This window comes from Mizuhopecten yessoensis, unplaced genomic scaffold, assembly GCF_002113885.1.
Source record: "Mizuhopecten yessoensis strain PY_sf001 unplaced genomic scaffold, ASM211388v2 scaffold11185, whole genome shotgun sequence".
NCBI lineage: Eukaryota > Metazoa > Mollusca > Bivalvia > Pectinida > Pectinidae > Mizuhopecten > Mizuhopecten yessoensis.
In genome coordinates, this window is record NW_018408922.1 from 449,627 (window position 1) to 512,590 (window position 62,964).

Genomic DNA, 62,964 nt, shown 5'->3' on the forward strand with positions numbered 1-62,964 from the left:
TCTATTCCAAAAGATTGTATGTTGAAATATCAGAGGTTGGATTAGACAGGTTTGAGAGTAAATCATAATACAAAGGGGCTGTATTAACTCATTCACCCCTGAAATTTCATAATGAACTATATTCCAACCTTTCATTTGGAAGAGTTCAAATGTGTCTTCAGGGGTGAATGAGTTAAACACGATTATTAGCCAACACCTACTGTAATAACACGTGTAGGGGTTTCTTTCTTTGTAGTCAAGTGGATGACAATACAGCTTACGATGACCTCGATCTTTTGGACAAGGATGAAGAAGAGAAATATTTTGATTCGGAAGAACCAGTGGAAATGTCTGTTCCTAAACTCACAGATCTTGCCAACTCAATGTTAATAAACAATGACACCGCCCAAATAAACGGCAGTGAAAAACCAGATGTTGGTGGACAAGACACCAGCATTACAAATACATGTGGTTCAGGAACAGAACCAATGAAAACAGACATTCAGGATAATTCCTCAGAGGGAAATGTAACTTAAATGTGAATAAGGGTTCATAATACATGTTTATTTTTTATATATACTGAATTTGTGTACTCTTTTATTTACTTTATATCAAATAATGAGATTTGGTATCAGAAACTAAATCAGCCATTGAGGCTGTTTTTAATTTTAACTGAAAAAGGAAATTATTTTAAATTTGTTCTAAACATTTAATCAGCCAATCAAAATATTAGATCAACGAAAATGGAAGCTTTGCAGTTAATCAACCTATCAAATTTTGTTGTGTTTACTAAACAAGTCAATCAGATTGTGCTTTAATTACCTAAATCAGTTAAAAGTAATTTTAATTATTGAAACAGCTGATGAGGTTGTTTGTGCATTACCATTGTTTCATGAATTAAATCAGTTAATTATTTTTCGACTGCTGTGTTAAAATAAATCAGCTAATCAAATTGTGTGTTAATTACTAATTCATTTGATCAGATTGCATTCAACTCAAATGGTTAATACAGTTTTGTTTCATGACAATATTAGCCAATCAGATTACGTTTCCTGAACATATCAGCCAATCAGATTGCGTTTGAGTAAATAAACCTACTATTTAGATTTTTACATGACTTAAACATATTTCATTCACAAAAAACCCGAGATTGTTATGATATCCCTCTCCCAAAGAGGAGATATCTTTCCAATACCAGTACATATATTTAAACCTTTCACAATCGTGTGTCTAAAACACCATAACATATCTTTGCACACATTTACAATGTAGGATTTGATGTTAAAAAAAGACAATGAAGAGAACAAGTGTTAGATAATTATTTCTAATACTTGTATTTAAGAAAGTTCAGTATCAAGACTAAATGTCGGCGTTGAACATGCATTTCTTTGTAAAACAATACATATTGAAGCATCCCATTTCAAAATGGGTTAGGTGAAAAAGTTCATTGAGATAAAATTTACAGTAAACAAAAACTGATAGGATGTTTAAGCATTGGTATTTATTTTGTAAGTAATATAATTAAAATGAGTTTGGGATATCCGGATTTTCCAATGGGCAATGTACCGAACTGACACGTTTCGCGTTGTCAATACATCTATTTGTGTTCATTGGTTCAAGAGTCTTTGGACATCTACAAACCTTGACCGTAAACACTCTGCTCTAATGTTCATAGACCAACTTCACAACTAGTATATGATGCGAACAAAGAGCAAAATGAAGCCAGAAAGAACCATTACTTACAAGACACAAACCAACAGAAGACAAACCTAAGGCAAACTTGGGCTCCTACGCATGAAACCGTTCTTATGATCGAGCATGGATTCTGTGCTCCAACCAGCTTTCTTGTAATCGGGTCAAAACGACCAAACAGTCAAATATTAACATTAAAAACAGTTTTCAGCTTTAAGTCTCCTCAATAATTTTCCAAATCATTGACATTTTTTATTTTACTTCATAATGGGAAAACGAAATTCGGCTTGAGCACAAAGTCCATGCTTGAGCATGAGAAAAGTTTCATGAATACGGGCCCAGATGATTGGAATTCAAATCTGAGTAAAGACTTTGTCGTTAGGTTAAAACAATGGTAGTTAACGACTTACTGTGTTTGTGACTTTACATATTTAAAGATTGAATAATTTCCTGTTGAATTTTCTTACACTTTGAGGCGACAAGAAAGATGCTCCGATGGTCTTTGGCAAAAAATAATCTACTTGGTTGTAAAAAGAACACCAAGACTTTTTAATATAATAAGGTATTTGTGAATGTATTTGATACATTTCAAAGTGAACTGAGATATATTCACTGTTTCTCTCCTTCGTGATACGTTGAATCTTGCTAGAGAAACTGATCGTAGTCAAAGACTTCCAATTACCCATTCTTGTCATCAAAAACAAAGGATTTAATCGTTATTTGTAGCCTTATTTCTAGTGATTATTTAACGTAACAAGGTGGTTGCCTCTTCTGGTGGATTACATGTATCAGTCATCTAGGTTGGCCATACTTTGGTGTTGGATTATCAGTCCCCGAGGTTGACCGTACTTTGCTGGTGGACTATCCGTACCCGAGGCTGGCCGTACTTTGCCGGTGGACTATCAGTCCCCGAGGTTGGCCGTACTTTGCTGGAGGACTATCAGTCCCCAAGGTTGGCCGTACTTTACTGGTGGACTATCAGTCACCAAGGTTAGCCGTACTTTGCTGGTGGACTATCAGTCCGCAATGTTGGCCGTGCTTTGCTGGTGGACTATCAGTCCTCGAGGTTGGCCGTACTTTGCTGGTGGTGGACTATCAGTCCGCAATGTTGGCCGTACTTTGCTGGTGGACTATCAGTCCTCGAGGTTGGCCGTACTTTGCTGGTGGACTATCAGTCCTCGAGATTGGTCGTACTTTGCTGGTGGACTATCAGTCCAAGAGGTTGGCCGTATTTTGCTGGTGGACTATTAGTCCCCGAGGATGGCTGTACTTTGCTGGTGGACTATCAGTCCACGACGATGGCCGTAGCCTGGTAGCTTGTTTTTATTCAGGAACGAATTATATGGAAAACATTAAAGTTTGAGTATAGATTACCGTTGTAGTCTAAAGTGGTAATTATAACGTTATAAAGGGTTTTGTAGGCACATTATCCTTTTTGCTGTGTTCTGCATATGATTGATAACATTTTAGACTTCGATTTTGCATTCCTTTGCCCTGAGTTACATGCACCAATAACAGTACTAAACGGTCTAAATGACCATGGAACAGTAGAATATCAAGTTTGTTTGATTTCATCTGTGCATCTTAAACAATATTGTAAATGGATGTTATTTTTCTTCGTAATTTTCGTAAATATTTTTCGGGTGTGTTACCCCCAAATGCTTTATCCAAACCTGGAGTGCTGGGAATTTAAGAGTGCCTTCTAAGGATATCGAAGGGACCCAAGTTTATCTGTTGTCCTAGTTTGCTCTGATAAAGTAAACGTGACCGACTGAGATGTTATATTACAATGCCCTATTTGGATCACTTTAGTGAGATGAGTTTTGGGTTGAGAGTGACGTCATTATAGAAGAACAAAGTCTAGCAACCACTATACGAAATTGATTAAACTATATGGGCCAATACGAGCTTTAAGCTCATTTCCCGGCCATCCGGATCAAGGTAAATCATATATCTGAATTACTCCTGCATCAGGCTTCTGTAGACCACAGAAACTTGCTTTGTCTGTCAAACGAAGTTCACGGACAGCGTTATGACCTGTGCATAGATAGGACTTCATCTTCTATTGATAACAAAAACCTACAACAAGATGGCGGCTACTTCACAACAACCGACGATAGTCCCTGGATTCACCGGGAAAGCTTACCCGGATGTGTTTAACGTGAATGCCATGCGTATTCAACCACAGGAATTGAAGCAAGGACAGCTTCCAGAAAGCATGATTCGGCAGTTCTTTGAAGACGTAAGAACAGATATTGAATGAAAACACACAACTTATGATAACAGATAAACAACAATAACATCCACATGTGGCAGGGTTCAGTTGTACATAGGATTAAGGTCGCCTTCTAGCTTCGAGCTAGAGGGAATTTCCCTTTAGCTCAGTCCGAGTAGGAACCTGGAGATCGAGGGTTTGATCCCAGATGGAAGCACACTATTCTCTTTTCTGTTACACATATATTAAAACTGTATGAATACACACAGCAGAGGCTGCTAATTAACGATTCCAATGCACGTTGGCTTAGGGGGTCAAACATTTTAAGAGGTCAGAGCAACTTATCAAAAGAAGAAAAAAACTGACGCATTTGACGGCGTAACGCCAACTGGTGCAAAGGGTTGTACTAATTCTTGAACCTTTTCAATTGTTGATGACTATACTAACTACATGTATATATCAGAGACCTTGATTTCCGTATCAAAAATGTCCAAATGACGACACCTCATATTCTAAATAATCGAATGGTATGGAATAAGCAAACTAGGAATCATGATTTAGCTATCTTTGAGCATAATTCAAGGCAATGGAATTGTTGACCCAAATATATCAGACGTTAATTTAGTACAACGAATGCAGATTATTTTATATTAGTTTTGTTGAAATATTCGTAAAATAAGATCAAAGTAATGTATTTATCAATCCACAGGGGTACGTCATAGTGAAAGACTTCTTTACTCGTGCAGAACTGGACACGTGCAGGAACGCCGTCAACCAACAGGTAGAAAATCTGGCACAGAAACTCTACGGAGCCGGAAAAATCAAAAGTAAGATTAACATTCAATCAAGACGTTTAGATATATAATGTGTGTCCACTTTTTAATGCCACAAATGTGTATGATTTTTCATATGAGTAAGATAAAAGAGAACGAGCTCCAGATTAGTGGTATTAAATGATTAACATCTATGTACAATTATACATTTTGACGTCAGTATTAAAACAAAAAAACATAAAGCCAAACGCCGCCATTTTCGCATTTCACAGAATCTTAATATCGTCATGATATAATAACATTGCCCTAAAAATAGATAATTGCACATGTGTTACATGTAAAAGGAATTATTTGATGCCTTTTTTACACTTAATGCCAAAAAAGGTTATTAGAATCAAATATAGGCGTCAGGACAACAGAAATATTCATCATGTTCATGTAAAAATCCGTACACCGCTTCTTCTCCAAACAGATTTGTATAGCGAATATGGATTCTTTGACCGTTTGACAAAGTTAGAGGAGGAATTCCCGGGGACGAATATCATCCTCCACAAGGGCGACGGGCTACCAGAGGTTCGTTGATAGGTATCGCTCTGTTGATCCTCTGTCTCAGTTCATGTGTACACGTATAAGTGCTACTTTTCTGTGAAATTAATTTCCTTAACTAAAGAGTTCTACACTGTAAACCTGTACTTTTTCTTTTGTAAATGGTAAGTGGCATTATGTTTGTTAGTTAGTTATAGACATATTTGCGAAAGTATGAAAACAAATCCGCGTGTTATATATAAACTTTATTTGTGTTTCAACATTATGAAACACGTTATTTCAACTTATATTAGTCACTCTTGTTGGCCCGAATGTTAGCGCGCGGGGGGTCTTAGTGTGGGAGGAAACCGGAGTACCCGGAGAAAACCCATGTAATAATAATAATATAATAATAATATACAACATTTATATAGCGCCCTATATAATTTGTAAAATTACTATAAAGCGCTTTACAACATATGGTTAATAGGAATGGTTGATATTGTAAAAAAAAGGCTTACAATCACTTGTATACATTTAAGCAAGCAATGTGCACATAATTGAACAAATACAAGGGTGGTATTTACGTCTTTGCAAGGATTCTAAAATGCAGACGTGAAGAGGTGAGTTTTGATGTCCCTCTTGAATTTGGCCAGGGTTGATGTCGGACAGGTGCCCCCATACCTTTTCACGTCCTCGTGCCATGTATTTTCTTTTCGTAATTTTGCTATGGTTCACATACTAATGTGATGAAAACGGACCAGGAAGATTTTCTATGGAAAATGGAAAACAATTCTCGAACGTCTGCATTCCTTCGTGAAAAAAACCTCATACACAACTTTTTACCTCTGTAAACGGACTTTTCATAGGATTTTTTTTAAAAAAGAAACAAATATTGAATTTGGTGAATTTGATATTCGTTAGAGAAATAAAATACGCAAACAATGCATAAACTATGAAATTCGTATTGTGACATACATGTATCCAGCTTTTATGATCTTACAGAATAGCAAATGCATTTGTTTGTCTCGTATGTCGTTTTACATTGATGAGACATCTTTATCGACATCTAAGGCTTTCAGAAACCTGTGGACAAATGAACGTCTGTTAAATGTGGTGGAGCAGCTTATTGGTCCGGACATAGCGGGACATCCGGTCTGGAACTTGCGCACGAAAACTCCTCAGAACGAGGCTACCACTGTACCCTGGCATCAAGGTATGTCTTTGATTGTTGATATTCCTGATGTTTTCGCTGGATACGATGGGGGAAACATGACAGGAATCTCGTTAGAATCGGAAAACGCTTACCCTTTCTGAACACCTGGTTTGTATGTGGATTCTGATGTCTTTCCAAACGCTTTGGTATATCCTTACCCTCTGTTATCCTTTGTATTAAAGTCATATTTTGACCTTGTGGATTAAAAGGATATGGTATATTTATCTATCCGATTTTAATCGTCATTTTCTAATGCATTAAGCTTAAGACGCACGGATGCATATTTTGTCATAATGTCCTTTCGTTAGAAACGTTATTGAACAAATCACTTAGCTTGCCCCCATGATATACATAGTATTATGTTCTCTAGTAGTTATACAGAGTCGTCTTTCTGTCGCCATTACTGCGTAGATTCTGCCTACCTTGATACTGAGTCGTACCATGTGCTCCAGCCGACTGCCTGGATCCCACTTCTGGATGCTCACGAACAAAATGGATGTATGCAGGTAATAAAAACGGCATATTGTTCACGACCTCTTCATTCTTGTTCTTGTGTCTTTTTTGTTCTTTCCTTCTTTTATATGTCCTCTTGGTTGCTCTTGCTGTCATCATGGTCTTTATTTTTTTAATAAATAGATAACTTATCTTTTGTATGATGTTTTTAATTGCGCTGGAATTAAGAATGAATCGAAATTTCCAGACCAAACGAACAACGTTTTTTTACATAAAGTATATGTAGTATAATGTCCTTGCGAATAGGTGCGGCGATTTAAAGTATTGAAAAATACATCAATAGCGCGGACCAAATTGCAACCATACAATTATACAGTACTAGTATTGACAGTTAGAATTAAATTTGAGTCAAAAAGATATATAATGTATATAATATAGTTGAATTGATGAGCTGACTGGCACATGATTAACAATTTACTATCACCATACGAGAAGAATTGTATAATTAAATGTTATATTCTATGTTTAAAAGGTTATCCATAAAGGTCACAAGAAAGGAATTGTGGGTAATCATCAGTGTTGTCATGGTGGCACGTGGTATGTCATGCTCGACGAAGAAGAAATGCAGAGAACGCTTGGTAAAAATCTCGCGTTATTTGTACCTCTATATGTGCTGTTATTTGCTAATTATTGTAACGACGTTTAAGGACAATTCATCTCTTATATCAAAATCATGATTCTGAAGATTTGTTTTGCCCAATGATCAATAAAGAGTGATAAATGTTGTGGAGCGTGTACACTTTATTGTATAAACTTTCTCGGCTATTGCGCAGACGCAGACATTCCAAGCGACATACGAACCTGCCCTGTTCCATACGGTGGTATGCTGCTGCTGAATAACGTTATTCCACACAGAAGGTGAGACATTCGTCGGTGTGTTAATGATAGCATCGTGACGTCACAATTTCCGAGTTATATTATGACGTCACATTTGAGTACATATATAAAAATATATATGGGGCAAAGAAGTAATTCCAACAGTGTGGACAAGTTGAGACTGTCAAATTTTCGGAGCGATCCGCTCCTTTTTCAAGAGAAAAAAGGAGCGGATCGCTCCGAAAATTTGACAACCTAAACATGTCCACACTGTTGGAACTACTTCTTTGCCCCATATTAAATTTTAAGTAACTCGTATCCTACGGACATACCACCATTAGGATCCAGTGTTATAAGGGGTCTTACCGTCTATATTACTTCTTTGACCCATAAACAAATATATAGACAGAGCGAGAGCAAAGTTCGCGGAATTTAGACTTTCTTGAATAATCTTTTTTTCCAAAAGTAACAATGATTTTCGAGTAAAAGGTTATATCAAAGATTTTAAAATGATTTCCGTTTCAAGTGAAATTATAAACATCGTGACATCTTTTGTGGCCACATATACACTGTATCAGCAAAACATATTCCTTTATGCTTTAGTTTGTTTTGAACACGCACAGTCATTGACGCCACACAAAGTATTTGCTTGTTTTCGAAGGCGTGTGTTTCCTTTGTCAAACATAGATTTACTTTGATTGACAACGGAAACAGACGTTTATAAAAGCTCCAAAATAAGTTTTCAATTACTGTTTGAGTTAAAAACAAACTTACATTTAGGAACATATTTTGGCTGTTTAGGAGGTATCATCTTAATTTGAAATCATCAGAAAACTATTTAGATAAGTAATAAAGTATGCTTTATTTTTTTTTATAGCTTACCAAACATGACAAATCAAATTCGCTGGAGTTTGGATCTACGTTTTCAGAACCCAACGCTTCCTTATGGTTTTTACGGGATGAAAAAGGGGGTTATCTTTAGAAAATCGAACGACCCTGATTACCAGATCCCTTGGCAGGACTTCCTGAACGTTGACAGACGTGCTAAACAGCGTCAGGCTGTAAAGGACCTAATGGAAAATGTACGTTAACAAGTGTATGCTTAAGGAAGTTCTTATCTCCCTTGAGTTATGTTCCCTGTCATCGCCCTTATAATACTAACTGTTATGAAATAATATGAGTTATCTCCCTTCTGCGGCTATTATTTCCCTTGAAATTACCGTCTTTTGTAATTAACATGAATAGCGTTGTTTCGATATTTAATAATCTCCCCAAAGGCTTGGTTTTAGTTAAGGTATTTTTCGTTTATCTTTGTGTTTCATACTTTTTTATATTTATTGTTTAAAGAGTATAATATTACAAGATTTAAAATGTTTACCTTGTACTGAGGGTGAGTTCATATTTTTTAAATTGATGACTTATATTTGTTTATATGCAATTTTGAATTATTTAATTTATATGTATATTCATGTAGCTGTTATATGCATACTTAATGAGTAATTAACATTTCATATTTAGGTGGGTACAATTTTCAATTAAGTGATACATAAATTAGTGATTAATATGTAAATTCAAATGCAGGGATCTATATTACATACTTGTATGTATAACTTAAAGTTATATGTACATATACAGGTAGTTGTTACTGATCAAGTTATTTCTGTTCGGCTTTATTACAATCATCTAATTACTCTGTTTGCGATTTCGATTTCCGAACCCTTGCACATTACGATGACACCAGTCGGCCACAGGCGTTTGATAAATCATATCTCCTAGAAATGTAAGATGAAAACTAGAATTCAATACATTCACGACTTAGACGTTCTGATATGTTCTTCTCTTACTATTACATGACTATTATTTCGATATTTTTTACTCAGAGGAGAACTTCCCCTTAGGGTTGAATGTTATCCTCATTGAAGAATGAAATGAAAAATTCTTCACTCATTCCAGGCGACAGATGAGGAATTTAGTACCACCCTGGAAGGCCCATGGATGAGGAAGTGGGAGATTGTTCATACAAACCAGCACACGAAACGTGCTGAAATGGAAGATAGCCTCTGGGACGAATGCAAGGCGTGATACGCTGTTTATTTCTATATGTGCATATTGACACATTGTCGTGTCCCAAATGCACCAACATGGTTGATACACAAATGCAATACTTGGGTGTTTTGTAAGACATACATTGTATACATTTCTGTCTACTTAATCCTATTTTGTAATTACAGCAATTAAAATTGTGATAATTGTTTACATTTCATTTTTGGGTACTAACAATGAATACTTTAAATGAATGTAATCAATTATTTTTAGAATATATTATATCCTATGTAAATGACTTTTAACCTCTGTACAACCACTAAACTTACAAATTCAAACTGCATATGTTTGTGAATAAAACACAACATACTGCGTGTTATGTTAGGCTGGCTTCTAGTCCCAAAGATTGTGTAAAGAGTTGTTCTGCTGCATTTCTACGTTTGTGTGTGTACTAATGCAATGTTTTCTGTGATGACTAAAAGATGATATTCGTTATTTCTTGATAAATAACAATTTTCACTAAATGAGATAAATCAATAACTATCACGGCTGTGAAACAGCAGTGAAAAGTATTGAAAGTATTCATCCCTCGTATTGACACATCACCAGGTTTCATCAAAAGACAAGAAATATTATGTTTATTACATTTCAAATTACAATGAGGACTTGCTCGAAGTTACGAGGATGTTTTCTTTCTGTAATTTTTCTTTCTTCATTTTTATAACTGTTTGCTGATTTGTCAGTTGACTGTACAAAATAAAATAAAAGGGTATTGTGATTAACAATAAAACATATCGACTTTGGTTTTCTGTTACCCTGAACATCCTCCACCTACAAGTATCCATTGCTAGAAGTAGTTTTGAGTTGAAATTAATGTTAGCATGAAATGCAGTACAAAAGTGAAGCAGTTGTCCGAATTTCTGGATGATCCACTAGAAAATGTCGATCGATAAATAGAAATGTTTAAACACAAGTCTGTGTCGCTAAAACATTTGGGTGAATGTGTGTGACTACGTGCAGTTTTAAAGGAGTTGTGGGGTTGATATAGGTCACGCATATATAGCAATAATCAGCAGTAATTAAAACAACAACAGCTGTTGTAAACAACTTTGCCATCTATTGCATTATGTATAGGGTTATAACTTTGTTATATCTATATATCCTAGTTTAGTTAATATTTCTACGGCGCTTTTAAACGCAGAGAAAGATAAAAATAGACACATATGCTGAATTATGCATAGTCATACGTGCTGATGTGAAAAGTTCATATGACTCAATGTAACGTTTTGATCTGACACTTACATGGGAAACAAAACACTTTTCTTTCGATATCGACTCTGGTTTGAAATTGAACTTCATGTACATGTGAGCCAGTTTATCTCGCATTAATAATAAATATAATTATGATTTGAAAAAGGTTAAATGACGATCAGTGACACAACCGGCACATCGCCAATAACATCACTTACAAACTTTACTTAAATAAAATTAGTTAACTGGATTGTGTTCATTTTGTTCCATACGATTATTTTACTTTTTCTTTATCCGCAGTTATTTTAAACGTTATCTTCTTTTCTTACCTGTCACTTTCAATTTCTTTTCAATGTTTTTTTATCGTTTTATTTTCAATTTGATTTAATAGGATTTAATCGTGGACTTATGCATCATCGCTTCTTTATCCACATCGATGTAATGGTAAGTAATGGTAAGTAATTGTAAGTAAAATGTTAACATAAGATTTAGGCTGTTTAAAAGAAGCTGTGTGATCTATTTCAACTAAAGATCTTTCCAGACTTAATTGTTCTCAAATCAAAAAGTCTCATGCATAGAGCTTTGTCGAATGCCTACACAAAGTCTATGTAAACTACATCTAATTCTTTGCCATTATCTGAACTCGTGGTCCATTAATTCACGACCTTACGTAAATGAAGCTCTGTTGATCTCCTAGATAAAAAGCCAAATTGTCAGTTGCCAAACAAATGGTTCCCCTCCAAATAAAACACAATTTAACTTCTTAGTGTTATGACTTTCTTCATAGTTGTACAAACAGCGCTTGTAAGACTAGCTGGTCTAGCTGTAGTTTCTAAGTTCCGAATTGCATAATCATTTCTTGAGATGCAGATTACATAATTTCATTTGAGCATTTAAAAAACAAAAATAAAAGTAAACAAAATATGTTATCTTTGTAATCTTTATTTACTTTCATGATCATTTTCTGTCACAAAACAAGTATACACTGGAAAAAGGTACAGGCGAAACACTGTTGATACCTGTACAGTGAAAACCGTACAGGTGTATATATTACTCGGTAACTCCCTTGTTATGTATTGGAACTGCAATGACTAAATATACGTACCATATGGTCAGAAACTAGTCATGGCCAAGCGGATGGTCAACAAAATAAAGGTTGCTTTTAGATAACAAGAATTAGGTCAAATACCGTAAGCTCGCAGGGGCCTCCATTGTTTCCATACTTAGCTGGATGTCACAACCGAGCTAAACCAAGGTGGAAACAACTTGCATCATGAGTGAGTGGAATCCAGAAATATTCAACATCGAAGCGATGCCACCATCGGCACCGCAGCAGAAAATAGGCCAGCTACCAGATGATGTCATCAAGCAGTTTTTCATAGACGTAAGTACACAGTTACGATCGACTTGCATTAGAATGTGGGTCAATGTGTGTGTGTGAGATGATGCCATTACGTAAGAGGTATGGCAGCCTTCATGTGCAAAACACAGATCGTCAACATTAACGCCTGCTCTAGGTGCAATACATTCTGCGTATAAAGAACTATTGAGTGAGACATCGGTATGAATCTTTATAGACAGGGATATTGATAGGAGGTTTCATTACATTGTAAAGATCGTTTGGAGAAACGGTTTGATACTTAAACAAATACCACCAATGGCCATGATGGTGCATCACCTATCGCGAAAGAGAGAGAAAGAGAAAATACGAAACTCGTCTAGAACGGAAACATCTTATTAAAGCTCGATAATACGTCTCCAAAACTAGATATATGTATATGATAATCCAACTTTAACACAAATTAATGACATTGTTAATTAGAATAAGGACGTATTAGGACACCCCAAACATTGATATGGCAATTTTTACTTCTTTCTATGTATAACTCACCCAGGAACATATCAGGACCTCACTCGACCCTATTATGTGTAGTTTTCTGACTAAGTACAATCTGGAAGATTGGACAGACTAACGTCCGGGATAGAACACATTAATGTTATACAAGTTGAAGTGTTATACATCGTTTTGACCCTCGACCCTTCATCTTCAGTTAGAGCTATTAATTGTCATGATGAACAGTTGTTTTGCGATACTACGACGCTTCAATATGATAACCAATGTTTTCGTTTCTGGAAGAATTCCGTACCTTACAATATATGAAGAACATGGGTATTTTTCTTCTCCTTCACGACATATGACAGCCACACTGCAGGTTGTAGCTATAGAAACAAGTGGTTGAAACAGAGATAAATATTCAACGCTTTAAAATAAGTTGACTTTGATGTTTAATGCGATGAATTTTGCATTCATAAGCAGATTTATATGCCTGTAGTTCGCTAGATAACAATCTGTCCTTACGATTACATATATACGGTATATTAGCTATGCTACAAATAACAGGCTAAAATTGAGTTTCTAAGCGCTATAGTTCGTGTGAGAATTAATCTTTATTAGCGGAGTTTAAACGAGTAAATTGGTCACGACTGTGAGATTCTTTGTTATCGCTTGGGTCATTGAACATATTTTAATTACTTGGCTAGAAAAAGGAATATCATTGCCGCCCTTTATCCTTCCTGAATTCGTCACATCATTGCAATGTTCATGGTGATGGCATAATTGTTGATATGACACATTTTCATGACAATTATGTCATGCGTTCTTATGCTGCATAACAGATCAGTATTTAATTTATATACAAGTTATACTATTGACATCATTTTGAATCACGTTTTTTGCAATACAACTGCTGATCCAGCAATGATAAAAGTGTCATCAAAATAAACGAAAATGTTATTATACAGGCCGACTTAATATCTTATATTTATATAATGACTATGTTGTCAATTTATAGTTCTATATTGTAGTTATTTTATAGGAATTATGACTGGTTATCAGTCTTTTTACACAAAATGAGACTAAGTTTTATTTGTTATTATGATCTTTTAGATAGTTTATGTTTGTGTACCTATCCTATGTTTTACATACTACAGTTAGTTCAATAGTATATAACGCAGAACGAGTGTACTCGGCGCAGGACATAGTACTATACACCATGTATGACACGTGTACTTTGTATGTCGTTGTCAGGTGCCTTGCATATCATATGATAAGGACATTGTTTACTTAGATTGGTGCACGGTGTGTAACATGACACTACGTTTTCCTATCGCACAGATTGTTTATGTGTGATATTACTGTGTTAACTTATTGCATTAATACCGTTTAAAATAAGACGTTAACAGTTTGTTGTGCGTGTTAATCATTATCTGATTGGCTATGGATTTATTTTTTAAAATTTGCCTGCAAAGACTGATAATAAAAACTGGAACTACATTTTGTTGTTAAATAATTCGCGCTATGAAACAGGTGTATTGTAACATTTAAAAATAATGAAAATAATATTTCAAAAAAGAAACAAAATTATTATAACTAAAATGAAATGCTCAATATACCTCATAGAATCTCTTTCTTAGAATAATTAAATCTGAGGGTTAACAAGAATAATAACAACTCCGAGCAAAATGCATTATATATATAACTCTCGTAACAAAACATGTGAAATGTCTAAAGAAAAGCAACCCAAAAAGCGAACTTGACGCGTGAATTTATGTTAAAATGTGTAACATTTGTAACAAGTGTTTTGTCTAATAGAAAAAAAGGTTTATTAAGACATATACACTGAGATAATGTGTTGATAAATGTGATTATGTAAAACCGAACTTGGATCATGACGTCTAATGTTTCTTATATAAGTTCACGGAACGTAATTTGCTTCCGTTTGCTATTTAGAACAATACGAATTGTTTAACCTATTTTTTATATTAACATCACTAATAGTGCCCCGACGCGCTTCTAAACACTTTTTTTACATAACAAAATATCAAGATTAACGTTTTTGAATGTCTGTAAAAAGTAACTGTGCGCTCATATCTAGTCTGAAATAACGAATGTTTATTGTAGTTCATTCACATCTTGAAAATTAAAACAATTTATAAAAGCAAAGCTTGCTTTCCCTATTTCAACAAATGGTTACGTCTTCTGTAATTTTTGTATGGTTCATGTTGATTTTCCTTTTGATTTTGAGTTTATCTATTATATTTTCTTTTGTTTTTATATCAACATTGTTCTTTGATTTCGTCCATATATGTTCTACCTCACTCTTCTAAGTTAAAATCACCCAGGACACGACCCTTTTTTTACATTTGCAATTTGCAAGAGCGTTACATATTTCATAATGACGTGATGATTTAACTGTAATTTGAATAAAAAAATGTATTTTTTTTTTATACTTTCCGATATTTATTTCTCTCTTGAAAGTTTTGCTATAGTTATACTTGCCTGCTCCTCTTTCATGTCTGTCTATATGATGTATACTGTATCGCTGGTAATTTGAAGTACGACCCTGCCTACGTGACAAGGAGCACATACCAGCGTTGTAAAACCGGTCTGTCTCTACTATCAAATTGCCAAGTCAGCAAATAGATTTGGCTGCAGTATGGCGGACAAAAGAACGAACACTTCCATCCCGAATGGTTTTACAGGGGAAGCAAATCCGCATTTTTTTAATCTGAAAGCGAAACCTCCCACTTCTCTGGAACGGAAGCTTGGACAACTCTCTGAAGAGATAATCAACAAATACTTTGAAAATGTATGGATTGTACTTTATATCAAGTGTGTTATCTGTTCCGTCGTTTATTACAAGTTGCAATTAAGGTGGTATTTTTTAATTCAATTTTCGCTTACAGGGAATAATAGGTGAACAAAATGTATGTTGTCCTTATCAAAGACAATAGATACGGTAATGAAAACTGCAAATACAATTATGCCATAATGTGGAATGTCTTTATTTAAATATTTGTATCTATTTATATGTGCATCTATTTATTTCACATTCATAATTAAATGGTATTCTTGAAATTATTAAGTACAACACTCTAGATAAAAATAGAATGTTGTTTGCGAGGAACTATATATTTAAATGCTTTAAAAAAAAATATTGTATTTTACATATTTATAACTACATGATAGTACGATGCCTTTGTGAAAATAAAACGAATGGACGATATAACTTGTTAGAAAGGATCTTATTTTCATTCATATGACACAGCGAGGTTTGCTTGGACAAATATGCGTGTAGTGTATGAACACTGAAAAAGAAAATTTTATCAAAAGCAACAGTCATATTAATATAAGTGCTCAAAAGAGTGCGTTGTATTTTATTTACTACTAAGATTTCAACCTTGATTTATATGGCGGATGTCGTTAATAAAGCTTCCTTTTCCGGAACGCCTGGTCTTAGTCCTTTGTACACATTTAACGATCTCCATTTTTTGTTGATATTTTGCCCTAGTCTCGTCGATTTTTAGGTTCAAATTATGGTTTAATCTTAAGAGGCTACATTCTCAATGTTTGTCATGTGAGATTATGGACACAAGACTATTCTCAACGCGTCATAATTTGTGCATATAACTGAGATTAAGAATGTCAGTTCTTTTAATATTGAAACGTTTTAATTTCTACAGGGTTACGTCATTGTGGAAAACTTTTTCAAACCAGAGGAATTGGACCCCTGTAAAGAAGCAATCAATGATATGTTAGATGAAATGGCACTGCAGTTTTTACAGAAAGGAAAGATCAAAGGTACATTTGAATGCTTGTGTTACGAATCACTCTTAATGGTCAAATACTAGTATACTTTTGTCTATAACGCAACATCTGTTTTATCTAAAATTCTTTTAAAGGAAAAAATGACATCTTTAAACCTGAACGTGTTTCAGATTTTGTTGCCCTATCATCTGCATTGACACATTGTACAAGAATATCGTATTCAACGAAACTTGCTCTGTGGTTTTACTTTATGGTCATATTCCTTTCGAATCAGTATTTGATTGTTCTGTTTGAGTTACATTGCATTGTATAAATACGTGTAACACTTACTGAAAGACTTGTATTAAGTATTGTTGTGTTTTATTGGTGTCGTTAACAAACATGAATTAGACACAAAGCAATATTTCTGTTGACAGAACTTTACAAAGAATATGGTTTTTACGAGAGGCTGTCCAAGATTGAGGATGACTTCCCAGGGGCAAACATCGTCCTACATAAGCTGGGAAAACTTCCACAGGTATAGCTCAGCTTCCATTGTCGTGTGTGTTATAAACCTTCCCAACATACCAAACTAGTAATACCATAGTGTCAGAAGTAAGGTTGATATATAGTTCCATGCAAGGTAATAGTACTCGAGATTTATCATCCTGCTTTTATCTGAGGTACTCCTTCACACGAGTTACATTGTGTATATATAAACCAATTTCAAATGATGATAGCAAAATATGGATACTTTGAAATTTAATTTTTACATTTACAAGTATAAAACACTAGAAAAAAATCCATAAACAAATTTGTATTCGATACCACCATATCAGAATTGACGTGAGACGAAATCATCCGCGTTCAAAGTTAACAAATCCCTTTTAGACTGTGATAATTGTTAGGCTAGGACTGATGTAGACACATCCATTGTCAACAAACAGTGAATGACAGGAATATGATACCATACCAAACTGACGCTGAATATACGGACTATAGTAGTATGATAATTACAGGAATCCTTGATTACAATAATGACAAATTTTCTTTGAAAATTAAACTTCTTGTTAGGACTACTGTTTTATCGCCCATTTTTTATTAGGCTTTCAAAGATGTATGGACAAACGAACGCCTACTGAACGTCATTGAACAGCTTATCGGTCCAGAAATTGCTGGCCATCCGGTATGGAACCTTCGAACGAAGACACCCCAGAACGAGGCTACTACTGTGCCGTGGCACCAAGGCAGGTTACCAAACAGTGATATTAATTACGACATAGTCTTAATAGAGATACGTGTATTTACATAATATAAAATATAAATAAGCAGCATATCATATATTAAGGATAAAAGAAAACTGATATTTCTATAGTTACTATTATAGATGTATATTCTTCTATTTCTAGATAGCGCCTATCTGGACAATGACTCTTACAGAGTGTTACAGCCGACAGCCTGGATACCTCTGATAGACGCTACAGCAAAAAACGGATGCATGCAGGTATTGTTAATGTCACAATGATGGAATTTGTATTCGCTGGTGAATGATATGGCAAAAGATTATTTTCACCTGAATTTGTGAATCCTCTGAATGTTATATCGGGTCAAACTACCATCGGATGGACTAGACAAACGTTCTTTAGATTACCCAAAACTACGAAAGTTAGTATTTTATGTTCTTAAATAGTTTTAACGATAGTAATATTTCACATATGATATTGGTTCAAGAGTGCTTTTTTGGTTTCAGGGATAGGAATGGGATATTCCATAAANCATGAGACACCTTTTATGCCACTTCTCTTCTCAACATAAGTTTTGCTAGAATTTAATACAGCTGTATAATGTCACAAAATCGCTTACAAACTACAATTCTTTATTCATAATCATGTAAATTTGTTACAATAGATTGTTGTTGTATGGAAATTAAAATAGGCTGACCATAGAGCATTCATTTTATTTCATAAACAGTGTACACGTTGTTCTTTTATCCACCAGGTGGCGCACCGTGGCCACAAAACCGGTAAGGTTGCTACTCACCAGTGTTGCTATGGAGGGACGTGGTATGTTATGCTGGAGGAAGATGAGATGGCAAAATCGTTAGGTAATTCTTTGTTTGTCATATTTCTAGATTTTTTTTTATTTTTGTTAACTCATGTCATGTTTGCGACTGTATTACAAACCGATGGTCTTTTGTGTGTTTGTATGATTGCTTTGAAAACTACAAAACTGACTTTATATTTCATAAATGTCAATGCTGTTCATACATATTTGATATTTTATCTATGTAATCGTTTTTAAAGATATCGTCATCTATGTCTTAGCTGTGAGTATAATTAAGATAGAAAGACAATATAGCATCACTAAAGAAAGACAAATGAAAAGACAATGTCGGCCAGAACAGACAACAACAGCATTTTAACTGGTTTGTGAAACTTATTAAATATCTGTTTGAAAACGGCTTTTGCAGATGTGAACCTGGAGTCAGATATCAAGACGTGCCCAATTCCATATGGTGGCATGCTGCTGCTGAATAACATGATACCTCATAGAAGGTAATGGGATCAGCTTAATATTTGTTTATTGCTTGAATAAGCAACTTTGTTTTACAATCTACCACGTTCCATGGAACAGAATTTTAACCAATCAAACTGACTGAAAATGTTAAACCATCCCTTATTTCGTTTCAAGGACTACTAGTTGATCGGCAGTGTCAGGAATGTGGACAAGTCACAATAATGTACTGTTCATGATAAATTTGATGCAGAAAGTATATGTAAAGCAATGAAATCAATATAACTGTAAACAGACTTATTTCAGTAGCTGTCATAAATCAGGAGTTGTCGACCTAATGAGAAAACAATTAATTAGGATCACCGCTATATCACAGCTAGATGAAGCTTTAAATCTTGACACGTGTTATTTAAAAGATGACACACCGACATACTTGTTTAAGGACGTTGACAGTTCATATTATCAATTATTAGTAATGTACTTGTAGCTTGCCAAACCTATCGAAACAAATTCGTTGGAGTTTGGATTTGCGCTGGCAGAAGCCATCACTTCCTTTTGGATTTCACAACATGAAAAATGGGGTATTGATGCGAACATCAAAAGACCCTAACTACAAAATCGACTGGAACGAATTCGAGGGTGTTGATCGCCATGATAAACAAAGAGAATATGTGAAGGAGATACTTGAAGTGAGTATTGAAACAACCAAACCTGCATTCTGCAGTCATAATTTGTGAAGAATCAGAGTAGTCGAATTGTTGTCTGCGTTTTCCGTTGTGGGGGCAATGTCGCGACCAAAACATATCTGATGCATTTTGCGTGATTTTGGACTTCCGATTTTTTTCTCTGGTATTTTTTCTGTAACGTTTTACATATGTTTCCCTCCTCCTGAGATTATGGCATTGATGACTCGTTCAGATAACTAAATAAATTAACATTTTCTATAGGATAGGAGAGGGTTATTAAATATCACAAACCTGGACATTTTTGTCACCAGGATCTCATAGGTTAAAAAACAGTGGGTCGCAGTCATAATTCTTCGATCTCGAAAATCATTTCATGAGAATAGGTTACCACATTTAAGCATTTGTTATTGATATATGGCCATATCATGATACTTATGAGATTGAGTTATCGTTCATCCCTTGTAAATATATTTTCAGCCATCGAGTGACCCAGATTTTGACATAACGATCCAAGGGCCCTGGATGAAGAAGTGGGAAATTGTTCACATGAATCAGCATACTGCAAAACTTACAGACGAAACAATGAGTTCCTGGCATGGCCACAAGGCATAGGAAATGTTAGAGACGATTATAAATGTTTCAGGGAATGGTTCAGTACTTCATCAGCTTAACATCGAATGAAATGTTTTATTTAGAAAACGTCTCCAAACGAATGGATATGCTGGCATTTATGTAATCGTGGGTATTTGCAATCAGATCAGTTGTATTTTGATTTTGTTTGCACACTTGACATTTAACACATCTAATATATATTTGAATAATAACTTAATGTGTTCATGAGTTTATGGTGTTATTTGGTTTGGTACAATACGAACAGTGTTAAATATTAATCTGTAACCATGTAGTCATGGTAACATGGATATAATAACGCAAGCTCTGTAATGACAAGGCAAATAGTTATCAATAGATTCTTGTTATAGATTCCTTTCATATAAACGTATTGTATTTATTTTCACTTATCATTATCGATAATTATAGCAGTATAAAATGTATACATATCATTATCTATTCATTCTAGCAACACAGATCACTCAAGTATAAATAGTGATTTTTACTTAAAATAAATATGCAAAATTGTATAAACGATTTGAGTCCTCAAATTGAATCATAATTTGATACTTCTCTCGATGTTTGTCTTTATTTAATATTTAAACCCAAATACACAAAGATAAGCAAGACCATAGATTTTGTTACATAAGGAAACATGTTTACATAATTTATTAAATACATCCTGTCGACAAAGATCATTTAAGTAGAATCAGAAAAGTGGTATTTGCTTAAACAATTATACAACAGTGTATGGGTATTTTTTGTTTTTATGTTGTTTTATTCATAAATTGTTGTTACTTTGTTTTTGGTTAAGTTTGTTAATTCAATGAAGATAATGGAATCACAATTTGAATATTTTTTTCTGTGTTGTGTAGATTTAAGATAATCTTAACAGAAATGCATTAAGCTTGACCACAAAATATATACATACAAAATATATCGATACATTGAAGAAGATATCCTCGTGGTATTTTCCCCGTCGGTTCTGAAAAGAAAATCGATGAAAAAACTTCGTAACAAGTTGCTCTACAGATGTTTATTTCAGTTTATTCATCCTCTGCCAAAAAGACAACACACGACATGTAAATTTATATTCAATCCTAGTGAGAAACATCATCGTCATCCATGACACCAGACGTCACACTGATGAATATTATCAAAAATCGTTGACAAGTTTTTGAAATTAAAATTAACCGTTACTCCTCTACTTTATTTAAGTTCATAAATTTAGGGGTTTTAGGCACATGCCCCTCTGTTTTAACAAACGTTTAGACAAATTTGATATTCACATTAATATTTGAGCTTCACCGATGATCCTTAGATGGAAGAAACAGCTGTATGATGCTATGTAACTTTATTTTGGCAAACTGTTTCTATTACCAGATTTTAAAGGGTTGCAATCACCTGTGTGTTATACGTTCATGTCTGTATCTCTTATTATCGCTCAAGGAACTACTGGTTATCGGGAACAATTATAGGAATATCCCATTTCAGTTTGACTATTGTCGGTAATTGTTATATGTGTAGGTATAGTAATAAACAAAAACGAAAACGAACATTATTTTGTTATTTTGAAAACATAATGACCTGGCGGTATTATTTGGAAGGCACCCGTGGACGGTAATCTAGAACAATCATCGTCATATCATTAAACAAATAAGGAAGTTAGGTATTGACCCAGTAGATTAGACTGTCTTGTCCAAATATACGAACACGGGCTTCATCTTCACCTAGATGGGCAAGGGTTGTAGTGTGCGTTTGTGTGAGAGGCTACGTGAAATTGTTATCTTGTTACGAAGGTGAATAAACGGAACAATATATAGCGGCTTGTGTGTGTTGAGGAAAATATGTGTTAGTGTCATGTTCAAACAATAAATATGTACAAAACTGTTGAATATGGAACATAAAATAACAAATAATTTTCTGTCAAAACTTATCTTAGGGTAAAGGAGCCAAACAAACTAAAATACATTATCTCCACTTTCACTTGTGACGTACTTGTTTGTGTCCTTTTCAGGATAGGTATTCCATGGAAATCACCTATTGCGGTGCATTTTACAGAACTGTTCTTGTTTGAAATTTGAATGTTTGATAATAGAAATAAAGAATAAATTAGAAAAAATACAGGTACGAACTTAGGACATTAACACTGCCAAGCCTATACGTTTTCGCATTTAAAAAATTAACAACTTCAAAATGAGAGTCCAGTTAACGGTCCGCAATGTCTATAGAAACAAAACTGAACATTGACGATACACAAACGTTACACGGAGACTTACTCTTAGCGAGCAAAAAAAATGTGGTTGTTTATATATAAGGGAGACAATTCTGCATCTAACAATTTCTGAGAAGAGCTCCTTCCTTGAGATTTAAGCGGGTGCTGAGGTACTCTTAACTTGAACTGTTTTATGATTATAAAATTAAAAACGATGAAGTCAATGGATACCTCACATAAATACAGACCTGGTCCGTTCAGGTACATATAACCAATGGTCGGTAGGTATGGTCATATCCTTCTCTTAAAGCCATTGATATGAGGTATGTGTACAAGATATACCTTATTGTGTGTTCAGTATTAAGATTTCTATTTTGGTCATGCAACGAGGAAAATGTAAAAGCAAAATTAACATGATTTCGAAAGATAAAACTTATTCGTTCTCGCGAAAAAAGTCCTCTCTGTTAGATACCACATCTACAAGCCAGAGTGAAAAAGGTAAATAGTGGATTCCATATGGACAATGATGTATAAAAGAAATGTATTGAGTATGAACGCATTTATGGTAGTATTTCACACACATTTAATGAGTATATTAATTACTTCGGGTAACAGTGAAAGGAAAGCTCTAGGGCGTCGAAGGCGCCCGGGCGAAGCTCTGTAATTGTAACACATGAGCGCCTAAAGAGTTACTTCAATTGCTAAAAGTTGCCCTTATTATTATTCTTTTCGTCTGGAAGTAGCTGTCCTATGGAGAAACAGGAACCTAATAACCAACGACAAATATGTTTCAACACAAACGCATGGACACTTACCTCTGCATGTACTAAAATTAATCTTTTACGGTTTTCAATAAAATAGAAATATTCTCCTTTGGCGTCTAATACTCGTGAGAATGAGATGCACCATAATCATCTGTTTGTAGTGAAACTAAAGGAAACGGAACTAATGACGTAACAATCAATACTTGCTCACAAGAGAAGATAACTCTGCAATACGCAAAGACGGAATAACGACCATCTCAGTTACATTAATGTATTACAATGTTCTTTTTTTCCTTTTTGTTTTTTAACATTTTCATCGATACATCGTGTTTATCCTTTTGTTATTAATCTTAAAAAAGCATGAAATTTCTCTTCTAAATAGTGCATATACATATCATATTAAATTTCAGCAAATTGCAAACTGCTCAAAATGACTTTATCAAAAAATGGGTAGAACTTGTCCCGGTTTTCCCTTATGTTTATGTCGGTGTTAAAATATCATTAGAACTTGTGCTTTATTGTTATTCCTCGACTTGCCGACTCTAAATAAAGCTCAAACTGTGTACTCAGTCTAAGTAATCTTCATCATATTTATAATGATATTGTTCATGTTCTACCTGAATGCGACATAACAACATATGCATGTCACAAACAAGATAGCGCTTCCCACGACACTAGAGCGAGACATTCTACTTTTTAAAGATGGCGGATTTATCTGTTGTCACACCTTCAATAGAATACGGACTTGTGTCGGATGCACACCCGGAGTTGTTCGACACGCGTGCGATGCCGAAACCAAAGCAGGACCTGAAACCAGGGCAGCTTCCTAGTCCCATTAACCAGCAATTCTTTCATGATGTACGCATGTATTAATACTTATCTAACGATTAACTTTGTACGTCGGCAGGTTACTACTGTATTGGCACTCGTCAGCTTAACACCTTCGTTAGCTTAAATTATGATACAGTTTGAGATATGTTTATTTGGTTTAAAAACAATCCTATATAAATGCATTTTGATATATTGTTTAGTTAATGACACTATAGATGAGCACCTATTTTTTATATACAACTATGTATTATTTTTGTGTGGCTTTGCTGCAAAATATTCGATATCAAATTTAATAATATATTAAAAAGATATTTTGCGAGATTCTACTCCGTATCCCATTCATCATCACTGGTCAAATCGTCGTGTCATTTTTTCCAGCATCAGCATCTGTAAGTTTCAGTTTTCCCGGTATATTATAATATATTTGTCGTTGTTCGCACACACACTGGTCAACGATGCGGTCAATGTAAATCCTGGTTTCGGCTTACGCTAGCCGAGGGGGTTAGCGTTTTTATATATTAGTTATATCATATCATATTTCTATTTTGGTTTTATGTTATGTAAGTGTTCTGTGTCTTTCGGTGTCTCAGAGAAGGAGCAGATTGCTCCGAAAATTTGAAATGAATCCGAATCCTTCAAACAAAGGATCCAGTGTTACAACGGAATTTGCCTTTGATATTACTGATATATTTGTGATTTTTAATTCTCTGTATATAAAGATACATAAATTATATAATATCTATGATCTTTCCAATGTTTGTGTGAATTTTTAACAGGGTTATGTGATTGTGAAGGAGTTTTTTTACCCGTTCGGAACTAGATCCTTGCAGACAAGCCATACAAGACCAGGTAGAAAGGCTCGCTCAAAAACTATTCAAAGCTGGTAAAATCAAAGGTTAGATTATAGCTGTATATCCCGTTCTGATGACTGTAGAAAGAGCTACTCTGTATATATGGAAATAGCCTCATAGGTTATATATAACCATAAAACGTCGCCTTACAGTAAGAACGTGTTTTGCAAAAAATTGAAATAAACACTGTTTACGTTATAAAACCAGTGAGACGCAGAATTGAAAAATAGTCAATCATGTGTTTGTTATATGTGTGTTATTATCCCAATCATGTGTTTGTTATATGTGTGTTATTATATCAATCATGTGTTTGTTGTATGTGTGTTTTTATCTCAATCATGTGTTTGTTATATGTATGTTATTATCTCAATCATGTGTTTGTTGCATGTCTGTTTTTATCTCAATCATGTGTTTGTTATATGTGTGTTATTATCTCAATCATGTGTTTGTTGTATGTGCGTTATTATCTCAATCATGTGTTTGTTATATGCGTGTTATTATCTCATTCATGTGTTTGTTATATGTGTGTTATTATCTCAATCATGTGTTTGTTGCATGTCTGTTTTTATCTCAATCATGTGTTTGTTATATTTGTGTTATTATCTCAATCATGTGTTTGTTGTCTGTGTGTTATTATTCCAATCATGTGTTTGTTGTATGTGTGTTATTATCACAATCATGTGTTTGTTGTATGTGTGTTATTATTCCAATCATGTGTTTGTTATATGTGTGTTATTATCTCAATCATGGGTTTGTTGTATGTGCGTTATTATCTCAATCATGTGTTTGTTATATGCGTGTTATTATCTCAATCATGTGTTTGTTATAGGTGTGTTATTATCTCAATCATGTATTTGTTGTATGTGTGTTATTTTCTCAATCATGTGTTTGTTATATGTGTGTTATTATCTCAATCATATGTTTGTTGTATGTGTGTTATTATCTCAATCATATGTTTGTTATATGTGTGTTATTATCTCAATCCTGTGTTTGTTATATGTGTGTTATTATCTCAATCATATGTTTGTTATATGTGTGTTATTATCTCAATCATGTGTTTGTTGCATGTCTGTTTTTATCTCAATCATGTGTTTGTTATATGTGTGGTATTATCTCAATCATGTGTTTGTTGTATGTGTGTTATTATCTCAATTATGTGTTTGTTATATGTGTGTTATTTTCTCAATCATGTGTTTGTTATATGTGTGTTATTATCTCAATCATATGTTTGTTATATGTGTGTTATTATCTCAATCCTGTGTTTGTTATATGTGTGTTATTATCTCAATCCTGTGTTTGTTATATGTGTGTTATTATCTCAATCATGTGTTTGTTGTATGTGTGTTATTATCTCAATCATGTGTTTGCTATATGTGTGTTATTTTCTCAATCATGTGTTTGTTATATGTGTGTTATTATCTCAATCATGTGTTTGTTGTATGTGTGTTATTATCTCAATCATGTGTTTGTTGTATGTGTGTTATTATTCCAATCATGTGTTTGTTGTATGTGTGTTATTATTTCAATCATGTGGTGTTTTTTTAATGTGTATTTTTATTGAAATTCTACAGTCGGCTGTAGAGCTTTTGATAAAATCATAGCTCTTCATCGAAGTCGTATATATATCACATCTACATTTTAAATAGTTGCTTTCATTGATTAGCAACGATTCAATTGATAACTGTTAATAACCATATTAAATCGTCCAGATAATAGCTTTGTCTTTGCAAAGTGTAATTTAGTTTTGGTAAACTGCAACTATTACCAAATTGTGAAGGTACAATCATCTGTATATGTCTTACGCTTATCTTTAGATATTTGGCACAAACTTTGCACTCTAAACCTTCAAGTGGTGAACTTGATTAAAAATGACTGAATCCCGTCTTTGCGTATTGCAGAGTTATCTTCTCTTGTGAGCAGGTATTTATTGTTACTTCATTGATTTGTGTGAGAAAATTACGTCGTTTTCTCACACAAACCAATGACATTACTCCCACAAACCAATGACGTAATAATCAATACCTGCTCACAAGAGAAGATAACTCTGCAGTACGCAAAGACGGAATACTGTAACTGACAAAACAACATGAACGTTCCTTACGAGACAGGTGTTAGGGGATGTATGAAGATACTGAGAATTCAACCATCAACACGGATATAACTTTTCAGAAGAAAGCCAATTACTCAAATATGCATTAATGTATTTCCATTTTAAGTATAACTAGACAAACTTTTATTTATAATTTTATATGAAACTTAAATAGTACGTTACATATTAAGAGTCACGGGTTTCATTTCTGTTGGTAATCTCTGGCTTTCAGCCCTACAATAATCTACTCTTTCTACAAATAACGATCTATAAAATTCGTGTGACTCTCCAATGTTTACCAAATCATTGCAGATCTCTACAGTAAATATGGACTTTTTGAAAGATTAACCTACATTGAGAAAGATTTCCCTGGGGCGAACATCATGTTGCACAAATACCCAGAGCTATCTCAGGTATGTTTCATAGAAAACACCATCTTGTAGTTGTAGTTTATTTTTATTTTTATCTAATATACTTGAACAAATCACATTAATCAGCGATACAATTTGGTAGAAAAAAAACAGTCAAAATTGTTAAAACTAAGGCAAAATATAAACATTTGAACTGATTTTCAAGGATTGGGGGGAAAAGACTAAAGAAAGTTTGGTCGGGGAACCTCGAGCACGAGAGGCCAACACGAAAACAATAACTGAAACAACACACATAGAGAAATAGAATAAATACCGAGTTCAAAATAAAATTCGATAACCGATATAAAAAACAATTTACATATGGGTTACGCATAACTATATAGTTTCTTTTTCATAAAGAAATTTAGGTTAATGTGTTAATATATTAACATTCCATAAGCACATTTTACCATTGCATAGTTATAGATTTCATATTGAAATTATACAATGGTACATGTAATGGTACATGTGTGTAACTGGCTTTCTTGTATAGGCATTTAAAAACCTGTGGACCAATGAGCGTCTTCTGAATGTGGTTGAACAACTCATTGGACCGGAAATAGCCGGGCATCCATTATGGAATCTGCGTACAAAAACACCCCAGAACGAGGCTACTACAGTTCCATGGCATCAAGGTAAATTAACATAGTATTTATATCAAAGGTCGTATAACAAAACGAAAAAGGGTTAATTGGTCTTCTCGTCCTTTTTCTTCTTCTTCTTCTTCTTCTTCTTCTTCTTCTTCTTCTTCTTCTTCTTCTTCTTCTTCTTCTTCTTCTTCTTCTTCTTCTTCGTCTTCTTCTCCTTCTTCTTCTTCTTATTTCGATTTTGCCCTTGTGTGATAACTAATGTACAACAGCCTATTTACAGTACTAATGGTATTAATAATTTCGAATTTTAGACTCTGCCTATTTGGACAACAAGTCTTACAAAGTTCTACAGCCCATGGCCTGGATACCTTTACTGGATGTAACAGCTCACAATGGATGTATGCAGGTACGATAGTACCTCGTCCATCTTACCACTTTCAAGCTTTCGTTATGATTTATGGGACAACAGCATTACTTGGAAAATCAAGTTTAACTAATTGATTTCCTGACGTATTTGGATAAGGCCCAAGTTTTAGCATCTTGTTAATAACCTCATATTCATATACTGAATCACTAGCTTGAAAGTGAGAAAAAACAGATAGATGAATGTAACGTCATGGACTTGAACACCATTTTAAGCCACGTTTCAAAAAACATCGCCACAGTGTAAATAATCACTAAGTTCCTCATACTAATAAATTAATTTTATACAATAACCAATTACGAAAAGATATTCTGCTACACAAAAATAAATAAACATTTTTTGAATTACATAAAGTTTTAATATTTAAATGATGTTATTTCACTTTTGATATCTTCAGGTTGTTCATGGGGGGCCACCGAGCAGGAAAGGTTGCCACTCATCAGTGTTGTCATGGAGGCACGTGGTATGTTATGGTGGATGAAAATGAAATGCAGAAAAGTCTCGGTAAGATATTTTTGTATAACATATATTGTTCCTTTAATTCAAATAACAGTACAATGTATGATGCTATGTTTACCTTGTTGTTGGGTTTTTTTCGTGAGAAAAAGAGTGCTTGTTGGCAAACCTTTTAGTTTAGCTGTTACCTTAATTTGACGTGTATATCCGTTCCGAACAGTTCTATTCAGAAAGTTATACTTTTATAAAAGGTCATCATGTTGTTTAATGACAAATTTGAAAAGTACAAAAAATATAAGAATCTGTAGCAAACGGGTGCTAATTAATTATAACAATCATAATTAAGACTTTTTCAAGGGAGAGAACTCCTATATAAACCCCATGTGTATTATATAAGGTTACATTATTTTTAACTATTTTATACCAGGGCCCGTATTCATGAAACCATTCTCATGCTCAAGCATGGATTTTGTGTTCAAGCCAAATGTCTTGTTCTTGTTGTAACTTAATAAATAGATCTTGTTTTGTCAATGATTTGGAAACATTTTGAAGAAACTTGAAGCTAAATACTGTTTCAATACATTTGACTTTTTGATCGTTTGACATTATTTAAGCTAGTTACAAGAAAGTTGGCTTGATCACAGAATCCCTGCTTGAGCACGAGAACATGAATACCGGCCCTGTGCAATCCTATGTGTGTCTAACGTTCATCTACAATAATTTCCATGCTTAAAGCATTCATTTGTGTTGGGAAAGTAGTTCTGTATTAGTTCACAAGAATTTTTAATTCTTTTTCATTATACAGGTGTAAACCCTGCAACTGATATAGTCACGTGTGAGATTCCTTATGGTGGAATGTTACTGTTAAATAACATGATACCACACAGAAGGTAGGGAACACAAAAACATTATTTCACATCTTTGTTGTTCTTAAAGTATGTAGCACGAGAATAATATCATTTATTTCAGTGCGTTTCAATCAATGTTGTTCAAAGTTTATATTAAGCATGCGCAGTAACACCAGACATTAATGACAGAGAGGGAAACTGGATCATTAATTAGGGCATGACATTTTGTTTGAAACAGAAAAAAACACGTTCTGAAGATAATAATACCATTTCAAATATCACAAGACATTTTAAAATGCAGGTGTTTGTTCGTGTAAAATCAGATTGAGACGTTTTAGAACGTTTGTATGTAGCTATGTAAATTCATACAAAACTGCATAGTTATTATTTGTATTACATTGAGCCGGATTAATTTTTAAACATATTTGTTCAAATTGACTTATAAAAATTTACCTCACATTAAAAAAGAAATACCATCACAATCACTAATTTGCTTCAATAGCTTTATATTTTCATCAGAAGTGCATTTCAAGTGCATGATCCCTTAGTTGTATTTATTTTAAAAAAACACATGAGGAAGTAGAGTTCAAAATATTTAAATCTGCTTGGTAGATATACGCAAATAGTGGTCTCTGAAAAGACAGGATTGCTTACTATAGACAGTTTTCTCGAGGTGGGGATGCATATCAAAGTAGATAGCATTTATCCTTAAGTAAACGTGTGTTATTCTTGCAGTCTCCCAAATATGTCCGGGGATATTTGATGGAGTCTTGATCTTCGCTGGCAAAAACCAGATCTACCATATGGATTCTACGATTTGAAACAGGGCGTTCTTATGAGGACTTCCAAAGATCCAAACTTCAAAATGTCCTGGGAAGTCTTTGACAGTGCCATTCGACATAAACTTTTAAGAGAGGCAACCGTAGAGGTTCTTATTTTTGGCATCTTTTATTTGCCTCTTTCATGTTTAATTATTTCAGTTCGCAAAAGGGAACTTAAGGATATTGGCATGCAGAAACTGTAAATGTATAATATGATAGTGTTTTGGAAGTATATCAATTATTCTAATATACATAAGTATATTCGATTTATATGTTATGTTAAAATGGTACTATAAACATAATTTACTATTAATTCCTCTGTAAAACGTATAACTTAACCTATGTTATATATTTATGCTGTGTTAACTGACTGCCAGAGAGCAATCAGCATAGTATAGTACAGAGATTTCACACAAAAAATGAAAATGATGAAACGAAATCAAAACTTGTTTGAAACTGTCAAACAATGTCACAATATGTAAAATATAAAGCTTGATTTCATCTGATGTTTAGATTATTTGTTTCAAAACAAGAAATATGTAGCGCATCTATTATGGAGAGAAGACGAATACTTGTTTAACCGTTACTTAAGTCAAATCTTAACTCTATTATATTGCTATGTTTCATTTGCTGTGTTGTTAGAATGAAGACGAGGACGACTTTGACACAACTATTCAGGGGCCATGGATGAAGAAATGGGAAATTGTGCACGTGAACCGCCATGTTGAAAGCTACAAGGAGGTCCGCCAAGCTGATAGGTCATAACTTTCTGTAACTGTATTGATGTTTAAAAAATATGAGTAATTGTATGGAATGCTTTTTATACTTCATCCTGTGTTGAGTTAATGAATTTGCAGAGGTTTGTGGAATCTGTTCATATTCAAAAATAGGAGGAACATGGCAGTTGGAACTGTAAATCAATGTTTAGTGAATTAAAATAAAACACGGCTTAAGGAAACTAACAACTTACGATGAACACGAAAATTACGCGTCGACACCAAAGCAGCCATTTACTACCTTTAAAATTACCTTTGTGTTGCATTTCAAAGAAATTACATATTGTTGTCAATTGTTATTGATAAGAAATCAAACAAACACACAGATGTGTGTGTTTTCTTCCATGTGTTTTTTTGTGTTATTTGTGTCTAACAGCTGAATATAATAAATTATTGGTAATTTATTATAACTCATTCTTCCAATGACAGAGACTGACTATTTTAGCAGTAAATTACATGATTTAAAAAATACTCAATAGATATATAATAACATTAATAATGTTTATTCTAAATACTCAATAGATATATAATAACATTTATAATGTGTATTCTAAATACTCAATAGATATATAATAACATTAATAATGTGTATTCTAAATACTCAATAGATACATAATAACATTAATAATGTGTATTCTAAATACTCAATAGATATATAATAACATTAATAATGTGTATTCTAAATACTCAAGAGATATTATAACATTAATAATGTTTATTCTAAATACTCAATAGTTATATTATAACAATGATAATGTTTATTCTAATGTATCTGTTTCGGTTATGTTAATGATCTTGTGTTAAATTATTGGCCACTTTGCTTAAATCATGTTTTGGCTCGTACATGTATATACTTAAAACCTTGTAAATTCTTAGTCATATTGGACTTTTACTATAATGCAATTCGCTTTATTATGTAACACTTCCACATTAGGCAGTGTAATAATACCGTTATTTAGAGGATATTTAATGTTTTCCGTTGAATACCATACAGTATATTTTATGGGTATAACAGAGTATCGAAAATATCGTTTTATCACATAATGTACTATGTTATCCAGTGAATATACCCATGTCATATTTTTTTGCGTATTTACCCATGTTATATGACCTATCAGCCCTGTGATTGGTTGTAAGTTTCAATTGTGACGTCATGCCAAGGACAAGTACATGACGTCACAAACTTACGAACTTGAGTCACAATGGCGGCTTTTTACATTTCATGGTTGCATAAAAATTGCCGTTTTACACGAATAAATGCCACAAATCTTGACTGTGTGATAAAAAGGATCTTACACTGGTTTTCAGTTCATATAGCCATTATGAAACTCGTTACGAAGTTTTCATTGCAGCTCGCCAGAGGTTCGCTAAATAGAAACATATTTGGACTAGTTTCATCAATCTCATATGAAATGGAAACTCATAAAAGGTCCTATACATGAATATATTATCTCATACGAGTGAAATATATATGATATTCAACGTAATACCATTAAAGATCCTTAATATGGTATTAACGAGAAAAATCATTAAATATATTTAATATGGTATTTAACGAGAAAAACATTAATTTCTTTATTGATTACTTTTTTAAGAACATGACGCAGATATTGCTGCATCAAAAAGTATTATCTAAATCGAAGTAATGTTATCCTGATCTCAATATTTCCAATGCAATTGGACCAATAAATACAATGTATTAAAACTTTTTTGAACATGTGATATTATTTGTAATTAAAATTTGACGTCAACAAAATTGGACACAAATTGTGCCCTTTGGTGAATTTCGATGCTAATATAATTGTTTTTTAATTATTACCATAACAAATCTTAATAACCATTAATGTAGGCATCAAAAAAAAAACCTACATGGGAAGGTATTGATCAGCATGAATGATTTTTTGTTATTTATTGATTACATTTAGATTAATTAATAAAGATTAATTAAGTACTTGTACTTATTTCAAGAGTGGCCAGGTGGTATTCAAACCATTTCCCCTTCTCCTCACCACGTACATCACTAAGGACAGCATTAGTGACTGAATATTGCTGCCTCTAATGGTTGTTTTTTAGTGTTTAACAAATCATCTTCCAGTCTCACTATGCCTGTATATACTTACGCACAAATGACTTTAGGACTCACACAACTAAATCATTTACTATATGTTATTACCAAACATTTTAGCTAATAACTTTAATATTTGAAGTTCAAAACTAGTGACAACTGTCTAGATTCATAAATACATACCTTGCAAAGGCTACAAAATGACTTTTTTGGTAGGTTTAGTGGCATATTGGAGTGTCACAGCGCCAAGAAGTTGACAACCGGAAGTATACAAGCAAAACCGGTGACCCAAAACATAAACGCCCCCAGACATTTTGCCCCTGTGCAAATCCGCACACAGACATGGAAATATATCAAAAGTATATATTTTTCAAAAGTTTAATACCTGAACATTTTATTTATCTAAAAATCTGTCATCAGTTCCTTATTAAACTCCTTCAGTGGCACAGTAATTAGCCGGAACCTATTTCAGATAGGAACTACAAACGTATGAAACACTTGCTGATTGGCTGATTTAGTTGTGTGAGTCCTTTAACACCTGAGTTAGGTATGTATGTACTGTACCTCAAAATGAATCGGAACACCTCAGGTTTTCTAGATATATTCTTATTAGCATAGCATTTGGAGCACCTCTGTCTCTGTTTATGTATATGTGTATGGTTAGTGTGTATTACAGTGAAGGATCTAGTTCTATGCATAGAAGATCCCACCGTCCCATTCATATCATACCAAACCGACTGTCTGGGGCTCGCTTTTGATAAATTATTATATTGAGTGTAAGTTTTTAAGTAAGATAAATCAATCGTTTGGTGTTGAATCTGCCTGTGAAAGGCCCTTTCTAGATCCTTCGGCCCTCGACAGGTAGTGGTTTCACTGACTGACCCAACACCAACTCGTGATTTGTCGATCACTCATAACGGTAGTTTCTTCAATAAGATTCATCAGTTTGGAAATATGTGATATCAACGTTTTACTTTCTACACAAACAATGTACGTATTAAACGTGTCCCAACGTTTAAGACCGACTCGTCCCTTTGTCAAGCTATGACTGAGTGAGCGATTTGTATTTTTACCTGTACAACGATGTGACGAACTTGTATATTGTTTATGTCACTCGACCCGGGACGTTTCGCCTATCGATAAAGAGCGTATATACACTGCATCATATAGGTTACAGTGTCATTATAATTGAAATTGCCCACCAGTAAACAAATGGCTACTGAATCAGCCTGTTTAAAACTCCCTTACCACGAAGCAGAGCAGACACGGTCGGATACAATAGGCATTTTGAAGAATGCAAAAGCATCAACATCAAATTTGACAAGGGAAGAAAGCAAAGCTCTCAGAAAACGTGGGGAAGGAAATTCAATTGTGACAGCAGACAAGGGCAGGGCTACAGTAGTTTTAGACAAAGATAATTACGAAGGGAACAAAAGGGGAATGCGACGAGAAAGTTAAGGCCTTACTTAGTGACACCAAAAGTTCTCCGGAATGACCCTACCCCATAATGATACAACTTCTGGCTAAAATAAGAGATGATTCATGCATCACAGATCAGCAATACAAGTTCATATACCCGATATCAGAATACATCCCTAAATTGTATTGCACACCCAAAATCCATAAACCGGGTTACCCGTTGTCTTCCTGTAGTGGACTACACTGGGACGATTGGTAACAATCTGTCACGATCCCTAGCAGATATCTTAAAGGTAAGAAGGTTTAGCCAGTCAAAATAATAATTTCCTGATGTCATGTTTCAAATTGGGATTAAGTCATACTTAATATATAAGACAATCATGAACTAATTAACGTCTTTGTTAAATGTATTTAATATACATCCTAGATTTGATATAGAGAAATGATACTGCGCATTATAGAATAATTCTGTCAGCAAATGGATTTCATGTCATCACCTATGTTTAATATGCATTTCAATCCACGCTTAAATTCGACTATTTGTATTTATGCATAATATTATATGAGCAAGTTATAACGACAATTACTTCTTTGCTAATATATCTATTTGAGTAATAGTACGTATCCAATGGACGTTTGTTTGTTCGGATCCAGTACTCATAGTGGAGCATACAGTCGTTATAACTTATAAGACATATATGTATTATAATGTATATATGTCTATAAATTATTGTTATAATTATTATGTTGATATTATTTCCTGACAACATAATATTTGCATATATTTAATTTTAAGATCTTCTTTTTTAATCTACGTGTTATTGGTGTAATTTTGTAGTTGCGATTCTTTTGTTCATTGTTTCACAGCACGTTTACAAGACATCATACGGTAACAACACAACGTGAGTCTATTTTTCTCGGCGCTTAGTACTGCCTAAGGCGACAGTTCACGCATATCAGCAAACTGTGACTGGGTTTTATTCTGCGCTTAGTTAGTTTAGCATATCTTTCATAATGTAATGTTATTTTAAAATTTCAAAATCCAAAGCAAACTATATCCGTCTAATGAATAAAATGATCATCTTCATAAAAAATTTAAAACAATAGGAATAGCGTTTTGAAGAGAATGGCATTTCCGAAATGAATTAAAGCTGATAGTGTCTCAAGGAGATTTTGCTTTGTATTGAATGATCGGTCTACCCTGAGATAGTGCAAACTAGTACATAATGTAACTGTTTGACGAGAGCGAGGCGTATCAGAAAATATGGCGAACGCTCATGTCGAACCAGATCTAGCAGGGTTCACTGGGGAGGAATATGCAGAAATATTTGATATACGGGCAATGCCTAAACCTACAACAGAACGAGAAGTGGGCCAGTTACCAGAGAAGGACATTAGGAAGTTCTTCGAGGAGGTAAAACATTTATTTCATTTCTTATTAAAAAAAGGAAATATTCTAAAGCTTATTATTCTAAATAACTGAACATATACCTATACATATACATATCGTATATTCAACAGCAACGATGTAAGCAAAGCTCGGTATTTAAACTACAGAGCTTATAATGATACGCAAGAGCGGAGTTCATTCAATGTTTATTTACATACTAGTAAGATGTTATTTATGCAACACATATCTAATTTTGACAGGGATATGTAGTTGTAGAGAATGTCTTCCGGAAGGAAACTTTGGAAGCCTGTAAGACGGCCATAGACAAAATGGTTGATGAGCTTGCTCAAAAACTGTATAAAGCAGGAAAGATCACAGGTAGTAATCTCATTTCATTTTTAACTAAATTTATCTCCATTTAACGTTTCTGATTTTGTTTTAGTGGAATAAGTAATCTCAATAAAAGACATTTTTTCGAGTCTTACCTTTGACAGGTTTTTGAGCTATATAGTGAAAAACATATTCCACTATACCCTGGAACATAACCAATTGATCAATTTATCCTATTGTATATATATATATATATATTTAAGCAAAGTCGTCTGTTCAATTTTTCATTAAAAGTTAATTACTGAGAATCTGGTTTTGAAATAAAATTAAGAAATATAATTTGTTTTAAATGTTTTGCAGATCTGTGTGAAAACTTCGGAACCTCTGATAGGTTGATCAGATTGGACAATCAGTTTCAAGGGACAAGTGTTCTCTTTATAAAACATGCCCGATTGATGCAGGTAGGTAAACATTGTTAAAAACACATGGAGATGAATCTTTCCGATTAATGTTTAAATTAACCAAAATTATAGATAATTATATAATGGTATGATGCATGTATTTTATCACTCTACCAGCCGTCTTAAACCATGTTAACGTAGTAAAAATTTCAAAATCAAAACGCCGGGTGACGTCCTGAATCGGAAATAGTACCCACACAAAGGTCTTCGTAATAGGAAAATAGTCCATCGTAAACAAAAGCAGTATAAAATGATGAAAAAAATATTGTGAGGAAAACAACACCATTTAAAGCGTAAATAAGGTATATGGAGAATCCAGTGACGATAATATTGTTTGAACATATTTTCGTAAATAGTTTAAGGTTCATGAAATCTATGAGCTTACATACATCTTTTAAGTAAGTGTAATATTATGTAGCATAATAGTATAATACAGAAAAAAAATAGATACAAACTTATGGATTTCGACTAAAAAAAACAAAAACAAAAAAAACCCAGATATCTTGACTTCATTTATTCTGAAAATTCGCATTTTCTGTATTTGGTATGCTCCAAACGTATTTTACTAGATGAAAATAATCTGCAGATAGATTATTTAATGGCATGTTTTGAAGGAAGCATGAAGTGTTGATAAGTAACATTGTTCCTTTTTTAATTGTTTGACAATTTCTCGTGGGTTTTTTTGTTTTGTTTTTAATAAATTTATATCAATGATAATTCTATACGAAATATCAAGTCAAAATAAACATTGGCAGTAATATATATCTGTAATTTTGTTTGGGTACCACTGTCACCCTATTTAGTGTAATAAAAATAGGTTTAGGTCACCTGTCGGTAGTGATATTGCATAATTTCATCTTTGGGGTATTGTTCATATATACAAATATAATATTTCGCTTTTATGCGATTTATGAATTAGCGAAAACCAGTCTACACGTGAAAATATATACACCGCGATCAGTTTATAGTGTCACAGGCAAGAATTTCAATTTTACAATGCAATAAATTTAACGAAAAAAGAAATAAAGAAATGCTTTGCAGCTATCTAGCGTTTTCATCTCATGATTTACTATGTGATGCTTTAAATATCCCTCATAACAAATGTTATAATCAGGCGTTTAAGGACCTCTGGACAGACGAAGTGTTATTGAACATTGTCGAACAACTTATAGGCCCGGATATAGCTGGTCACCCAGTTTGGAATCTACGGGCAAAGCTACCACAAGATGAAGCAACAACAGTCCCATGGCACCAAGGTATCGTATAAACGTCTGCCCTAGTCACAATCCTCTTGGAATGCTTATTCTTTGTAATCAAGCCATGCATATTCGAGACATTTTTAATGTCATACTGCATCGCGGAAATTCTACATGAGGTAACAACTAGCTTAATGGTCTTGTGGCAAGTTTAACCATAAATTGTATCACACTTTTGACAAATGTCGATAAATAGTCAGGGTTTATCTGCATTTGGCTCCGTTTTCAGACAGTTATTCTGTAGCTGCTAAATCTATTGTTTTATATGATCTCGAGGTAACACTAAAACTGTTTAATTCATTTCCTAAAAAAACATTTCCAAAACGTATGCATATCTTTCGGTTCTTGATGTTCAAAATTCTCACTTTTAAACCTCTTGTCTTCAAAAGATTTAAACACATCGAGTCAGATACACCTGATAACTTATAGTTGACCTGTTTGGGAACATCAAAGTACAATTAGTGCTACTTATCATCAAAATCAAATACATAGAATACGGGGTCGACAGTAACAAGGGAGATATTTATTTATTTATTTATTTCCAATTCAACAGACCCAAGGGTCCACTAACAGAATGGATAACAACATCACAACACAAGTATAAAATATCACAGTCAGTTATGCATGCAACACAGACTAAAAGATACTCATATGTAAAACAAAAGGAATTAGTGATAGCAAATATTCTTTAACCATTCTTTGAACTCGGCGAGAGAGGCACAAAACATATCACAGTCTGGTGCAAAATCAAGATAGTTAAAATTACCTTGAATCCTGTTTAAAATACTATACTTTCTAACGTTTATTCTACTTCTCTGGCAGTAAAACTGGTTAAAACGAGTTGATCGTAGATTACGACCAGGGAATTAAAAAACACATTTGCTTGACTAAATATGGACAATCAAAAGCACTATTAACACATTTGTAAAGAAATACACAGTCTAAAAATGCCCGCCTATGTTCGAGGCTAGGGAGATTAAAATGCCTACAAGTGTCAGCGTGAGACATGGAATTGTAGTCAACGTGTGCCTTAAAACAATAGTTTACGCTGGACAACTTCGACCTGGTGAATTAAAGATGTTTGGTAAGGAGACCAGATCTGACAAAACTTTTACATGTACGTTTTATAAAACCGAGCATTCGCATTGATTTGGAAACAGTACGTCTAATGTGGGTACTTAAACTCATTGAAGAGGTCAGCCAAACACCAAGATCTTTCACACACCATTCATTCTTCAGGTTGTCACCGTTCATAGTGTAATTAAAATTCATACATTTCTTCTTGTTTGTAAAAATGACCTGGCAGCACTTCTTCACATTCACTTTCATTTTCCACACAGTGCACCAATCATACACTCTATCTATATCGCTATATATATCGAGATATGACACGTGGAGTTGGAACAACTTATCGTTAGGAAGATAAATAACCATCAAATCAGTAGTAATATTGACCTTAGATTATGACGGGACAACACATCCTGACCGTTGGTCAATTCCGTATAAGTTACGTAGTCGTATTTTTATCTAATCTGACAATGATACACTTTCGACATCCTTGTACTAGTATAGTATCTCACTTAATGCATGTGATAATAAACTAACCAATATGTTATCTACGACCTATGATATTACGTTATTGTTGAAATTATATGTTATTAGATATGTGTTGCACATTTATTCTTGCATCGTAATTTGTTTGACTTATGAATACAAAAACAGGAGAAAACTGAATTCCAAATAAAACTTAGGCAAAGTATGATCAAATATAAAATCTGGATCGAGGATATCAAAAAGTATGATAGTAAGACCATGTGTTCCTGGAGGTTAAGCTTTAAGGTTTAATGGCTGCATACTAACCTTTCTCAATTCTAATGATGTTATGCTTCATAGTTGGAATTATTTTTATTACATTTTCCGGTTCCGAATATCTTCCTACTCAGGAGTATTCACTGAATGAGTGCTTGTGAACTGCTGTATCATAATTTCATTTGTGAATTTGATTAAATATCAATATACTTATTCTCATCATGAATTGACTTTTTACAGTGAAGTGTAAGGTTTAAAAACAATAAAATCAGATATGAAAACTGAAAGGGGCAACATTGTCCTACACATACAGAACTATGCAATGTTACAACTGATGATAATCCTATCACTTAACATTTAACATTTAATGTGTACTTACAAGAACATTCTTGATGGATTTGGGTTTTACTTGATACAATGTTAGAGGGTTTTGTGCACTTGTCAAGATCATTTAACAATATCACCAAGAAAAATACCCAGTCTCAAGTGAGATTAAAACTCAATATCTCCTTGCGTTCATTTAAGTAATTCGTAAATGATCACGATATTGATGTTATCACGGTTTTATTATATTTCTGTCTTTTTAATATTAAACAAAGAATAAATTCGATGTAATTCGCCACTATGATACATTTTAGCACATGCATACATTTAAGTAGTTGGTGGAAGTTGAAGTAGCCAATGAAATGATTTAGACTGATGTTTATGTGACAAACAATCTTTATATGTAATTTAGATTCTGGTTACCTTGACACGAATAGTTACCGTGTATTACAACCCACCGCCTGGATACCGTTTGTGGACGCTACAGAGACCAACGGCTGCTTGCAGGTAATGTTATATCATATGCAAACTCAATAACATGTTTAAAAAATGTTTATGTCATAGATTTCTATCTTAAATTACATGACTTTTTGTCGAAACTTATTTTTTCAACAAATAAGACATTACAACAAATGCCTCATATACTTGTACATAATATAAGTTGCTTTGCATATTCAATATTGCTTACTATACATGGGCCATATACTGGACCAATTTCTATCCGCCCCGCATGCATCTCCTATTCCACTCAATTCAGAAAACAAAATCATGCTTTAATTACATTTGATTTCAGTTACAGCTGATAATTGTGGCGTTAAATTAGAAAGTTCAAAAAGTTGAATAGGATATGGTAAAAGAAAAGCATAAGGCCGTTTTCATATCCCATGCCTATCAACCCGCGACGATCTCAGCCCTCGGGCGTCCGGGCCCTCTGATAATTATAATTTAGTAGTTTTCAAATACAATGATATCAGTGCTTCAATAGGTTGTGAAATAATTGGGGGTAAATCGAATAAAAAATGAAGCAAAAATTATGATAAACTACACAGAGGAATATACTGGGAAACAGATTGAACTCCCGGTTGTCGTGTCTTAGCTGTGTTCGATAGGACAATATGGCAGTAGACTGTTCGTTTACCAATCGGTACAATGGTGTTTCTCTCTTTGCGATTTTTTTATAACAATCTCTGGAACAGCTTCCCAGCTAAAAAACATTTTGCTAGGACCTTCAATTTCTTTTTCAGATATATCTTTCAGGTTTTTGTTTTATATAACAAAACATATTTAACACGATTGCATCATGCTACCTTCAAGAATTGGAAATTACATCAGCTGCTTAACCCGATCCGCTCTTATATAAATGGATGTCATACTACAAAGCTATATGATAGCCACGTCCCAGTTTCCGCCACTTTCGGTGTTGACAAGTTGATTCGATATTAACGGTTCCTTGCTCCGAATTTTACAATTTTCGTAATGTTCAACACATGGATTCAAAAGATGCAAGTTTGGGAATATTTTTTTAGAGTTATAAAACAACATCGTAAATTAATTTATGATTAACTCAAATGACTCAAAAGTGTCATCCTATTTGACTTTCTATTATAGCAATGGAAAGAAATTGGTAATAGTTTGAATAATTTCATTATATTTTATCCAAGATGATGCATGGTGGCCACAAAACTGGGAAAGTCGCCACTCACCAGTGCTGTCATGGTGGTACCTGGTATGTAATGCTGGAAGAAGACGAAATGGAGAAAACACTTGGTAAACCTTAATCTTAAACATCAATATAAGTCGATACATTTTATCTTTTCCCGTTTTTGTTGGGGGTTTTTTGTGGTAGAAGGACATTATTGTTTAAATTAGTCTTTTTCCTCAAGTTGTATCGGACGCGATATCGCAGGTAAAAACCATGATGGATCTGATTCAGACTGCGACAAAAGGATGCAAATTAAATGTTGGAAATGATATGTGAACTCACTGTTGTAAAGGTAATTGGTTTTCACAGAATGACTATTTTTGAACAGACAAATGATGGTTTCTTGATATTCTGGGAGAGGACCTGCAAAAATGGTTTTCTTTCGTTGAAATTGTTTTGATTGCGTTACCAATGGCCATTAAATACATACATGCTATATGCATGCATGTCCGTCAGATTTTATCTCTGAAACGAACAATTTTGAAGTTTATACGAACCGGTTTTTCCCTTATAACGAACAGGCCCCATGTCAAACATACGAATTGCTATATAATTGTTTTTTCTCATTCAGATATCAATGTGAAGAAGGACATTAGGACCTTCCCTATACCCTATGGAAGTATGATTTTGTTCAATAATTTGATTCCACATAGAAGGTATGTTACTGATTACTCCTCTCAGTTTTTACTATATTGCATTTCCTCTTTCTTCATATTTCCATGTGATGTTAATTAGTAAATAAGTATAATATTTCTCTCCAACATTTAATACAGAAATACAGGTAATAAAATGCTTTTCTTTAATTTTCATGGTTCATTTGGTGTATATCTGCATATTTGTAATCAAAATCTTTATTTATGAATATTGAGCCATTGTCAGCTTCAAATGCCTGCGAGAACAAGCGAGAAGATATTGTTTTTGTCTTAGATTCAAAAATGTTGATTCTTTTCTCACAGTATTTAAGCATTGTACCGTTTTCAGAGAATGCGTGTGGCAAACATTTTTAAACGATGAATGAAGGAAAAATTTGGAAACGCTTTAATGAAAATATTCAAGAAATGAATCATTAGGTGCACGAAAATAAGATCACGGCGCATGTACAGAAATGGCCGAGCGAGGTCCGATTGAGATAGCGAAATAAAATCATTGAGTTACATTTATCTGCCTTACATTATTAAGCCTATTTGATCGAGGTTAAACCTCATCTCAACAGTCAAGTCAACATGTAGACGGCTTCATCAGAACCATCCTTTGTTGAGTTAATCCGTTCAGACAATATGTTATTAATTAATTAATTAATGTATTTATTAGTCAATTAATTATCGTGATTGTTCATACTCTTTGGTGACATTCAATTTAATTAATTGCTTTATATATCTTCTAATCTATTTTTTGGGGGAATTTTATGTCAGTCTAGATTTCTGATTCTGCCATTGTTTGTGAACACATTTGCATTTTTAAGCAATGGTTACCTTTTTCCCCTCATCAAGTTTAAATAACGCGTCAGACCATATCCGTTGGAGTGTAGACCTACGCTGGCAGACTCCACACCTCCCATACGGATATTATGGCCTCAAACAGGGAGTCGTCTTCCGCACGAAGGAGGACCCTCACCCTGTAGTAGATTGGGACAAATTCGAAGGAGTGGATAGGTTCAAGATCACTGCTGATGCTGTTAAAGACACGCCACAGGTAAACCGATCGATTCTGAAATTTTAAGGTTATATTTAGGTAAAGCGAAAGCATTATTAATAAAAATTATTTTAAAGTAAGTATTATAATTACTGGAAATACGAAGGAAGGATGCCCATATTTTAAAATAGTTATTCTACATAGGTAGCTAGACAGACAAAGTATATGTTAACTGTACTATATGAACATTTCGTTCGTCAGTGCTACTATAAGTAAAATAAAAAGAACAAAAATCAAAGTCTAAAGTTTGGGATACAACATGTGTTATTAAACTAGCATTTCTTATATACAAGGTTACGGGACAGATACTTTCATTTCAACATTATTAAATGGTTTTAAAGTTCACACATCACAAAGATAAGATGTGTGATGTTTTATGCTATTACTTTAAACGTTATTTGTCAACTAAGCAGCACTATTTTGCATTTGGAATACCCGTGATATACCTGTAGGTACACAGTGGAGTCTTCAAACAGTGTACCTCCCATGACCGATAAAAAAAATCCTGTTTGTGCATTCAGATTAGCTTAAGTTACAATAGCTTGATATATGTTTAGCTTAAGAAGGGAATTACTTTGTTTAAAATAATGGTAGCAAGACGCCAAACAGTTATTTAGTTATGGGGGTTATGGTGAGCATTCTGCCGTGCTGTTTTTGAAAGTCAATTTAGGGGAGAAGCTTACTATAGAATCTGTAGAACGACATTTTATAACATTTTTGCCGAGTTTAACAAGACGGATGGCCTCCCCCTCCTGCGTAAGGCCGAAAGTTTATGGTCGCTTAAGTATTTTAAACTTGCAAAATGATATCAATTTTTTTAAGAATATGTATTGTGCTTTTGTTTTATACCAACAGGAAACAAAGGAAGCTGATTTTGATACATCCATTCAGGGACCTTGGATGAAGAAATGGGAAATCGTTCACGTCAATCGGCATGTGCAGAAAATGCAGAGCGAGGAGAAGTCCGCTTAAATGGGTTGAATTAAATCTGGTTTTAAACCATAAAGTGACATGTCATTGATCTACAACGCTTAGACAATAACAAAGGTTTCAAGAGGTTCATTTTCAAGACAATTATTAAAGACTTAGGAAACACAAAAGGAGATATGTAGATTAAGCCAAACCTAAAAGTAAGTTACAAGTTACAGTTCAATTTAAATCGATTATCATATCATACATTTAAAACTCCCATTAGGTCTAAGTAAGCTGGGGTGTGGCTGGTACATTTTCGGGCGGATTCATTTAAATGTGGATGCAGAGCAGGGCCTTGGTAAGGGGCACAAAGTTTTTTTTTGTGGATTCAACTTCGTAACTGTGTATTTTACTTCTCGCCAATTCAGGGGGACACAATCCGTGTTTTCTTTACGACTAACGTTTCATGGAATATACAGATATTACTAAGAATGTAACGTCTAACTTAAAGATTTCATGAAAGTTAAAAAGAAATCGTCTTTGGTATCAATTCTGTTATTACACTCTGGCTTGCTGTATATTTGAATGCATTTTAAACAGGCAATAGAGAAAATAATTCGAAATATATATACATTTCAAGGAAACAGTCCTGTAAAGGATTCATTTCAGTTAAGCAAGTTTATGACAAAGGTGTTCTATCTTATATAAATTCTTTCTATGAGAGGCGAGAAAAGTTGATCGCATATTTCCCTAGATAAATCGATTTTAAAGATTTACGTACTATAAAATAGAATAACAAAATTAAAGCAGAGGAGATGCATCCAACTTACAAACAATGGAAATGAAGCCATACAACAATACAAATGCTAGTAACAAATTCTTTACACACATTGTTTTGATCCAGAAGTCGACTAGCATGTATATGCGAAAATCACATTTGCTAATACTGTTTTACGAGTCCCCGTACAGTGCTATCACCCACTTTGGCTAGATTTTAACAAACAGAGTTTTTTATTCATCTACATCAATTCATACAGCTGGATAAATCTGTATCCTATACTGGTTCTAGTCAGTGAAGTGTGTATTTATGTATTCCATCATCATTAATTTCCATTTATTCAATAGTAACACATCAACTTTTACTGCGTATGAAGTATGCATATCACATTTGATTCCTTACTGCAGAACTTGTTATAGATGTCAGGTTTGTTTTGGATAGATGTATCGTGGAAAAAACAAGGAACATGAAAGTATTTAATTTCTTTTTATTTATTAAATTGTTTCTGAATCTTTTTAAAATAACACAATGTAAAATAAAATTCATGTGTTATATTTAACCAACAATTTGATACGTGACATATTATTATATATTCTTTCTCTGTCATACACTGTTTGTGAATTCCTCTTACATAATATTGTCAATATATTTACATACAATCTCAGATATTTCCTGTACAATGAGATAAGATAGACTGTAACATTACAGCTAACGCACCGGTTAACAATGAGCAGCATATCTCTCTTATAAATATGTTAATGTATAAACCTCAGATTTTGATATTGTTGTTTGGTAAATGCGATAAGATTACATGCTGCCGTGATTATTACACATGTGATTAAGATTTTCTATCATTGAATAGTCAGGATTATCTGACTGCATGAACAAATTTGTAAATGATTTGTACCTTTTCTTTACGTCATCAATTAACAAATGACGTCAAAATTACATTCATAAGCGATCTTTTGTTTCTAAATCGGACAGTCGATGAGAAAGAAGAAATATTTCGTAGAAAAATAGTTTCATATATACCCTTAAGAAAATTGCAAAAAGATAGATATCACCTTTTAAGTTTGTCTCAAAAAGGTAGCATAAACCCTTAAGCATGTCACAGAAAGGTGGCATGCACTCTTTAGTGTAACAGAAAGGAAACATAAACCCTTAAGTATGTCAAAAAAGGTAGCATGTTGCCTTAACTGAACGCGGTGGCTTGTATTGTAAAGTGACAAATTAAAAATACATTTGTTGCTTTAAAAGGAAACATGATAAAAACAACGCAAATGCTTAAAAATGTTTATGTAAGTAATGACATGTGTATTATCCTGTAATGTCTTCAGTGTTAAATACACTTCAAAAATAATGGCAAGATAAAATTACAAATTAAGTATTTACAATTATAATATTCGTATAAAATTTAAAGACGATAAATATCAATACTGAAGTTTTCACACATTAAAAATTTAAGAATAGAAACAACGGGATAAATTCTTCCTTATATTTTCCTACAGATATTCCTATTATGAGATATTGTCTAAAAAAAAATAACAATAAGCGCAATAAACACAGGTTAAAAGCACTAAACTTACCCTGATATATGTTCTCCGCAAAAAATTACCATGATTCACAAGAACACAAAAGACACAAAAAATAAGGTTAGTAAAAACAAAAAATCTCATTTGTCTTTTAGTACAGTTGTGTCACATTCCGATTTAAGATATTCTTAAAGATTTGCAAAATCAAAATGATACTTGGCTGAATGCATAATTTTTCACTTCGTCATGATGACGATTTATATCAAATATGTCAAATATATTCACGGATGTGTGCTTACTGAGATACTTGTTACTCATCAAGGATGATACCAATATTTACAAAGATACTGACTCATTCTAAGTATAGACTGGCTTGATATTTATATATAAAGATATCTCTACATTGCCCTCGGTTCTTGAGTCATTCCAGTGAGGTTTTGCAACACTCATCAATTAATAATAATAAAAAAATACGCCCAGGTTAGCTACTTGATGTTACATAGCATTTGATGAAGTAACATTAGGCTAGCTATATATAACCACGAAAATCAACGTTTTTGCTAATGTCTTGTGCAATCACTGTGGAGTACATTTTGACGAAGTTCCTATTTAATGAACAAATTAAAAATGATCTTGCCCTGTACATTTCTTAGTGAAAAAATTCAATTGAACATTTTATCGTCATTTTTCCAGACCGGATTTATGTCATTCACTTATAATTTGGAAAAGAATATATTTATTAAGATATCCTACATCTGCACTTAAGTAAACAAATGGTACGTGTGTTTATATGTAAATCCATCCACGTTTATGCATTCTCTTCCACACAAATAAATAGCACCATAAGCTTTATAAACAATATCCGAATATTCATTTTCTCATATAATTGTTTTAGAGTACGTACTGCATGTCCGATTACTGGAAGTAGTGATGCACCATTATCATGACAGTCCGGGCAAAATATACAAGGAAATGGGACAAAGGGATAGTCCCGACCAGCTAACGCCGTCATACACATTATACAAGTGTCTATCTTATTACGTACAAATATATTTGTTTCCTCTTTCAAGGATTTGAAAGATAAAAGATTTAACTAATATATCTTATACATATTAGAGTCTTTAAACGCTGATATGTATATATCGTTAGATTACCAGTTATTGTTTATATATTTTCGATATACAGTAAAACCTCGATAGAAGGCCCTTTGTTTCATTTGCCACCTCGTTTAACGCCTATTTATTGCAATGTCTTTTTTTCACCTTTTCTAAAGAATTTCTATATACCTTTCCATCAATTTATCGTCCACTCCCTTTATAATGTAAAAATAGCTCTTGATAAGTGCTAGCGTATAATGAGGTTTTACTGTATATCACATGTTACTGTTGCTAAATTGATGTTTTGATAGGCATAACAACATTGACTTTGTGACTTGTATGTCAAAATTTGACGTCATAATGCATATAGAAATGGACTCTGAACGTTGAACTTAGATTTTCTCGACATTGTTGTCTTAATGTTGGTGTTAATTTTATAAAAATATCAAAAATTCAATGTTTTGTAAAAATGGATAAAATGCCAGTGTTATGTTGCATTTAATATCTGTTTTGTACATTCCATGAGATGAACAGTTAAGAAAAAAATATCTATATATTTTGATAAAACAATTTCATATTACATCGGAAAATTATTCAAATTTATGATTCAAATTGAATGCTTTTGTGTTTTAGCCTCAATAACACATACAGAAGAAATAAACTAAAATGAAATTGATTAGAAAGCGCTTGTTATTAATGAAATCAATAAAAACAAATGATGAAATTAAAAAAAAAACATAAATATGTATCTATACTGAAAAATCGTCATTACTTCATGTCATGTCACTAAAACAGTGTGCAAACAACGACAGAGTGGTATTAATCGTTTATATAAATTCAAAACAGACAGGTTTGCATAGAAACCAAGAATAGCTTATGAAACCGAGAGAACTTTCGCTCAGCTGCACTTTCGGCCTTCAATGATAAAATCTGAATCCGTCCCATGTTAATTGCGCCCTTCACATTTAATTATTATGTACTAATATGTTGTTTATCAATATTTGCTCTTGTGATAAAAATAAAGGGCATTAAACGTTTATTTACAAACATTAAGCACGATGATTTTATTCAGAATTTCAATATAAATATCATAATAATAGAGAGAATGAAAAAAAAGACCATCCGTGTAAAAAATCTGGAGACATTCGTCTTCACTGACTAGCGTATGATATATTTTCTGCAGAAGACTTTCATTTTCCAAATACACTTGTAATTACATATAAATACTAGTAAGACATGCCGACATAAATTTTACAACAAAGTCATGTGGGTTTAGGTAGGATTCTGTTATTCTGACTAACATATAAACACCAAAATCAAAGTGGTTTCCTAGTAATTAAAGACAACTAAATCATACCGACGTAAATTCTCCGTACTACAACGTAATATTGTTTTAGATACATTACACTGACTCTTATATAAAGGGTCATATATGGACATGTTGGCCGGTTTGGACGTTATATTGCGAAGATGGGAAAATGCAACAAACAAATAGAGGTTCGTTAATCAAGCCACCAACCACTACCACTAACTTGTTGTCCCGCCATTCAGCCGGTGTTAATTAGTACATAATGACAGTTTGTAACGGCATTGACCCAGTAATCAAGCCATTATACAATTACCCTACTTTAGCTGAGAACAAATGTGAGAGGATTGTCAAAAAAAATATATCAGCACTTGTGTTTTCTACGCATACTTTCTGTTTAGTTTTCAACCTCATTGCGTGTTTACATATTTTTACAAACAAAATGAATTTCATCATCAGATGAATTTGCAATTTCGTGAGTTTACGGTAGTTGAGAAGAATTTATATAAGCCCCAAGCTTGTTTTCGAATCCCTCTGAAATTACATGTATATAATAACATTGCATGATTATGAATACAATTCTGTTTGAACTAAGAGTTATTATTTGAAGACAGATCTTTCTCTGAACACAAGGTAAATATCACTGTAAAAAATATCCAAACATATAGCACCTTCGATTAAGACTGATGAGGAAACAACCCTAAATGAAATTTATACAAAATAAAAATGGTAAAGAATTACACACTATTTCAGGGTTCGTGTTGTAATACAGAAACACAATTGATCTCTTTCTACAGAATGATATTTCCGAATTGTCCTTTTAGGTTTGATAAAAGAAGTTTTAGTGCATAGTGCTTAAATTTCGGTCGTATTTTATCGCTATTCGCGGCCTGAAATAGTATAGCATTGTTGTAGGAAGAATTCTACTTTCGAGGAATAAAAATCGGGAAAGGTTGACTTGGCAACGTTAATCAGTGTACAGTATATACCATATTTGCTGAGTAACCGCGTTTACTAATATACGACAACTGTCCCATGTGACATGCTCTGTTATCAGTCACTGTGGTCACCTCATAAATGAGCTGACATCACAATCGGTAAGACAAAAATCCAACTCGTTTTCCCCCATTTTGTTCCCACCAATCTCACTGTTGTTCCACAGAATACAGTTGTTCTGCCGTTCGCTATACAATTTTAATGCAATCTTCTGTGCAGACATAATCTTGTGTCGGAGACAAGTTTCTTGTTTCAACGTCGAGAAGGTTGACCAGTGATATTGCCACTGATTGTAAGAATAGAAAACGAATTGGGTTTGGTTTAGCACCAGAGTAAGATGGACTCTTGAAATCAATACACACATATCGGCATCACCTTAGCACCAAGGCGACCAGGACTGTTCACGAATAAAATGCAGGAATGATTTATATTAAAAGATGAAAGTACATATCGGCTTCAACACTCAATGCGAGATAAGAGCTAATAATTTGTGGATCGAAAATCACCCATATTATTAACGGCATTTGGATGTGTTACCAGATCAAACGCGAGATAAGCGTGGGCGGTTATTACAACAATGCTGGATTATTTTCGAGTCACCATTCAGGTACTCAAGAAGTACATTACTTGAACAGAGTACAATCTGAAGTTTAATACTTTACAATTTGAAACGAAATAAACATAAATCTATATAACTATGTATTATGCTTGCACCACATGTTCTTCGTGTTGGACAGTTAAACATCCTCTCTCTGCCGACGACAACACAATGTGCTTTACCCAGACATCTCTAACGGTCATCCTTCAGCCACCAGAATTTAACATTTTAAACGGTCAACGTCCGGCCACTAGAATTACTCACACGCTTAGCCCGTCGTGACCTCAAAGGGTTAGATAAATGTATATCCGGCTAACACTAATCAAGCGATCGACGGGTCAGACCATTATATTGTAACGACATAAGGCGCACGTGCAGTTCACAATATAACACATTGGAGACGCCGTTTCTTTGGCGGCCGTCTTCGTTTTTTCGGATCCAGCACAGCTATCATAGCCTCATCGAACACGTCCTTTAAGCCTTGTCTTGTTAAAGCAGAACACTCTACATAACAGTCTGCGTCCAGTCGCTTGGCAAATCGTTGTCCTTCCTCTATTGTTATCGGCTTTTGTCTCCGTTTTTGGAGTTTTTGTTTGATGTCTTCATCCTCTCTTAAATCTGCCTGCGTACCCACTATAAGGTACGCAGGCGGGGGTAGTGTTTGTAGTATTTCAGGAAGCCACTTAAGTTCTAGATTCCTTTGCGACTCCGGCATGACCACAGAAAATGCCAAAAGGAACACATGTGTCCCCGGGTATGCCAGCCGACGGAGACCTTCATATTCCTCCTGTAAATGACCAAAACATTCAGAGTAAGCCTAATACGACACACTATGGTTATAAATTCGTTATCATTTCATCAGTTGTGGATCCCTGGCCCACTGCACTGTAGTATTTCCTGCAGTTACCTCCCCTGAACTTCTGTTTAGATACGGGTCTAGCCCAGCTTTTTTTACACTCATAACACTGTTGTTGATCACATTTTGTTTATTTCATCTAGATCTTTATCATTTCTTATAAAAGTCCTGCAAACTAAGTTATAGTCATGCCGGGGTAAAACAGTCTCCAATACTTAACTTCAGTTTTGACAGAGGTACGAGCCTACGGGGATCCTCAAATGACACTTTGAAAGTTTGTGTAGTATGCATGGCTACTCATATATCACAGAGTTGTCTGTTGAATATATTCATAATCGATACCTAAAACTGTCGGAGAACATGTAGGATTGTTAGTCATATCCAAGGACAAACGGCCCTGCGATTGGGATGACAGATAGTTCAATAAACTTTATTCTTTATTCATTATACTTTATTCAAATGTAATCATCGACCTTAATATTCACAAGAATCACACATACTAATGCACACAAATTAAGTTTGGAAGGAAACACGCAAGATTTGGTAATATCACGCAGATATGATTTTAATATGAAAAGTTTTGAATATTTTAAGGCGTTATCTTAATATTTTTTTAAAGTTCTAGCTCATCAATACTGTTTGATAATGACGAAGCAGTTGGAGGTATACTGACCTGTCCTGCCGTGTCGAAAAGGCCCAGCTGGAACTGCTGGTCTTTGATGGCCACCGTTACTGAAACAATAGATTTAGATATATAATGCGCGTGTTTATTGAGCTTATCTCATGAACAAGAGCTCTGCCGTCAATTTCTTTTCCAAAACCTCGAGTTGAAAGTCATAATTCATTAACAAGATAGGATAAAATTTGCCGGATACACTCTATCAGGAAAGGGATAACCTGCTTTAACATAACAACAATAACATATCACTTTTCCCATGGTCCTGACATCCATGTGCTCCAGGATGTTGTTGGTTCTTTTGGCGCTAAACACTGTGCTTAACCCCCAGTGTGGCCTTTTGGGAATACTATGTTAAAGATAACGACGTTTTAACTTCGACGATCTTCCTGACTTGGAAATAAGACTGATTTTCTCCTATTTAAAACAAGATACACAATGAGACAATTATGTTATATTCCTGATTCTGTAAGACTTCATGCTGGACGAGTTCGTAAATACTGAATACATAATAATTTTGAAGTGTTGTTTTATCAGATTCTCATTACGGCAGAATCAATGCGGTCGTTTCCGTTTGTCATTTCTTCGTTGAAGAATGTTTAGGCTTTCCAAAGAAAAGCTGGAAAAGTGATAAACAACAGCTGGGAATCGCTTTTTAGCTTTCTATTTGGTGGAACTAATGGATGCAGTGCGGTTTAATTATTATCAAACTGAAAGGTGGTTGACATGAGAAATACTGTTCAAAATCTACCTCACACATTAATGGTACACGCAAAGTATGTAAAAGGTCGCCTAACTTCACGGTGCCACGTCATTTGTGTAAAAAGTTTTGAAATTAACATAATTTTATAATTACTTGTGCGTTATCAATTCATGGCAGTTGATGAACACAGTCAGACAACATAAACGACAACAATAGATGAACGCGAACATTAAAAACATTTAGAGCACTTCAGGAAGTATTTTCCTTTAAATAAAGCTCGGCATGTTTGTTTTCTGGGCTACCGTAGTCTGGGTTATGAAACTATGCTGCAATCAAGTGTCCCATTGTTCTCGAGAAAAGAAACTTTCAAAAAAAAAATAACGCACGTAAAATAACTTTTACTTCACACACATACGACGTTTGTGATATGTAAATTTAGAAGTCGATAAAATCCGGGACGTTTAATAGTTGGTGACTATACACAGCGTTCCGGATTTCCTTGTGTATTGACGAATAATTGGAAACGACTTTCAGAGCTACAAATTTCCTGTTAAAACTATAATCTAGTAAAGTATGATACCAGATTTTAAAGCAATATTTGGATTAAGCCCTAGGCCACAAAACCGTTCTTATAGAGCACTTTCCTTTCCACAGCATTCCTATGCTTGTCGAGTAGCTGAGATCCAGACTGTCTTACAGCAAGACCTGTTATCAGTGTAAAGAACGTTACTCTTTTTATCAGTCGACCTTACGGATGCTTGAGATATATGATGTAAAATATCGATATGAAATTCTCTAATGACGTACGTAACAAGTCTCAAAAAAAATATCACCGCTAGCTGCTTTAAATACAATATAAAAATATGTGATAGAATTCAGCTTCTCTGGTAAGCTACATGTTTCCAGCGGCAACATCAACTCACCTAACCAAAATACAATTATTCATTTAAGAAGCTTATTCTAACCTACCCACCAGCTGTTGGCACGCGCCCTCCTTAATGGGGGAAAGGAAGGTGCTTCAGGTGGGCGTGTGTGTGGCACGTGTAAGCGATGCGAAACACGTGACTACAATGTTGATGGAAAACCAAGCCCTGTAGGCAACAGTTGGTTTATGAGAGGATCTGTCTTGTCTAATACTCTATCATTGTGTCAAACACAAAAACATACTATAAACGCTTTTGATAGCGGTGTTTGCTTTTGTATTTATTAACGGATCGATTGGCCTTCCACGTAGAGGGCCGAGGTTCGATTCACCAGTATAAGACTGATTTTTAGATCCTTTGTCACAGCTGCTTCAATCGATTTGCAGTTCTCTTCCCCAACATATGTAAATAAAAAACGAAGCAAGGCTGGTACTGCTAGTAGCCTTGCTCAGGCCCGACATTTGTTTCCCGTTCATTTGTTTTTGGCCGTTCATTTGTTTTTGGCATTGTTTTATTTTGTTCTTGTGTTTTAAGGAGGTGGAATTGTCAACTATTTGAAACACATAAAACCCGTCTGGCCTCGTCACTAAGGATATATAATGTGTAGGGTGTAAAGGATTTGTCTCACAATGCAGGTAAACAAGGGTAATTATGTATGCATCGATCAAGCATGACACCTAAAACAATGATAACTGCTGTTGTTGCCTGCCTTACATTATATCAAATTGCATCTTTTATGGAGCTACAAAGCGCAGTTGGTGGTGAGCCGGCCTATTGACTGTAATTTAAGGTCGTAGGTTCGGACCACGCAGATGTCAGAAAGTTGTGAGAACGTTGAGCATGACAATAAACCTTATTGCTCAACTTTACTTGCCTATAGCGTGAAATATCATATGGTGTGGGTGGTAGGTTGGGTATTACGGCTTTTATGCTTAATTTTCAAGTGTTATAGTAACGAGCCGTTGTAAAAACGGTTCCATAACAAGTAGAACACGTATACATCCTCAAGCACCTTCATACATATAGTGGTACAAAAAAAGAAACCACGTACGTCTTGAGATTAGATAAGGTGCTATAAAATAGTGTATCCTAATATGAATATTGTTGGGAGGATCTCACATCTGATTATGATTGTACAGCTAAAAGCCGACTGCTTCAGAGCATTGGAGCCGCACTTCGTAAAAAAGTCATCCTCAAAAATTTTACCTAGTGTTGATCTAAACCCGTAACGTTTTTAATAAAACTCCCTACACACCAAGAGAGGACAAAATATACATTTTGTGAATAACTCCCAGACCCTTGTGCTCTTAACATCCTTAACGTTTCATAAATACACCAAGAGAGGCCAAAATATACATTTTGTGAATAACTCACAGACCCCTGTGTTCTTAACACCTTAAACGTTTCATAAACCTCAGTACTTACACACCATGAGAAGTAAAAATATGCGTTTTGTAATTAACTCTCATGGCCCTGTGCTATAAACCACCAAACTAATGCTATCAGTAACACCTGGGTAATTTACAAATTACATGTAATTACATGCAGGGACACTGTTCAAAATCGATTTCAATTGTAGATATGTGCAGCCACAGACCACTATGTTACACTACACCGCGTCCATGGCAACCTGATAATCGGCCATTGTTTTCCTTAATTATATCACTTCGCTCCATGGCCCCGTGAACAGACCGACTGGCTAACGAGATAACTTCTAAGGAAATATCACCACAACCTGAAAGCCGGTATCCTCCACATCAGTTACCAATTTGGCTGCAACAGTAAACAGATGCAAGCGCGTGTGTGATGTTGGGTTACTGCAGAGCGGCGAGGGGGAGGAAGCACAGTGCACAGGGGCGTATAGAACTCGTAAAAAAGTTTATATATAATTATAACAAGTTTTGCTGACAATTTATCAAATACAAGTGGTTGCGTTCTACATGCTCCTGTGTATAGTCAACTGCAGTGTATTACGTCATCAGGATATTTTGTAATACCTAACGATATTTCAAGACCCTGTATTACACAAAGCAGATATGACGGTATATAGGTGTGTATTGTTCACGGTTTTATACCAATAAACATCCGTAATTCCCCGTATCGGAGTTACACATGTAATACACGCCCAATACAGTGTATTTACTCATTTGTTAGCTATGCACAGCTTGACCTTTGACCTGTAACATCATGGGAATATATAAACCACATTTATATATTAAAAGGAATATAACAACAACATATCTTCAATAACCATTGACAAAAAAAAAAACTTCGCATTATTTTTTACATATCTGACCCATCCTTTTTTCAGATTTTCTTTGAAAACTTTGAGCAATGCATCTTGTTATCCAAAACATCGGAATGCATGCACACTTTTTAATGCCTTTCGCTATCAAACAGAAGCTTGATGGATTTGTCTTATACACTTAAAAGATTCCTGGGGTTTGTTCGTTCCAAGTTTTCTACCAAATCATCAGATTATTCTACAAAGGGTTCACGACATTTGCCTTGTGAAAACGATAACATTTGAGCCAACTTGTACACTATACAGACAGTAGCTATCAGCAATTTTCCTCTGTATCTCTAACTTTCATCTGACAGAAACAGCCATTGTCTGGCGGGAGGTGGTGGGGAGGGGTGGCACTGCTTGAAACTTCGGTGTATAAGTATATCCTCTAGACTTCACGAGGCCTTTAATGAGGCTATAAGTCTACTAGACAGATAATATCCCATTTGTAAGTACGAAAACGTCTCAGACTAACAGGAAATAACAAATTTTGCAATAGACTCAAAACCTGATAATCGCAAATCAATAACGTGTCAATTTCACTCTTAATTCCAGTTGGTATAACTGTCCCTGAACTGTTTATCATTCATCTTGACTTCAATAATGCTGTACAATTTCTGGCCAACCCTTTTTAATTATATGACAAAAAAAAAAATGTTTTACCTCAAATTGAACTTGTGTGACAGCGTGTTTTGGGAAATATGCAGTCGTTGTTAATCTCCTATGAACTGAAATTGATTTGACAGGTTAACTACACTTAACGTCTCTATCAGGTCAGTATTGTCTTAATAGCCTTGAGCACAGGCACAGGGACATCATAATCAATAACGGTATACATGTTTGAACATCTAATGTGAAACACCAATATCATTCCAGGTACATCGGAAGAGAGTCTATACATACATTTTGTAATTGATCCGCATGTCCCTGTGGGCACAGGGACACCACACAATGTATAGCAGGTTTGATGACAAAGAAATAGTAATTATAAAACCAACAACCATGAAATGCGCCTTGTCCCTGTGGCTTCAAGGCCAATTTTCTGTTGTAGGAATACCTAAATATATTCAAACGACTTAACCAATCATACACTGTGTTTCGTCCGATAAGGTCATAAATAGGCATTTCAGCCTTAGGTATTCAAAACTGTTTTTAATTCGCCAGACAAATACGCGGATCTTGAACAAGGACTAGAGCATTTAAACTTTTCAACTATCACAGCGAGTTGAAGAAAGGGGAAAAGGCACAGCAGCGATATTTACCTGTACATTCATACATGTAAATATTTTATTTATGTGAATCACGGGTCATTGACGTTTACGTAAACAATATCGATGACGGTTTAAGGTCAATTGTCAAAAACACATATATTTGTTCTGAGTTTTACCCAAACATTGTGTATGCATTTAAACATTTTTTTTCTATTTCCTACTGGACACAGTTTTTTTATGTGACACTGGGTGACAAATATGGTGAATAATTGACTTATTTTAATACAATTGGACGATCATTGAAAATATATGTCATGTCGTATAAAAAATAGTTAACTTAGATACACTTATCATGCGTAAATATTTCCTATCAAATGGCCATATTTTAGTGTGAAATATTCTGCTTAATTGGACAAGCACGTGCAATTGCTCGTCACTCTTGACCTCAATTGACCCTAAAATTCTCTGTCGTTCTTAAACAATTTAGTTGTCTAATATGCTCTGTCGACCTAAGGGCTATGCTATATATATAAACATATAAACTTGATTGTTGCTTGTAATGGTCGTGTCACATTATAACCGAAGTGGCGACAGAACACGAGTTGAGGACAGCGCGAGGCCATTCACATGTCTCTATATATTCCCACGTTATATGTCACTGTCCTCTACTTCCGGTCTGACTCAGGCCCATCCACTCCTGTCAAAAGTTAAGTAGTGACAGCTAACTATTAGCTAGCAGTGCACGAGAACAAGACAGTAATATTACAATACCAAAAAAAACATGTCAAACAACAACAAAAAGAAGCTCAAAAATCCTAAACGTAATCCGACACCGGTAAAGTAGACCCGGATCTACCAAGGCCAAAGTAAATATATATTTGTTATCAATTAATAAGGATAGTATAATTTCATACATAAATAATCACACTGACTGTAGCTTTTACTTATATTTTGGCATGTATTAATATAATGATGATTTTGGTAATATTTGTTTACTTATTTTCAAAGTAAAACATTTCTATTACAGGAAGTCATACATTTTTTTCGTTGTTATACGAAGCAGTAGTTTTACTTGGTCATGGCCTAATTCAATATAATAGTCCTGATATCTGGTGAAAATATGCATTGATTCATAACACGGCCAGCACGCAATGAGAATTAAACCCTTTGTGTCAACGGACAGAAAACCTAATTATAATCCTTTACTTGAAAGTAATAACGCATTCCTTTAGGTTACGTCAGTTCAGCTATGATAATATCTTTCAAAAATGTCAATTCATTTTACCTGTAATTGACTGTGTGTGTGACTGAATAAGAATATAATTTAAAACGGAATAAAGGTGGCTTTGTTCAGCTTTATTGTTTCCTTCATTGTGCTATTACAGCGAACCCATTATAGCATCAGTGTGAAGAACTGTATTGAAGGTTGAAAGTATAGTGACCCCGGGTTTGACGGTGTCCCTTACCATCAATCAATACCACTGTGTATTTCATCAAACTGTCTGTCAGTTCACAGCCATGCTAGTTTTACTTCTGCACTTTCTACACATTGATAAACACTGAATCACATTTCAAATTCCATTTCAAGAAATATCCAGATATCAATATACTTTATAGAGACCTCAAGTTTAAATGGCCGTTTATCCTTCAGGCGATTTCAGTCGCCGTACAGGTGTGTGTAGATGGTCATATTAAGTTCATCGGACATCTCTGACCAGTCCAATGTAACTTATGACCACTACAAACTCCCCTCTAGCCAAACTGTCTGTATATATACAATCAATCAAGTGTTCATTTCATCCGTTAAATTTGGATGTGAAATGTATACAGCACTTCCGGGTAAGTCGAGACATACACACCTGTCAATCATAAATTCTAATTAACCCATCATCAAAAAGTAGTTTAATCGTGACATCAGACACTTTACAGGTGAGAAACATTCACGTGTATTACACACGCTGAAACTTCCCCGTCGTGTACCTCAATATCACACCTGAGCATCTTCACCACACACCTGTTTGTGCCTCAGTTTGTCCACGGGACGGGTATATGTCTTACCTGCGTAATTGTCAAATACAGTCGGCACGTATTCCGTAGGGAACCTGTTTGTGGCGTAGCTCATCAGCATACAGGTCTTTCCTATGGCGCCATCACCACATACAACACATTTGATGAATTTCGGTCCGTCATCCGACATGGTGTTTAGCACACAATATCGTTCATGTATACATATACGTATAATACATATGTGTACCACTCTCACTCCACAGCTTGTAAGTATGACATCATTTATCGCCTCCTTTATCGGACCAATCAAACGACTTCTATTTATAGCTGAGTATTAACCTTTTTGTCGATGGAGAGGATCCCGGGTTGTTTGGTGTGTTACCGGAAAACACCACTTACATGGGAGTTTCCACGAAAGAATGTGGGGTATACACATATACACTCTACATTATATACTATAATGATGTAGTTATGTAAAGTATATATATAGCATACGTCCATCGTAGTTAATTAAAATAACCACGGAATTAGATTATCTAAGTCCGTGAAATAACTAAGTAATTTTATCCTTTGCCTGAATGTATTTATAGATATGACTCGAGTGCAATTTAAATGTTTTTAAATTCCTATAATATGAGAAATATTGGATTCCGAATCTAAAGCTTAAATACGATATTTTTTGTTCGTTATTTCTTTTTATGCGTTCTACGATAAACCGGAAAATAGTATATACAAGGTACATGTATATGCATACTGTATTTATATTACAGGTACATCAACTGTCTGCAAGATGCCCAGCTGGCCTGTATCGCTCCCCTGGACATTTAATCATTACAAACCATGCTCATTAAAAGCAATGTTGCAAACGTGTTGTGTGAGTTTTTTTTCAGTTTCGGTTCCATCTCTCAGAACCAAAAGAGGCATACTTCCTTTGCATAACAGAGTCTCCTAAAATATTCTAACAGTTTTTTTAAGACACGTCACACTCTTTACAACGATTCATCCCACCTTGGTTGAGAGCCGTGCATATGTGTGATGACAATCACAAAGTTCTATGGCCGTGCGAGCGTGATAGTAGTGGGTCGGGCCCGAACCCTAGAGACTACGTCTGGTAGCATGAATGTATTCTTCTCTTCATGCACAGCAACTGCATAAATGGTTGATTGCTAACTATGGCACATAAACACTCTGAGAGTGATTTCTTTCATAACACGATACACAACTCTCTTCCAGTAATGAACAAACTATTCTGAGATATTTGTTATCACTGAGTATTAAATAAAACCTCTGCAGTGTAATTTGTAAAACAAATTTGTTAAAAGAATCGATATTGTTTTCTTTTAATCATTATTAAAATGAAACACACAAAAACAGAACAAATCAAATTGAATGAACGTGATACCTCTGCTAATGTTATACATGTAGCGACGTTTTCGACAATTATTTTTCATTTTGATTTTCCATACTACATGTCTTTTATAACATCTGTTATGTTGTTGAAAATTGAAATGCAGTATATAACACATGCATATGATTGCATTTCCAACATTGGTAATAGATACAGTATGGTAATAGATACAGTATGGTAATAGATACAGTATGTTAATAGATACAGTATGGTAATAAATACAGTATGTTACTAGATACAGTATGGTATAGATACAGTATGGTAATAGATACGGTATGGTAATAGATACAGTATGGTAATATATACAGTATGGTAATAGATACAGTATGTTAATAGATACAGTATGGTAATAGATACAGTAAGGTAATAGATACGGTTTGGTAATTGATACAGTATGGTAATAGATACAGTATGGTAATAGATATAGTATGTTATTAGATACAGTATGGTAATAGATACAGTATGGTAATAGATATAATATGTTAATAGATACAGTATGGTAATAGATACAGTATGGTAATAGAAACAGTATGGTAATAGAAACAGTATGGTAATAGGTATAATATGTTAATAGGTACAGTATGGTAATAAATACGGTTTGGTAATTGATACAGTATGGTAACAGATACAGTATGGTACTAGATACAGTATGGTCAAAGATACAGTATGGTACTAGATACAGTATGGTCATATATACAGTATGGTCATATATACAGAATGGTCATAGATACAGTATGATAATAGATACAGTATTGTAATAGTTACAGTATGGTAATAAATACGGTTTGGTAATTGATACAGTATGGTAATAGAAACAGTATGGTATAGATGGAGTATGTTAATAGATACGGTATGGTAATAGATACAGTATGTTAATAGATACAGTATGGTAATAGATATAGTATGTTAATAGATACAGTATGGTACTAGATACAGTATGGTAATAGATACAGTATGGTAATGGATACAGTATGGTAATAGATACAGTATGGTAATAGATACAGTATGGTATTAGATACAGTATGGTGATAGATAGAGTATAGTAATAGATACAGTATGGTAATAGATACAGTATGGTAATGGATACAGTATGGTAATAGATACAGTATGGTAATAGATATAGTATGGTAATAGATACAGTATGGTAATAGATATAGTATGTTAATAGATACAGTATGGTACTAGATACAGTATGGTTATAGATACAGTATGGTAATAGATACAGTATGGTCATAGATACAGTATGGTAATAGATACAGTATGTTAATAGATACAGTATGGTAATATATACAGTATGGTAATAGATACAGTATGGTAATAGATACGGTATGTTAATAGATACAGTATGGTAATAAATACCGTATGATAATAGATACGGTATGGTAATAGATACAGTATGGTAATAGATACAGTATGTTATTAGATACAGTATGGTAATAGATATAGTATGTTAAAAGATACAGTATGGTACTAGATACAGTATGGTAATAGATACAGTATGGTAATAGATACAGTATGTTAATATATACAGTATGGTAATAGATACGGTATGGTAATAAATACAGTATGGTACAGTATGGTAATAGATACAGTATGTTAATAGATACAGTATGGTATAGATACAGTATGGTATAGATACAGTATGGTAATAGATACGGTATGGTAATAGATACGGTTTGGTAATATATACAGTATGGTAATAGATACAGTATGATAATAGATACGGTATGGT

The 62,964-nt window shown here is 34.1% G+C and overlaps 5 protein-coding genes and 1 pseudogene across 5 annotated transcripts in view; 5 read left to right on the top strand and 1 right to left on the bottom strand.

Moving 5' to 3' along the window:
• Positions 1-1,068, top strand: part of LOC110440586 (coiled-coil domain-containing protein 97-like) — a 4,638-nt gene extending 3,570 nt beyond the window's left edge. The window contains exon 5 of the mRNA XM_021483731.1: positions 236-1,068. Within this exon, the coding sequence (XP_021339406.1) occupies positions 236-515 (280 nt within the window). The 3' untranslated portion in view covers positions 516-1,068. The remainder of the gene's footprint in view (positions 1-235) is intronic.
• Positions 1,069-3,702: 2,634 nt separating this feature from the next.
• Positions 3,703-10,536, top strand: LOC110440617. Its single transcript, XM_021483775.1, has 9 exons — positions 3,703-3,913; positions 4,596-4,713; positions 5,132-5,232; positions 6,259-6,400; positions 6,812-6,906; positions 7,386-7,491; positions 7,687-7,771; positions 8,607-8,811; positions 9,683-10,536. Exons 1-9 carry the CDS (start codon positions 3,761-3,763, stop codon positions 9,809-9,811), a joined length of 1,134 nt encoding a protein of 377 aa, XP_021339450.1. The 5' UTR covers positions 3,703-3,760; the 3' UTR covers positions 9,812-10,536.
• Positions 10,537-11,446: 910 nt separating this feature from the next.
• LOC110440619 (phytanoyl-CoA dioxygenase domain-containing protein 1-like) lies at positions 11,447-21,975 on the top strand. Its single transcript, XM_021483779.1, has 10 exons — positions 11,447-11,467; positions 12,251-12,407; positions 16,547-16,664; positions 17,048-17,148; positions 17,716-17,857; positions 18,020-18,114; positions 18,609-18,714; positions 19,081-19,165; positions 19,612-19,813; positions 20,288-21,975. Exons 2-10 carry the CDS (start codon positions 12,297-12,299, stop codon positions 20,420-20,422), a joined length of 1,095 nt encoding a protein of 364 aa, XP_021339454.1. The 5' UTR covers positions 11,447-11,467; positions 12,251-12,296; the 3' UTR covers positions 20,423-21,975.
• Positions 21,976-24,100: 2,125 nt separating this feature from the next.
• LOC110440577 lies at positions 24,101-31,483 on the top strand (annotated as a pseudogene).
• Positions 31,484-36,173: 4,690 nt separating this feature from the next.
• LOC110440563 (1-deoxypentalenic acid 11-beta-hydroxylase-like) lies at positions 36,174-46,081 on the top strand. Its single transcript, XM_021483704.1, has 9 exons — positions 36,174-36,392; positions 36,629-36,746; positions 37,059-37,159; positions 38,274-38,415; positions 40,961-41,055; positions 42,210-42,315; positions 42,822-42,906; positions 43,741-43,942; positions 44,798-46,081. Exons 1-9 carry the CDS (start codon positions 36,243-36,245, stop codon positions 44,912-44,914), a joined length of 1,116 nt encoding a protein of 371 aa, XP_021339379.1. The 5' UTR covers positions 36,174-36,242; the 3' UTR covers positions 44,915-46,081.
• Positions 46,082-46,104: 23 nt separating this feature from the next.
• On the bottom strand, positions 46,105-60,139 carry LOC110440564 (cdc42 homolog). Its single transcript, XM_021483705.1, has 3 exons — positions 59,876-60,139; positions 52,691-52,749; positions 46,105-51,948 (listed from the first exon to the last, which is right to left on the bottom strand). The coding sequence occupies exons 1-3, from the start codon at positions 60,012-60,014 to the stop codon at positions 51,541-51,543; spliced, it is 606 nt and encodes a 201-aa protein (XP_021339380.1). The 5' UTR covers positions 60,015-60,139; the 3' UTR covers positions 46,105-51,540.
• Between the last annotated feature and the right edge of the window lie 2,825 nt (positions 60,140-62,964).

What these genes read in the sequence shown, in the direction of transcription:
- LOC110440617 (XM_021483775.1), top strand. Translation starts at nt 3,761, where the DNA reads ATGGCGGCTACTTCACAACAACCGACGATAGTCCCTGGATTCACCGGG. An exon ending in CACTGTACCCTGGCATCAAG is followed by an intron (nt 6,401 to 6,811) that starts GTATGTCTTTGA and finishes ATTACTGCGTAG; the next exon opens with ATTCTGCCTACCTTGATACT. An exon ending in AACAAAATGGATGTATGCAG is followed by an intron (nt 6,907 to 7,385) that starts GTAATAAAAACG and finishes TATGTTTAAAAG; the next exon opens with GTTATCCATAAAGGTCACAA.
- LOC110440564 (XM_021483705.1), bottom strand. Translation starts at nt 60,014, where the DNA reads ATGTCGGATGACGGACCGAAATTCATCAAATGTGTTGTATGTGGTGAT. An exon ending in TGTATTTGACAATTACGCAG is followed by an intron (nt 52,750 to 59,875) that starts GTAAGACATATA and finishes CTATTGTTTCAG; the next exon opens with TAACGGTGGCCATCAAAGAC. An exon ending in TTTTCGACACGGCAGGACAG is followed by an intron (nt 51,949 to 52,690) that starts GTCAGTATACCT and finishes GGTCATTTACAG; the next exon opens with GAGGAATATGAAGGTCTCCG.
- LOC110440563 (XM_021483704.1), top strand. Translation starts at nt 36,243, where the DNA reads ATGGCGAACGCTCATGTCGAACCAGATCTAGCAGGGTTCACTGGGGAG. An exon ending in AACATGCCCGATTGATGCAG is followed by an intron (nt 37,160 to 38,273) that starts GTAGGTAAACAT and finishes TGTTATAATCAG; the next exon opens with GCGTTTAAGGACCTCTGGAC. An exon ending in AATTTGATTCCACATAGAAG is followed by an intron (nt 42,907 to 43,740) that starts GTATGTTACTGA and finishes CCCCTCATCAAG; the next exon opens with TTTAAATAACGCGTCAGACC.
- LOC110440619 (XM_021483779.1), top strand. Translation starts at nt 12,297, where the DNA reads ATGAGTGAGTGGAATCCAGAAATATTCAACATCGAAGCGATGCCACCA. An exon ending in TACTGTGCCGTGGCACCAAG is followed by an intron (nt 17,858 to 18,019) that starts GCAGGTTACCAA and finishes TTCTATTTCTAG; the next exon opens with ATAGCGCCTATCTGGACAAT. An exon ending in ATGTGAAGGAGATACTTGAA is followed by an intron (nt 19,814 to 20,287) that starts GTGAGTATTGAA and finishes ATATATTTTCAG; the next exon opens with CCATCGAGTGACCCAGATTT.